A 55,551-nucleotide genomic window follows, 5' to 3' on the forward strand; every position below is an offset into this window, starting at 1 on the left:
AATAATTCTCTCTACTATAATTCTGACACTTCACATTCTTAAAATAAAATGGCGATACTAACTGACCTAAAACAGGGAATATTTACTAGGATTAAATGTAAGGAATTGTGAAAAACTGAGTTTAAATGTACTTGGCTAAAGTGTATGTAAACTTCAGACTTCAACTGTATCTACAGTACCTCTACCTCATACCCCTGCACATTGACTCTTTACTGGTACCCAGGGTATATACTGTAGCCACGTTACTCATTGTGTATTTATTCCTCTTGTTATTATTGTCCCCCACAATGAAATCGGTGAGGGAACTGTGGATCAGTCTCTGTCTGTCAGTTCGTACATTAGTCACACACGATATCTCAGACAGCACTGGCCCGATTTGAACAAACTTGGGTAAATGATGCGTCTTGCCATAGAGATCCGGCATTTACAAGATTACTCTGATTGGCCCAAGGTGAGAGCTATAGTAAATAATGTATTTGTCACACCAGACAGGAAGACAGGAAGCAAGAGGGATAACTGGGCCCAACATTTGTCTTCTACAGCATGTGGTGTTGTTTCGTTTTTTTCGCTCACCAAGCGAGGTCAATGAGAGTGCCGAATTATGGTAAACAAAAATGTGTGGCTTATTTGATGGAATAGAAGTTTTGTAGTGCTGAGGTTGTTATGAATGTAGTGATACTGTTAAGTTTACAAAAAAACTGAGGAAAAAACCCTGTTTCCATCTATTGCCTATTGAAAACTAACTCAGCTCCACTCATAGAGATGCACTGCCACTCTGTGGAAATAAAGTGTACTGCAGCTGAGACTCACTTCCAGTAGACCTACCTACAGATTATTTTAATTTGAGCCAGTTTGCTACAGCAGGAAAATAATCTTGCAGAGACAAAGTCCTGTGTGGCTCAGTCGGTAGAGCATGGCGCTTGCAACGCCAAGCGTCGTGGGTTCGATTCCCACTGGGGCCACCCATATGTAAAAAAGTAGTGGCTCCAGCCGACTTGTAAGTCGCTTTGGACAAAAGCGTCTGCTAAATGGGATATATTATTATTATTATTATATTATTTTTCGTAAGGGAAGACTAAGTCTAAAATTTCAAAGTGGAAATTACAAACTGCAGGAGCCTTTTAAAACCTCAAATAAACTTCAAGTATTATATTTCCTGCATTGCAGGACAGTTCTCCTGCAACAAGGTGATCAAATTAAGATAATACACCTCTACCCAGAGAGCTGAATCAATCTGTATTGACATGAAAGAACTGGACAGGCACCATTTTCTTGTTGTTTTTAAATTTACGGATAGCCAGATGCATACTCAAACACTCAGGCATAATTTACAAACAAAGCATTTGTGTTTAGTGAGTCCATCAGATCAGAGGAAGCAGAGATGGCCAGGGATGTACGTGACCATTTACTTGTCCTGCTAAGCATTCAAAATGTAACTAGTACTTTTGGGAGTCAGGGAAAATGTATGGAGTAAAAAGTACATTATTTTCTTCAGGAATGTAGTGAAGTAAAAGTAGTCAAAAATATAAATAGCAAAGGAAAGTACAGACACCCCCAAAACTACTTATGTAGTACTTTAGAGTATTTATACTGAAATACTTTACACCACTGGTTATGTTACAGCCTTATTTTAAAATGGATTAAATGTTTTCCCCCCCCCTCATCAATCTACACATAATACCCCAAACTGGTTTTTAGAACATTTTTCAAATGTATAAAAAAATATATATCTGAAATATCACATTTACATAAGTATTCAGACCCTTTACTCAGTACTTTGTTGAAGCACCTTTGGCAGCGATTACAGCCTAGAGTCTAATTGGGTATGACGCTACAAGCTTGGCACACCTGTATTTGGGGAGTTTCCCCCATTCTTCTCTGCAAATCCTCTAAAGCTCTGCAAATCCTCTAAAGCTCTGTCATCAGGTTGGATGGGGAGTGTCGCTGCACAGCTATTTTCAGGTCTCTCCAGAGATGTTCGAATGGGTTCAAGTCTGGGGTCTGGCTGGGCCACTCAGGGACATTCAGAGACTTGTCTCAAAGCCACTCCTTACACACAGGTGGATTGTATTTATCATCATTAGTCATTTAGGTCAACATTGGATCATTCAGAGATCCTCACTGAACTTCTGGAGAGAGTTTGCTGCACTGAAAGTAAAGGGGCTGAATAATTTTGCATGCCCAATTTTTCAGTTTTTGATTTGTTAAAAAAGTTTGAAATATCCAATAAATGTTGTTCCACTTCATGATTGTGTCCCACTTGTTGTTGATTCTTCACAAAAAAATACAGTTTTATATCTTTATGTTTGAAGCCTGAAATGTGGCAAAAGGTCGCAAAGTTCAAGGGGGCCGAATACTTTCGCCAGGCACTGTAGATCAATGCAAATGAAGTATAGGGCATGAGCAGAGGAAACCCCACTAGACTATTGAGATGCTCCCGATGGTGGTTTCAGCACCTTCAAACAGATGGCCCCAGACCAGAGACAGCGATAGATCAGGCATTTTCTAGAGGTTCAAACAGATTACGGATCATAACCTGACCTGACCCAACTCTCCCTCATGCATTTGACGGCTTTACAGTGACCTGTCCTGTAACCCTGTTTCTCAACCTTGGACCATGTGTACACACTATGGCAGTTTCCCTTTCATAATCCCTGGACTGGTTACACAACATACACAATCTTTGCACTTTCACTTTCACCTAATTTAGCCTCTGATGTAGTTTCTCTGAATCTTTGTATGTTGGCCTTAGAATCCTATACTAATGCCTCTCCCAAGAAGTCTGGACCTTATGACACAGAACAGGGTGGTTGAAACCCCGAGCTGGCTGTTCCCCCTCATTTGTTACATTGGTGGCAGTGGTGGGATAATACTACAGTCTCTTAATCATTACACTATTAATAGTGGACATTCATGTACTAAAGAGCCTTTGGTCCATGCACCATCCAGGACTGTATAAGACTGGATAGCAGAGGGGGTTCACAATCAGTAGGCCTAGCTGCCTGTACAGATCTGGGGCAAAGTAGAGCTCTGAATGCTGGGTCAAAGGAGAAGTGGGTCGCATCACTGCATTTAAAAACTGAGATAAGCCAATCCAGCGGTCACATGCTGCTGTCTGTCACGGAAGGAAGGAGGCATCACATGGTTTCAAAATGCTTCCAGGTTAGTTTCAGGTCATTCACAAAGGGCCCTGGCGAAACAGGGTAAATGTTTGACCAGCTGTTCTTATTGCTGTGAGAGGCAGCAGCAATGTTTCTCAAGAGAGGCCTATGGCATACAGTATGTGTACAGTGAGGTTCAAACAGACAGGGGTCTAATTGTAATCGGGGATGTCTTTATAATCTATCATTATGCACCTAGTCCTGCATGACGTCTAGCCTACTTTCTTTCAGGAAACTGAAATCATGCCAGGGTGTTTGGTCTAATTATGATGTCATCAAAGGGTCTTCATAAAGGTAAGCAGATCAAACAAAAAGGGAATTACTGTACTAAAAGAGGCAACATTTTCCATATTCATAGAGAGTCCAAAACTATAATGTTGGGGTTTGGCTGTGCTCTAAGGATGGCTGTACAGTAATAGGAAATCTATTTTATTTTGATCTCTGACCTATGCACTGCTCAAAAAGACCATTTCACCAGCAGGTGTCTCTATTTCCAAAGCCTAAATCGTGCTCACAAAAACAGACACACACCCATAAGCACACGCCCAATAACAGGATGTTTACAGTGTCCAGTTTCCCACAATCCCTGGCAGTTTATTGATGGTATTGAGGGTTCTATATACACACAGTCTACTCCCTGTGGCTACAGTGCTATTTTCCTTTCATCCTGCATCCCCATCAATGCAATTGTAAGTACAGGCAACAGGGACTGTTGTTATTGGGTATTCTTATGAGTTGCATGGTGAATGACAGAGAGAAAAAAACAGTAGGCCAGTGGAAACACATATTATAAACACAAATTATTCATAGCACAAAACACTGAGAGATTAATGTCAAATGACAGCAGGATATTAAACACATTGTTTATAAACATGCCATCAATTATTTTGTGAATGTATATTGGTAATATAGCTTGTGCTGTGTGGTTTTGGCTGCAATATTGACCTCACTGCGCAGACTTGACGCGTCTAAATGTACTTTAAATACACCCGCCGCGAGACTGTCGATAATGTAACTCCGTGAAATGTAATTGGTGGTGGTAGATTTGTTTACCATATTTGGCCAGATAGCAACACAGCGCGTATGGGAATTGGACAGAGGTGGCCGTCATTCACAAAATGCAGTCCCCTAGGACCACTGTATGTGCTAGAAATGTACAAACAAAGCGTTGGCTCACGGGACTTGTGGTCCAAAACAAATAAAAAGAAGACATCCTTATTTTGGGGAACATGGTAATCCTCTCATATTCGATATTACTTAATATAATTATTCTATATTATAATTTCATGAACATGTGAACGGTCTAAATTCCAATCTTTTCCATATTGTTTTTGCACTGTACTGACCATCTTGTCTTGTGATTCGAGAGAATGGAATCATTTCATCAGCGGCGCTCGTGTTGTGGCAGCAGTTTTGTGGCATACATATCCCATTTGCACCGCTCTGTCTTGATTGGCTGCCGGCTGGTGTCACTCAAGGGGGCGCTACTTACGCTACTGATCAGCGCTCTTACAGTAAATATTTGTGTTTGCTCAACCGGTTGTAATGGTGGATGACTGAGACAGAAAAGAGAGGACTAAAACCACGAAAACGAAGTCCAGACACAACACTACGAGCCGTGAGTAGGAATAAAGCATTGTCGCAAAATGGAGGAACTCAAACACCAAGTAATGATAAACCAGTTCGTCTTGACAGCAGGTTGTGCGGCAGATCAGGCGAAGCAGCTTTTGCAAGCGGCACATTGGCAATTTGAGGTAAGGGGTTTACGATCAGTAGCGAGATGGCTAGCTAATGTTTATGTCTGACTGCCATTGTGACAGACAGTACTTTTAGTTTTGACTGTGCTGCGATGTTCGTTATTATCATGGCTGAAATTTGATGTTGCATAAGAACATTAGAAAATAGAGATCACTATCAACACTTTTAAACTCAACTTCTAGCGTCTATTTATTTGTGTTATATATAATTGTTCTGTTGTATTTATGTATGTTATAAATATCCATGAAGTAAGGATCGACTGGGAAAAGTTTACCCGTTAGAATTTACTCTAGAGATTAAATGTACTAGCTATAGCTAATCCTGTTCCCATGCAGCAGCTAGGTGAGGCTAGAAAATGCTATTATGCAATGAAGATAAATGTTCGTTTGTATTGTCTGCAGGTGATTGTTTAGTCTGAACAGTGGAATATATTTTTCACATCAAATTTGATTCAGCTCCATTGTTTATGTGCTGAATGCTTTGTAAACACAGAACTGTTGTATTACCTATATTACATAATTCTCTACACAATTTGTATTTGTATATATGTATTTTTTAAATACATTTTCTATGTAGTAAATGCTAAATATAATTGATCAAATTATATATATTTTTTGTATGTTTTAGACTGCCCTCAGTGCCTTTTTTCAAGAAACGAATATTCCATACGGTCACCATCATCAGATGGTGAGTATGGACTCTCTATTAGAATGCAGTCAACTGTTCACCCTAATATTTTTTAATGTGATGGTGTTATTACAATATTATTACTAACTGTGTCAATAGTACCGATACGCCTTCTCTTAGTTCATTAATTACTTAGAAAACGATGCGTAAAGACCCCATAATGATGATGATGTAGTAACAATAACAAAGCACATCTCGGCCATGTTGTGGAGTCGGGGTTCCCATAAATAAACACACGCGTTTAGCAGCAGCAGCCACGTTTGGTTCAGCCAGCACAGCCTGCGTTCGATTAGAATGTTGATGATTTTGGAATGGAAAGAGTGATGTTGAAGGTGGATTCGAAGAAGATGTCCGTGATATATGTGTACTGCACAGTGGTGCATACACGTGTACGGATTTTACATTCTGTGTGCCCCAAACACCATGTCCTTATGTTTCTGGGGGAAATGTATATTTCCCATTAAACGAAGGCTGATGTTGTATTCCATTTGTCTGCCTATTTTATTACATCATTATGAGTTGTTATAACGGTATTACATACATAAAGTAGTGCAGCTGTGATGTTTTAGGAATAGTGTAAACAAAATATCAAGCATAAAATTGGCAGTCAGTCTGTCAACAGTGCCTGAATATTATAGAACACTTGTTATGGTTTTGCACGCCCTGGATTGCCTACTCAGTGGCACATAAACCTTTGTGTTGAGCTGCATGGCATGGCAGCATCTAGCAACAGCTGCATTCTGGAACACACATATAGGCTAAATAAAGGATTTGGGGAAATGTTGATCAGTTTGGAGCTGAGCAGAAACCCATTCATGTGTCTGTCCAGATTCTCTCGTGTCAGGTGGCCTCACCATACTAGTGGACATTTTAGTGTTTTGCCTGCAGCTTTTGTGACTGAAAATAAAACCCAGTAGGAGTGATTAAAATCAAGAGCTGATAACATATATTAGCTGTGCAGAAACTATATGTCTACCCTCCAACCTTTATTTAGCCTATTTGTGTGTCACGTGAAATGACTTTAATTTAGTAAGTCAACATAGGCTCGGGTATGGGTGAACCTGGGTTGCACACACACGTCTTTGTGTACAGTAGCCTGTATCATATCAGTGGAGGGTATTTCATATCGCTCTGTCCTTAGAGACAGAATAAAGAACTTTTCAATTTCAATACAAAACAGCTTGCTCTCTGTCTCTGTGTAGTCCTGTGTAAGACTTCTGCACAAGACTGCTATATAGCCAATCAAATGGCTACCCGGACTACCTGCATTGACCCTTTTTTGCATTAACTCTCTTGCACTGACTCTACATGCTGGACTCTACCCACACACTCACACATACTTACACTGACACCCCAACACACACACACACACACACACACACACACACGATTATTTAAGAAAAAAATAAGAATACACACAAATTTTTTTGTGGAACATTAAACATTATGAAATAATGACATGTTTTCACACATCGGTAACACACACACACACACACACACTACATACACTAGTGCTGAGTGATTTGTGCTTTTTGAGGTTGGTTTGGTTTTGTTTCGATTATTTAAGAAAAAAATAAGAATAGTTTTCAATTTTGGTTTCAAATTTTTTTGTGGAACATTAAATGCATTATGAAATAATGACTTTAAAGGATTTTAGAGATGTTTTCTTAGGGATGCACAATATATCGGTACACACTACCAAGTAGGCGCTATTTTTCAGATGTTGCCCTACCGAAGTTACACAGTATTGTTAAAACCACATCCATGAGCTACTTGCTATGGGCTTCACTGCTATTAGCTTCACGACTGACATTGAACCAGCGATGTCAGCCCCATGAGCATTCTGAGTCTGACAGCATAGTGATTCAACAAGGATTTCGTACTGAGGAAAGCCGTATTGCATGCTTAAGAATGTGCTGGTTCTCATACAGCTGCTGCCATTTCAATGGCATTTGAAAACATGTTTGAAACTTGGAAACATGGACACACTCCTAGCTCCATTCGATCAACTGACTCCAGAAATAAGCTCATCAACTGCGTCTGCAGTAGACGTGATACCCTCAGTCATGGCATTGAAACACCTGCTCAACAAAACTGCAGACACAGACCGTGGGGTTAAAACTTACAAAAGTACTCTACTATAGGCTGTGAACAAGCGATTCGGTGGCCTTCCCTCTGAGCCTCTTTACGGTTTCGCCATCACGCTCAATGCTAGGTACAAGGACCGCTACTTCGATACAGACAAGAAACAGGGTTACGTGAAATCTTAGACACAGCTGGACAATATGGAAACAGACACTGTGACTGTGCGCACCGAGGAAGAGGACCCACGACAGAAGAGGTCATGAACAGACAGAGCTGAAACTTCACTGCTTGACATGTATGATGAAAAACTGGTTGAGAATGAAACAACGGATCAAAAATCACTGAGCAAACGAAACAGCACAGCAAGTAAGTGAAATAAATATGTTTTGATTATGTTTTACTGGTAATGGGGACATACGTACTGTAAATGCCAACAAAATAATTTTTGGGTCAGTGTGTGTGTGTGTGTGTATGTGTGTGTGTGTGTTTCAACTATATAACTGTACTAGAATGCTTGAAAGGACTCAAGAATTTTAAATATCGGTTATCGGTATCATATCGGTATCAAAAATATCGACATCCCTATTTTTTAGGTTAAATTCCAAAGCCAAAAATAGTGAACATTCAATTGTGAAAACTTTGAAAATATTCCATTGTCTCTGTCAAGTCCACATTGGTTCGACGTCAATAGAAAAATAGGAAATAACTATATTTTGTTGAATTACTATAATATTTTTCATTCCTTAAAGTCCTCCTCTCTGCTCAGGCAGTAGCAGCCAGCCAGCCAGACAGCATTATCCCTGTGCTCCCCATACTGTAGTTTTAGGCTAACCTACTTCTTCAAAGTAGACAAGGCATACTTTCACAAACTGTCTCTATTCCTTCTCTCCTTGTTGTGTTGTGTACATTCCCCTCTCATGCAGTCTATGCGATCTGTGTTTATCTAACCTAATGCAGCTGGCATAAAAGTGTATCCATTTTTGTTCGAGCCGGAAAGAACAGGCGCAATGGATTATGGTCATTGTGGTACCACGTTTCTGTGCAAAACGTTTTTGAATATTTGCTCAGTAAAAATGACATCTCCCTTCAGCCCAGCGTCCCACATAGTTCTTGACTTTCTATTGTGAATTATTCGATTTCTCTCTAGAGAAACAGTACGTTGAGCTCACCAAAAAATGACATTTTGGTTCATCGCACAGCACTAGCCCACACACACATAACATGCACACACATACATACTGACGCCACACACTCACACACACTCACCCTCACAGGCTGCTGCTTCTTTCGATTATCTATCGTGTTGCCTACTTTACCCCTACCTATATGTACATAGCTACCTCAATTACATCATACCCCTGCACATCAACTTGGTACTGATACTCCCTTTATATGTTATTTTTACTCGTTGTTATTCATTATTCACTGTGTATTAGATCCTCGTGTCACTATGTCTGTTTACATATATCTTTATTTTTAACTCTGCATCATTGGAAAAGCATTTCAATGTTAGTCTACACCTGCTGTTTACGAAGCATGGATCAAAAAGGGGCTTAGATGTTGGGCAAGGCAAGGTGAGCGATCGGCCCACCTGCGCAGCTGAATGTAAGAGATGATTTTATAGGCCCCCATCTTGGCAGTACATTTTTCAATTTTTAAGCCAATTTCCTGCAATTGTACATATTTCTCCATGGAGCTGAGAGACATTTTTGCAGTTCTAATGCAAATTTCTTGCAATTCCACACATTATGCCATTGAGAGAAAATGTCGTTTTAAAGCTAATTTTCTTCAATTCTATGCATTTTCCATGGCTAATTGCTGTGTTCTAGATATACTGTTAAATTCATTGTTTTTGGAATTTACAATTGTACATGATGTTTTCTACATACTTTTTAAAATCTGGTTTTAGAAATTGAAGTTTATACTGAAAGCTTTTTTCCATCCCAAAAATTAATTTCACTGTTTGGACTTAGGTGACTTGGAAAAAAACGCCCGCCCAAGGATTTCAATGGCAGAAAAATCCCAGTGTGTGTGTGTGGGTTAGTCTACTTCATGGCAGGCTGCAGGCATTTCCAATGCCAACTCCCTGGAGCTTATCAGCGTAGCTTGGCTATAGAAACTTAATCCACTTTGCTTCAGTATTTCCTCCGACTGGCACATTTTATTGTGATTGACAAACCTGATGGATGCAGGGAAAAGCTCAGCGCCATACATTTCTTTAGTCTATGCTCATGAATTCCCATAAAATGTTCATCATCCTCAGTATGATGAGATGATAACTGTTCCAGACTATGCTATAAAATATTCTCCTTATTAAGTCTAAATTGTATTAGGATTTACTCTAGAATCAACACATTCTACCCATGAGTCTTTTCAGCCACAGATGACTAATTTAATATCAACCATCTCCAGTAGAGGAATGCAGCTCCCCTCTTTCTTCTTGCATTAGGTTGTGAAACATGGTAGATTTAGCCTGGCAAAGAATAAAGAAAGCCAGAGGAGTGCTGCAAAGCCCTGCCCGTTCCCTGGGACAACATAAACAAACGTTCATCTTTGCACATACACGTATTTGAGGTGTGTGTGTCAGAGAGGGAAAGGGATGGTATGTGTGCTTGTGTTTTGTACACAATGTTTTTTTAGAGAGCATGACAGGCTTCAAATAAGTCATGTGGCTATGGGTAGAATACTAATGAAGGATCCTCTAATTGACAACACAAAGAAAGACTAAAGGCTGTGAAAGCAGACTCTTTAATGTGGACTTTCTCTTTTCTGAGCCTGTTCATATTGATATAAAGGCCCTAGGGACAAGCATTGTGTCTGTTTATTAAAGTGAGAGTTAGCTTAGCCATGGTGGAGTTAGGAGCCAACCACTCAGTGAGGAGCTTGCATGAGTAACGGGCCTAAGTAGGATCAGCTTTCCCTCCCTAAATCCTAACCTTAACCATTTGGAGAACTACAGACCTTCCAGATCAGTGGCGAGGGGAAACTTACTCCTACACTTGCCATACTCTTGTCTGGGTAGTCCCCTTGCCCTTCCTGCTCCCCCTGCCTCACCATGGCTGTCTCTTCCTCCTGGCCCAGTGTTAATTTCATCAACAATAACTCGGATGAACAATACTCGTCAATAACCAATTTTTTCTGACTTAAACTATGACGATAAGGAGACGTGATGACCTGGAAAAAGACACAATAACTATTACAAATGACTATTTTAGTTGATGAAAATGTGATGAGACGAGAATTCCACGTGAGTCTAATGGACATTTCATTTGACGTGAAGCTTCTTTTTATCTGTTTTGTCCAGTCCTAAGCAGGCATGCAGAATATTTAATGCAGTCTCCTCATGGGCAGGATTTACATCTTTCAGTTGCGCGGTATGATTGAGCTGATCTGCCCGGCTTCCCAGCACAGCTCTCAGGCAGTCTTTTGAACTGATGCGATGCCTGGGCACTTGGAACTAACCTCAACTAGAAACAATGTTTACTCTCTTTTACTTTCATGTAGGCTATTTTTGCTTTGATCACATTAGAAGCTCTGTATAACTAAAACTAAAGAAGGATGAAATGACAAAAAAGGTATTGTTAGATTTAAACAAAATCTAAAATAGCTGCCAAAATTAACACTGTCCCTGCCCCTCCTGACTCCGGTCCTAAGCAGCCGGCCTGTGCTCGGCCATGTTTAGATTTGCCTTTTTGTTGTGTCTCGTCGGCTCTCCCCTCAGCGGTTTCCCTCTCCACACACTCTCTGCCCATACAAACAGTGCCACCGCAACACATTCCAACAGGAAGCCAGGCTCCGGCTTCCCCAAAATGGACTCTTTCAGAGCAGCAGGGGCTAGTTAGGCTGCAGACACAGAGCTAACTATCTGGCTATGTTTTGGTAGAGCCTCGACAGAGGCCATAGTGTCGGTCTCTGGGTGTATTAGCTGGGAGACTTTCTGAATGGGAGGTGGTGAAGCCACTGACTCAGTGAAGTGTGTGTGTGTGTACGTATGTGCACGTGCGCATTAATGCGAACGCTATTTATATTCACACGAGAAACAAAATCACATGCATATAGTTACCAGAAACTATTCCTCCATCCATCCCTCTCTCCCCCCCATCCCTCCACCCCCGCCCTCACAACCTCAGAGTATGCATAGTGCCAGGAAATAATCTTTCAACTACTTTTAACATGCTCTGCTGTCCAATCCTTTCTTGACTACGTCACTGTACCCAGACGATAGTTAGCCAGCGACTGTGAATGCCAGCGTTGTAAAGAGTGGTTCATTTGACCTCAAAATGACATATGGAGCCTATTGGTTTGTTCATTGATCTAGACCTGCCCTAGACCTACAATATCGCACCAGGCATGAATGAACAATGACATCCATATCTGCGCACTATATTTGTGTTTGAGTGAGTCATTTCCCCTGGTAGTCAAATCCACAGGCTTATGTTGTATTAGCCTTTATAAACTGTATTTCCTGGTTGTTAGTGTAGCTGGCTGTCTAGGTTAGTTATCGGTCACATGGGTCACATGTGATGTAGTGGAAGTCAATCCACTTCCTCTTCCCAGGTCACATGATGCTTCATTCACTTTACTACAGTTGTAAGGCCCAGATTGATCTATATCTCTGAGACGTTGCTTTCAGTACCCCTCTCCAGCAAAGCAGACGGTCAATAACTAACACACACACACACACACACACGCACTTGTTTTTCTATCTTTGTGGGGACCTAAAATTGATTTCCATTAAAAATCCTATTTTCCCTAACACTAACCCTAACCCGTAACCCTAACCCCAAATAAAGATGAATGATAGTTCAACTCTGGAGCACCTTAAATGAAATTCTAGGCAAAAACAAAACAAGATTTAAAAAAACGGATAAAGAACACCTTACGGCACAACAGGGACTGTGAAGAGACAGGCATTTTTAGATATTTTGCATTGTATTTTTCATTTATGTATATATTTTATTTGTTGTGTTTAGTTTCCTGTTTGGACCCCAGGAAGAGTAGTAGCTGCCTTGGCCCCGGCTAATTGGGGACCTTAATAAAATACCCTAACTGTAATTTTAACCCTAACCTCAAATGTAGCCCTAAACCTAAACCCTAATCTTAAAATAGCCTTTGTCCTCGTGGGGATGTGGGAAATGTTCCCACCAGGTAGAATTTTCTTGTTGTACTATCCTTGTGGAGCAGGGTTTACGTTAGCCGGTAATAGCAGGCATTTTATCTATATTTTATTTTTGAGAAGCCAATAAATAAAACTGGCACCAGCCAATTCTCTGGAGAAGAAAAAATCCCATTGCAAAAGAATGCTTTAATTAATGTAAATACATTTGACTGGTTATGCTTATCGGACTATAGGTTCATTGGATTCATTCACATTTAGTGGTACAGAACCTTTCTGGAGGATCCAGAACTCATTATTTGTTATATTATTATGTGTGTGATCATTTATGTTGGTAATACAACCCACGCAAAAGAATACAGTTGTTTTGAAGTTATTTTCAATGTTTTAAGGGTTTATGAAAAGTGTATGTGTTACGGGTGTGTACTGGAGGCGAAGTCAGGTGCAGGAGAGCAGAGTGTAGTTAACAGGCACACTTTTTATTCCGGTCCAAGTGAAAGCACTTAAGTACATAAACGTGCCCGAAACATTAACAAAAGTCTGGCGAGTAACAATACCCACATAACATCAAAACTATTTCACACAAAGACATGGAGGGAAACAGAGGACTAAATACATTCAGTGTGATAGGGAATGAAAACCAGGTGTGTATGGAACAAAACAAAAGGAAATATGAAAAATGGAGCGGCGATGGCTAGAAAGCCGGTGACGTCGATCGCCACCCGAACAACAAGGAGAGGTGTCGACTTTGGCGGAAGTCATGACAGTATGTCCATCCTGACTTTTACATGAGTCCTTTGTATTGGTGTAGACTTGATGGACCAGATGGGACTCATTCCCTCCCAAACCAAAAGGAGAAACCAATGTTTTCTCTGGTAGGCACAACCTACCTGGCACCCCTATCAAGAATAACCTCAAGTCAAAACCGTTAGTGTGTGTGCAATATATTCGTTATGAATCTTATTTATCACACACATACAGCATACAGAGCCTTTGAGTACAAATCTGTCAGACAGCGTGAGAGCTGCTTCTGCAGCATCTCAAACAGCAAATGCATTGGCAATGGAAGGCAGCCTTCATCAGCTCGTCACACACCACTTAGCAATGAGCTGGAGGCAGTATGCATTTTGAAAACATATACTTCATTATTTGAAACCGGAACGTTTTACTACATATTATGAGCCATGTCTTACCTTGCTTCAAAGTAGCTTAGCCTATCCGTGGAGGCAATTATTTTATATAAAACTGTCATTGTTCAGTAGCCAAAGGCACAATCCTAGTCATATAAGCAGCCCATGCTAGAGCTTTCTAAATTTCTAATGGATATTTTCATGTCTGTCACATGAAACCGCTCGCATGTGCTGTTGATAACACTGTTTTCCCGCTAATTGCATTATGGAACGAACAGTCGTGAGTTGCTTACAGCCTTGTGTGTATTGCTGCAATTTAAAATGTGAAGAAATAATAGTTTATCAACATTTTAAGCTAAACTTTCTGATCTGTTGCATCAAACTCATTGCTTTGAACTTTTTTTTAATGTAGCCTAGGCTTACTGGTTGTATGAATTTGGGATCTGTCGTCCCACAACTGTCCCAGAGTCTGTTTGGAATAGGCTATTTCTTTCTTGACAAGCTGACCAACAGATTAGGTAAACATTTCTACTATGTTGGATAGTAGATTGGCATAGGCTAGTGATTTTGCTGTTAGTTACTCGTCTTGTTGGCTGAGGAAAAGTAAATGTGGACAGTCATTTTAACAAAGTGTGCATCAGAATTAGGTAAGAAGGACCGCGCATTGCATGTTCTGTTAACTTGAATTACTATCAACTAAATGTGATTTGTCATTCTGAGCACCGTGGGTGGACGCCCTAATCAGGTTACGAACCCAATGCCTATGGGTCCGGTAAATTTAAATGCTGCTGGTCAAATATCCTGCGCCACATTTTCCTAACGGAAACCCTGTCGTGGGGACTTTGGGGGATTTTAGGTCCCCTCGAGGATAGAAGAACAAGAGCACACAACTGTATTTTGAAGTCTCCATTACGCTAGAACTGGTTGTGTGTCAGATGGTAAGAGATGCACAATCACAGTCATAAATCATCACAACATGGCTGACTGTACTGTTGCAATGGCTGCAGGGAGAGATATTGTCCTATCCCTTTGTCTGCCTGGCCCATGGTCAGTTTATCACCAGGGCAGGAGGGAAGAAGGGAGAGAAGTGAGGTAGCAACAGTGGGAAGAAATAAGGATTGGAGAAAAGGGGGAAGAGAAAGGGGGGCACTTAGTTTTCCAGCAGGGTAGAATAGGGTAATAACAGGGTAACGATGATGAATTATTTGGAGAAAAGAGATCATTCTTTTCAGTTGGTAACACAGATCAGCGTTGTGTCTATGGCAGTCTGTCTGGCTGGTGAAACAAGTTACACCTTTTCATTGGAATTAACTGAAATCCAATTTATTTTCCCCGTATTGAGAATGTGCAGTGTGCCCCAGGTTTGTGTGAGTGTATGACTGTGTGTATCTGTGTGTGTGTTCTTGCTCATAGTTCCAAAGCCTAGGCCTACATCTGTTTTAAATTAAATAAAATGTTGGTTGTGTACACATTTGTCAGATGTTATTGCGGGTGTTCCTAGCTCCAACAGTACAGTAATACCTAATGAATTTATTTGCAAATTATGGTGGAAAATAAATATTTGGTCACCTACAAACAAGCAAGATTTCTGGCTCTCACAGACCTGTAACTTCTTCTTGAAGAGGCTCCTCTGTCCTCCACTCGTTACCTGTATTAATGGCACCTGTTTGAACTTGTTATCAGTATAAAAGACCTGTCCACAACCTCAAACAGTCACACTCCAAACTCCACTATGGCCAAGACCAAAGAGCTGTCAAAGGACACCAGAAACAAAATTGTAGTCCTGTACCAGGCTGGGAAGTGTACCTATGATGAAAATTACAGGCCTCATCTTTTTAAGTGGGAGAACTTGCACAATTGGTGGCTGACAATACTTTTTGCCCCACTGTACATATGAAGTGGGTAAGATGGCATGCGAACATTATTAAAGTGACCAGTGTTCAATGACAATGTACATAGGGCAGCAGTCTCTAAGGTGTATGGTAGAGTACCGGCTACCAGCATTGACTAAAGCTCAGGGCAAGGTATTTAACAGTCTGATGGCCTGGAGATAGAAGCCGTTTTCTCGGTCCAAGTTTTGATGCACCTCTAATGTGTCCACCTTCGAGATGGAGAACAGCCCATGGCTGAGGTCTTTGATCTTTTTGGCCTTCCTGTGACACTGAGTGCTGTAGATGTCCTAGAGGGCAGGCTGTGTGCCCCAGGTGATGCGTTGGGCTGACTGTACCACCCTCTGGAGTCCCCTGCGGTTGCGGACGGTGCACATGCTGTACCAGGCAGTGATTCAGCCCGACAGGATGCTCTCAATGGTGCATCTGTTGAAGTTTATGTTCTTAGGGGCCAAGACAAATTTCTTCAACCTCCTGAGGTTAAAGAGGCACTGTTGCTCCTTCTTCACACCGTGTGTGGATGGACCATTTCAGGTTGTCAGTGATGTGCACGCCAAGGAACTTGGAAGCTTTTCACCCTCTCCACAGCTGCCCTGTCAATGTGGATGGGTGCGTGCTCCCTCTGTCCACTTTAGGAGACAGCAATCAGCTTCTTCATTTTGTTGACATTGAGGGAGAGGTTATTTTCCTGGCACCACTCTGCCAGGGAACTCACCTCCCTCTAGGCTGTCTCGTAGTTATTGGTAATCAGGCCTACCACTGTTGTGTTGTCTGCAATCATGATGATGGAGATGTGCATGGCCACGCAGTCATGGGTGAACAGGGAGTACAGGAGAGGGCTGAGCACAAACCCTTGTGGGGGCCCCTTGTTGAGGACCAGCGTAGTGGAGGTGTTGTTGCCTACCTTCACCACCTCGAGCTTAGTGATGAGCTTGGATAGTGCTATGGTGTTGAAGGCTGAGCTGTAGTCGATGAACAGCATTCTTACATACAGTAGGTATTCCTCTTGTCCAGATGAGATAGGGCAGTTTGCAGCACGATGGCGATTGCATCATCCGTGAATCTGTTGTGGTAGGCAAATTGTAGTGGGTCTAAGGTGTCGGTAAGGTGTAGGTGATATGATCCTTAACTAGCCTCAAAGCACTTCATGATGACAAGTGAGTGCTACAGGGCCATAGTCATTTATTTCAGTTACCTTCGCTTTCTTGGGTACAGAAACAGTAGTGGACATCTTGAAGCAGGCGGGGACAATGAACTGGGATATGGGGAGATTGAAAATGTCTGAACACTCCAGCCAGCTGGTCTGCACATGTTCTGAGGATGCGGCTAGGGATACAGTCTGGGCCTGCAGTCTTGCGAGGGTTAACACGCTTAAATGTCTTACTCACATTGGAGAACAAAAGGACTTGAGTTCCTGGACGTTACCACAATCACACCATGAGTAGTTAATCATAAAACATACACCTCCACCTTTCTTTTTCCCGGAGAGTTCTTTCTTCCTGTCCGTGCGATGTACAGAGAACCTCGCTGGTTGGGGGTAAGAACATAGGATCCAATTCAGGAAAGTCACATTTCTGGTGAGTGACCACAATGCTGGAGAGTGACTGGCGATCTGAAATCCAAAAGTTATTTAGGACTGTAGGTAATAATGCGAGAAACATTATTACCTACACACACGGCGACATCTTGTGATTCAGGCCACACAGTGTGTATAGTATTTCCTTGTGCCTTTCACAGTGCCAGGCAGTCAGCCACATCAGAAGAGCCTTGGCCTGAGCTCAGCATGTTCCAGCATGCTGCCCTGCGTGTTTCCAAGAGCACCGCTTCCGAGAACACTGGGCCTGGCTAACCACACCTACACACAGGCACACACACACACACACACACGCTGGCTGGTTGGCTCAGGCGACACAGCGACTGAAGACACGTGGGGGAGTGCGACGAGCAGATGTGTTCATTAGCAGTGGTGTTCTCTTTGGTTTCACACACACACACACTACTTTTCCCAACCTGTAACTGTGAGTGTTCATTGGGTCAGCTGACAGTGTCTTTGAAGGATCATGGAAAATCCCAGACTGTGTTGCTGAATATCAGTTCTACAGGCCTGACTGACTGACAGACTTACCAGGGTATTTAGGCTAACTAGCAATGAATCTATAGGCCGTTTCTCACGTTGAATCAGGTTCTAATCACACAGAACCCAAACCGGCTGCGCGCATGCGCTATTGTACATACATTTATTTTGCCCCCCCACACCAAACGCGATCACGACACGCAGGTTAAAATATCAAAACAAACTGAACCAATGACATTCATTTGGAGACAGGTCGAAAATCATTAAACATGTATGGCAATTTAGCTAGTTAGCTTGCACTTGCTAGCTAATGTTAATTTGTCTTATTTAGCTAGCTTGCTGTTGCTAGCTATTTTGTCCTGGGATTTAAACATTGAGTTGGTATTTTACCTGAAATGCATAAGGACTTCTACTCTGACAATTCATCCACATATAAAACGGCCAACCAAATCGTTTATAGTCATCTCTCCTCCTTCCAGGCTTTTTCATCGTTTAACTTATATGGTGATCGCATCTAAACTTTCATTGTATTACCACGACTACCGGCAAAACAGTTAGTCTTTCAGTCACCCACATGGGTATAACCAATGAGGAGATGATACTTGCTTCTATAAACCAATGAGGAGATGGGAGGGGCAGGACTTTCAGCGCGATCTGCTTCAGAAATAGGAATGAGTTCTATTTTAGCCCTTAATGTCGTGGCCCGCGCGAGCAGTGTGGGTCCAATAATTGAATAACATGGATATCTAAATTGAATTTGCGACTCTCGGGCATGCGATGTGTCCGGACTGGTCAGCATGTTAGGGGTGTGAACATTTAAACCAGCATTTCCCAAACTCGGTCCTCGGGACCCCAAGTGGTGCACGTTTAGTTGACGTAACACTACACAGCTGGTTCATATGATCAAAGCGTGATGATTAGTTGATTACTTGAATCAGCTGTAGTGCTAGGGCAGAAACCTTGAAGTCCACCTGTGGAAAATTCAATTGATTGGACATGATTTGGAAAGGCACACACCTGCCTATATAAGGTCCCACAGTTGACAGGTCATGTCAGAGCAAAAACCAAGCCATGAGGTCGAAAGAATTGTCCGTAGAGCTCCGAGACAGGATTGTGTCGAGGATCTGGGGAAGGGTACTAGAAAAGGTCCCCTAGAATACAGTGGCCTCCATCAATCTTAAGTGGAATACGTTTGGAAACACCAAGACTCTTTCTAGAGCTGGCCGCCCGGCCTAACTGAGCAATCGGGGGAGAAGGGCTTTGATCAGGAAGGTGACCAAGAACCCAATGGTCACTCTGACAGAGCTCCAGAGTTCCTCTGTGGAGATGGGAGAACCTTCCAGAAGGACAACCATCTCTGCAGCACTCCACCAATCAGGCCTTTATGGTAGAGTGGATAGACGGAAGCCACTCCTCAGTAAAAGGCACATGACAGCCCGCTTGGAGTTTGCCAGAATGCACCTAAAAGACTTAGACCATGAGAAACAAGATTCTCTGGTCTGATGAAACCAAGATGGAACTCTTTGGCCTGAATGCCAAGCTTCAGGTCTGGAGGAAACCTGGCACCATCCCTACGGTGAAGCATAGTGGTGGCAGCATCATGCTGTTGGGATGTTTTTCAGCGGCAGGGACTGGGATGCTAGTCAGGATCGAGGGAAAGATGAACAGAGTGAAGTACAGAGAGATCCTTGATGAAAACCTGCTCCAGAGCGCTCAGGACCCCAGACTGGGGTGAAGGTTTGTCATCCAACAGGACAACAACCCTCAGCACACAGCCAAGACAATGCAGGAGTAGCTTTGGGACAAGTCTCTGAATGTCCTTGAATGGCCCAGCCAGAGACCAGACTAGAACCCGATCAAAAATCTCAGGAGAGACCTGAAAATAGCTGTGCAGCGACACTCCCCATCCAACCTGACAGAGCTTGAGAGGATCTGCAGAGAAGAATGGTACAAACTCCCCAAATACAGGTGTGCCAAGCTTGTAGCATCATACTCGACTGTAATTGCTGCCAAATGTGCATCAACAAAGTACCGAATAAAGGGTATGAACACGTGTATATGTAAATGTGATAGTTCTTTATTTATTTTTAATACAGTTGCTCCAATTTCCAAAAAACAGTATTTGCTTTGTCATTATGGGGTATTGTGTATAGATTGATGAGGGAAAAATCAATTGAATACATTTTAGAACAAGGCTGTAACGTAACAAAATGTCTGAATACTTTCTGAATGCACTGTACGCCCTCTCTGCTCTCTCTACCTTGCACTGGCTTGCCGTTCTCTTTATCTTTGCTAATTAATGCGAGTGCGTGTTCGGTCGTTGGTTTGTTGCGTGTAGAATATCCTAGGTTTTTCCATTGATAGGCCCAGCTTTACTGAAGTTGCGAGACATTGCAAGCCAATAAATTGTGAGATGCAGCATTCCATTGAGTGATACAGCTTTTGATTACCAATAGATAGGCGTATGTGCTGACTGTCTGCCTGGTGGATGACCTGCCTATACTGTGCCCCTAGTTAGCTCACAAATGGAAGATGCGAGTGTTTCTGTTCTCTGAATTATGGCAACTAATCAATCTCCTCTCTTCCAAAAATACAGAATCTTAGGAGTCCTAAGATTTGACACTCAGAAATGGGAGTCGATGTGTAAGGAGTCAAGGAATCAATTATTTTTGAGTCGACTCTCCACCACTACGTCATTGTCGTTAACAGTTGGAAGAATGGCAGAGAAAGAACAGCAGCAGTAGCAAAGTCAATACTTTGAGAAGTTAAAGGAGAAGGAAGTTGTTTAGGTGCAATGCTGAAAGGGCCGCACCTTAAGTCCCAAACTGTTGCTGGCAGCAGCACAGCTGCATTGTGAATTGATGTGGAATTTTATGAAGTTTTTGTATTGTTTTAACGGAAAACCAAGAGAAGAAAATTACAGTTTAACTTCTTCGGGCTAGGAGCAGTATTCCGAAGTTTGGATGAATGAGGAGCCCAAAGTAATCTGCCTGTTACTGAGGCCCAGAAGCTAAGCTTTGCATATAATGGGTAGTATTGGATAGAAAACACTAAAGTTTCCAAAACTGTTAAAATAATGTCTGTGTATAACAGAACTGATATGGCAGGCGAAACCAGAGGACAATCCATCCAGAATTTTTGTTTTGTTCAGCTCACCCTTGGTTACTATGGCTGTCAACGTAATATAAAAGGAATACCTCCCAGATTGCAATTCCTAGGACTTCCACTAGATGTCAAGTCTTTAGAAAGAGTTTCAGGCTTGTTTTTTCAAAAATTAGCTAGAAGTAGTTTAGTAAGTGGCTCCCATTTTGGCTGTAGTGTTTGTTGCGCATTCTGGTGAGGGTGCGTACTTCATTATTTATCTCCAGTAATGGTCTCCGATATTCTCCGTCTTAAATTGTATAATTTATTTACATATTAGGGTACCTGAGGATTGATTAGGAACATTGATATGTTTGGAAGAAGTTAATTGGTAACTTACGGGATTCATTTGTATGCATTTTGAACGAGGGAAACCGGTGGATTCCTGAGTCAAGCGCGCCAATGAAACAGACTTTTTTGGGATATAAAGAAGGACTTTATCAAACAAAATGACCATTTGTTATGTAGCTGGGACCCTTGTGATTGCAACCAGATGAAGATCTTCAAAGGTAAGTGATTTATTTTCTCTATTTCTGACTTTCGTGACACCACTGCTTGGTTAGAAGATGTACGTAATGCTTTTATGTTAAGCTTTTAAATCATGTTCGACACTTGTATTTTCATGAATGTTTAATATACGATTTTTGTTGTTTGCATATGATCATAAGCAGTATGATTGTCAGAGCACAGTGAGAGCTGCAGTGTGTGAACAAAGAACACTGCAAATGTGCTGCATAGAACTGAGCACTCCTACTTTAAACATTTAACAGATACAGTACTCTCCTCCCTCCTCTCTTTCTCTATACCGTTCTCTCTCATTTCTATCATTCAGACACCGTTGCCAGTCTGTACATCATCATGTCTTATCAGGTTGTCTGCCGTTTTACGGTGGTACACAGACTCAATTATTCCATTACCAACCATGTAATTACATTAACTCCCATAATATATGAACTACAGGACGTCCTAGTCACCTAGCCCTAAGGGTTCCTGATAGTCAGAGGAAGCATCCCAATAGTTTAAGGTTAATTATATTGCTTATCTCCTTTCCTGTAATTGCACTGACCTGAAAGGACTGGACAGGTGAAAGCAGTGCTGATGAAGGAGAGGAGACAAGGAGCAGAAACTACTCTGTTGAGAATATGCATCGCCCACTCAAACAGACCGTCCTGCTTCAGTCAATTACTGTCACAACTAGAGGTCGACCGATTAATCGAAATGGCCGATTAATTAGGGACGATTTCAAGTTGTCATAACAATCGGTAATCGGCATTTTTGGACACCGATCTTGGCCGATGACACTTAATCTTAACATAATCACGAGTTAACAACACATGGTTGATGATATTACTAGTTTATCTAGATTGTCCTGCGTTGCATATAATCCATGCAGTGCCTTTTGATTTATCATTGAATAACAGTCTACTTCACCAAACGGGTGATTGAACAAGCGCATTCGAGAAAAAAGCACCATCGTTGCAGCAATGTACCAAACCATAAACAATGCCTTAAAATCAATACACAAATATATATTTTTAAACCTGAATATTTTGTTAATATTGCCTGCTAACATGAATTTCTTTTAACTATGAAAATTGTGCCACTTCTCTTGTATTCTGTGCAACAGAGTCAGGGTATATGCAGCAGTTTAGGCTGCCTGGCTCGTTGCAAACTGTGTGAAGACAATTTCTTCCTAACAAAGACAACTAACTTCGCCAAACGGGGGATAATTTAACAAGCGCATTCGAGAAAAGCACCGTCATTGCACCAATGTGTACCTAACCATAAACATCAATGCCTTTCTTAAAATCAATACACAAGTATATATTTTTTTTAACCTGCATATTTAGTTAAGAAATTCAAGTTAGCATGCAAAATTAAACTAGGGAAATTGTCACATCTCTTGCGTTCATTGCACGCAGAGTCAGGGTATATGCAACAGTTTGGGCCACCTGGCTCATTGCGAACTAATTTGCCAGAATTTTACATAATTATGACATAACATTGAAGGTTGTGCAATGTAACAGCAATATTTAGACTTATGGATGCCACCCGTTAGATAAAATACAGAAAGGTTCCGTTCCTATTTGATAGAGCAGTCTGAGCAGTGGTAGGCAGCAGCAGGCTCGTAAGCATTCATTCAGACAGCACTGTGTTTGCCAGCAGCTCTTCGCGATGCTTCAAGCATTGCGCTGTTTATGACTTCAAGCCTATCAACTCCCGAGATTAGGCTGGCAATACTAAAGTACCTATTAGAACATCCAATAGTCAAAGGTATATGAAATACAAATGGTATAGAGATAAATAGTCCTATAATAACTACAACCTAAAAGTGAAATATTGAAGACTCATGTTAAAATGAACCACCAGCTTTCGCATGTCCTGACCAAGGAACTTAAACGGTAGCTTTTTTACTTTCTCCTCCCAACACTTTATTTTTGCATTATTTAAACCAAATTGAACAAGTTATGAGACTAAATTGATTTTATTTATGTATTATATTAAGTTCAAATAAGTGTTAATTGTTCATTCAGTATTGTTGTAATTGTCATTATTACAATATATATAAAAAAAATCGGCATCGGCTTTTTTTTGGTGCTCCAATAATCGGCATCGAAAAATCATAATCGGTCAACCTCTAGTCACAACACAGGGCAATGACTTTGGAACAGAACTCTAACAATCCTGCACCATTCTCCATTATGTTGCTGCACATTCCACTGCTTATTGCAAGGCTCTTGCAAATTGTTTGAATATTTGTTTGAGCAAGGGACGTCATTGGACAGGGATTCATGCCGTGTTAGTGCTAATCGGAACTACGAAACTCTGAAATCTCCTAATTGAACGTTGCAAGTGTAAAACTACAAGCAATTAAAAGTGGCACGTGTAAAAGTACAACCAGTTAGCAAGAAGAGAAATGTCAGTTTCCTAGTTCCAACTAGCATGTGAACACGGCATTGCTCCCTAGTGGAGCAGCGGTCTAAGGCACTGCATCTCAGTGCTAGAGGCGTCACTACAGACCCTGGTTCGACAAAGCTCTCCATTTGGCAAATCTGACCATAATTCTATCCTCCTAATTCCGGCTTAAAAGCAAAAACTTTAGCAGGAAGCACCAGTGACTCGGTCAATAAAAAAAAAGTGGTCAGATGAAGCAGATGCTAAGCTACAAGACTGTTTTGCTAGCACAGACTGGAATATGTTCCAGGATTCATCAGTTGGCATTGAGGAGTACACCACAGTCACTGGCTTAGTAAGTGCATCGATGACATCGTCCCCACTGTGACCGTACCTACATACAGTTGAAGTTGGAAGTTTACATCCACTTAGGTTGGAGTCATTAAAACTCATTTTTCAACCACTCCACAAATTTCTTGTGAACAAACTATAGTTTTGGCAAGTCGGCTAGGACATCTAGCATAAGTAATTTTTCCAACAATTGTTTACAGATTATTTCACTGTATCACAATTCCAGCAGGTCAGAAGTTTACATACACTAAGTTGACTGTGCCTTTAAAATAGCTTGGAAAATTCCAGAAAATGTCATGGCTTTAGAAGCTTCTGTTAGGCTAATTGACATCATTTGAGTCAATAGTGGGTGTACCTGTGGATGTATTTCAAGGCCTACCTTCAAACTCAGTGCCACTTCTCTTGACATCATGGGAAAATCAAAAGAAATCAGCCAAGACCTCGGAAAACAATTGTAGACCTCCACAAGTCTGGTTCATCCTTGGGAGCAATTTCCAAATGACTGGAGGTACGACATTCATCTGTACAAGGAATAGTATGCAAGTATAAACACCATGGGACCACGCAGCAGTCATAACGCTCAGGAAGGAGACGCGTTCTGTCTCCTAGAGATGAACGTACTTGTGTGAAAAGTGCAAATCAATCCCAGAACAGCAAAGGACCTTGTGAAGATGGAGGAAACGGGTACAAAAGTATCTATATCCACATAACCTGAAAGACCGCTCAGGAAGGATGAAGCCACTGCTCCAAAACCACCATTAAAAAGCCAGACTACTGTTTGCAACTGCACATGGTGACAAAGATTGCACTTTTTGGAGAAATGTCCTCTGGTCTGATGAAACAAAAATAGAACTGTTTGGCCATAATGAACATCGTTATGTTTGGAGGATAAAGGGGGAGGCTTGCAAGCTGAAGAACACCATCCCAACCGTGAAGCACGAGCAGCATCATGTTATGGGGGTGCTTTGCTGCAGGAGGGACTGGTGCACTTTAACAGATGGCATCATCAGGCAGGAAAATTATGTGAATATATTAAAGCAACATCAAGACATCAGTCAGGAAGTTAATGCTTTTGGTTGCAAATGGGTCTTCCAAATGGACAATGACCCCAAGTGTTACGAATCCCTTTTAGCCCGACAGTCTAGGGGAGATAGTAACGAGACCCATAACATAACTCATGCAAGTTATAATAGTGAAAAGTAAGAACAAAATAACCAGACAACTAAATTACCATCAAACACATGGTTTATTGGAAAACACAGTAATGGGGGGGAGCAGGAAAAGGGGCTGAGCTGGACCCAAGGAAAGAACCAATAAGCATCCAAAAACACCCCTAAGCTAAGACTAGCCTATTTCAACAACAGCTAACTAACCAAAAATACAGTGGATGGTCCACCCAGGTCTAACTAGTGTATTTAACTAAGTTTACCTACGGGTAGTGTATGCCCATGGGCGACTTCTTGTTTCCCCACCATCAAACAAACACCATAACCAAAAACAATACTCACAGGTGAGGACAAAGTGATATGGAGGTGCTCAAACAAAAGCGAGTTCAATACATAAAGCGCAATAGAGACATAGTCAGCGTGAGTAAACTAGAGCTCTGCAGACATATGGCATTTACAGAGAGATTGAGCTGCAGAGCAAACAACTGACAGGGTTTTTAAACAAAGGGAAAGGAACTGTGATTGGGGAGGAAACAGGAGGAGGTGTGTCTTCTGATTGATGATTGATTGGTGACTGATTGGGGAGTGATGATTTTCACCTGTGAGGGGAGAAGGAGAGAAAAGAACACAGGACACACACACACACACACACACACACACACACACACACACACACACACACACACACACACACACACACACACACACACACACACACACACACACACACACACACACACACACACACACACACACAGGATACCTGTATCCGTAACACCAAGCATACTTCCACAGTTGGCAAAATGGCTTAAGGACAACAAAGTCACTTTAACTCTACCTACATGTATGTACATATTACCTTGACTAACTGGTGCCCCCGCACATTGACTCTGTACCGGTACCCCCTGTATACAGCCTCGCTATTATTATTTTACTGCTGCTCTTTTATTATTTTTTTACTTAACATGTATTTTTCTTAAAACTGCATTGTTGGTTAAGGGCTTGTAAGTAAGCAGTTCACTGTAAGGTGCATGTGACAAATACAATTTGATTTGATTTGATTCCTTGCTGTGTCACAACTGGCCGTGATTGGGAGTCCCGTAGGGTGGCGCACAATTAGCCCAGCGTCGTCCGGGTTAGGATTTATTTTAAAAAATGTTTTATTTAACCTTTATTTAACTAGGCAAGTCAGTTGAGAACAAATTCTTATTTACAATGACGGCCTACCCCGGCCTATTGTGCCAATTGCAGGTTTGGCCGGGGTAGGTCGTCATTGTAAATAAGAATTTGTTCTCAACTGACTTGCCTAGTTAAATAAAGGTTAAATAAAACAAAAAAATAGCAGAAATGTGGGTGGCGGGAAAGATAACGATGGTGAAAGGTGAAGTTACTCCTAGACACTGATCTATGGTCAGTTTGATGTTTTCCCCCCTAATGATTAGCATTAGGATTCGGGGAGGGTAAGCTGATCCTAGGTCTGTGCCTAAGGGCAACTTCTACCCAGAGCTTTGTGGTTATCTAGTTAAACTAATGGATCTGTCTGCAGGTGGTGACATGAAATAGTTACCAGAAGGAGAGACAGAGACCTGTAACATAATATAATAATAATATATCCCATTTAGCAGACGCTTTTGTCCAAAGCGACTTACAAGTCGGACATGTGGTTGAATCATATGCAGGTCTGCAGCATTCATGTGACGTTACAAGGCAGAGGGGTAACGTTTGAACCACTCCAGTCTGTGAATGCAGGCTGGATATTTATAGGGATGAATATCTGCTTATCCTTTCAAATTCAATACAAATTGCTCCCTGTAAACAGGGTTTTACTCAGGAATGTTGTCGGTCAGACTGGAAATGACTGCTCATCAGTCTTGCAAGGAGAAGCACAGAGAGAGCAGTGAGGAGTGAGCGACTGAGGCTTAAGCTTCACCAAAGTGGAGGGCTGGTTGGACAGACAGACAGGCAGGCATGTCTAGAGCAGTGCAGGGTGAAACTTCAGATTCCAGAGTCCACAGTAAACTGCACTCAGTAAACAGATCTGTAGAAAGTTAATGACAGATGTGTCTAAGCTTGCTCTAGTCCTATCCATCACCACCAGGTCTGTCTTCCTCATAGCAACGGACCGTCCCCAAGGCAACGCCTCAGTGTTTGCCGTGTTTAGAACACACTCCTAGAACAAATATTCACCAGTTCTCTAAATAATGAATGCTGCGGTCGGTAACATGCATTTCGCTTAGTTTCGGTAACATCCATTTCCCCTGATTGGATGAAAAAACTGAAAAAAACTGGCTTCTGAGGGGTTGGGTTAAATGTGGAAGACACTTTCCATTAAATGCATTGTTATGCAGCTGACTATGTATGCCTTTCCCTTCCCCAAATGTGCATGCATGAATGTGCTTTTCTCATTTTAAATGCACATGCCCCCAGTCACCTCAGCCAATCGGATTTGATGCTTTGCCCGCACGCACTGTCCCAGCAGCCTTTTGAAGTATTACCTGACTGTGTCCTTCACAGACAGACACCTAGTTTTAATCTGCTGCCAGCCTAATCAAGCTACTATGGCTTTACAGCAGGCCCTTAATGCTGCAGTCTGCACAGTCCTAGCCTGTGTGTGCTGCCTGGCTACCACTGATATGTGGGAATAAACTGTACATATAGTTTCTCTGAGCATGTGCTTCATCTTAGGATATATTGACATTGTTTGGGACTGCACCGAAAACATCTAGGCTAGGCCTGCTTCGTTTTTCTTTGGATAAACAAAAGCAGCACCTAGACAATAACTGCTAGGTTGAGGGCACAGAGACTAGACCTCTACAGTGTGCTGTCTACACTGAGAACAGATCATTTTCCCAATGGAGCAATACATAATCACTCTCTGTCCTCGCTGTGCGTGTGTTAGAGCTGGGCGATATGGACAAAAATCCATATTGCGATAAATTGTCTGAATTGATGCGATAACGATAAATAGAATGATACGTTTATTAATGTATATCACAGTTTTTTCTAGTAACTTGATGGTTGTAGCAGTCAATTGTCCCATTAACAATCATCCATGTTAGCAAACTTGATAAATGTCAAACTTCACATTTCTCTAGTTTAGGCTACGAAAAATATCAGCTAAAGTAATCGGTATGGCCGGTGTCCTACATTTTTTGGTTCATCGTTCCAGCTCGTGTGTGTGTGTGTGTGTGTGTGTGTGTGTGTGTGTGTGTGTGTGTGTGTGTGTGTGTGTGTGTGTGTGTGTGTGTGTGTGTGTGTGTGTGTGTGTGTGTGTGTGTGTGTGTGTGTGTGTGTGTGTGTGTGTGTGTGAAGGGCATATGTGAGCTCAGCAGTAAAACAATCTGGGGTGGTCTGTTTAACGGTGGCTGTGTTAGATATCTGAGTAGAGTGAATAGGGAGGAAGTAGAGGGGGTAACCATGAAGGACAGGAAGTTACCTCTCGTTGCAGGGTGTCTCTTTACACATAGGACAGGAAATAGACCGGAGACATGACACAGCACTTCCTGTTAGAGGGCAACAGAGACATGCTCACCCTTCATATCATGCCGCTCATCGGGGCTAAATCTGGATGCATACATGACACATTCTCAAAATGAGCATTCATCACACATTGGGCTTTTCTTACACTAGTTTTGTTCTTTGGACCTTGTTTACCTGCAGTTGGGAGTTAAAGGCTGTGTAATAATGGCTTGTTGTAGTTCCAGGTCATTAGACTAACCTTTTCAGTTGATAGCACCAGCACATGATTTGGTCGCACCATTTTTTCACCGCTACTTGGCAACAATAACTGTCTCATAATGTAGCTGCATTCCATACAGAACCAGGCTAATAATGACTAGCCATCTTTAAAATTAGCATGCCCTTGCAGGGCTTGACATTCAGGTAAATTTGGCAGTGGCACCCAGGGCCAGTGCCATCTGAAAGCACTAATACTTGCCCGGGAAAGCGGATGATGCGTGCATAATTTAAATGTTATCTTTAATCTGAGTGCTATAGTAGCCTATAATGACCTACCCTCCATACACAAATAATTACATTTTAACTTGACAATATCATAATTACATTGATTGCACAATCTCAAAAAGGGTGTTATTGTTAGCGTTTTTAAACAGACACTACAGTTATAGAGCCCTTAAAATGTGTTGTGATCTTTTCATAAATTCAGTCTTTGAAGTAACATTTTTCTATGTTTATGAGGTATTCGGTCTCAAAATCACACTTTTTTTTTTAATAGAAAAATTACAAAATCTGGATGTTCTAAATCCACAACAATGCTTATGGAGACCACTTTTAAGGTTGGGAAACATTACCAAAAAAATGTGGAGTGTGTTGTTGCCCTTTTAATTCAATTGTAGCTAGAGTCCTTGTTTAGCTAGCTGTGTTTTAGTACTGTACAATGTGTGATGGCAGAGTTAGCAAAACAAATGCCCCGCGATTTATACAAATCATCATGATATCATTCTGCCAGGTAAGCATGCCTACCTTGCCATCAAAATGGACTGTAATTGGGAAGTTGTTTTGAGAAAGCATTTTGAAATGTTCATTCAAACAGCGCATGATGACTGAATTGAGTGTTGCAAAGGTTTAACCAAGACTTCGGACTAAACTTTTTGAAAACCTGGTCTGCATGCCCATTGTTGCGTACAAATTGTTGTTTGAATAAATCTGCATCATAAAGAAAAAGTGAAACAAAAACAAACTTTACCAACAAAAAAAATATTTCACTGGCACCCCAGTTTTGAGCCCTCCTTCAGAAGTAGACAGTAGGTCTATGGGGCTGCCTGTGTAACAAACAGCTTGTTGTTGAGGTCAGCTATAAACAGTAGGTCTATGGGGCTGCCTGTGTAACAAACAGCTTGTTGTTGAGGTCAGCTATAAACAGTAGGTCTATGGGGCTGCCTGGGTAACAAACAGCTTGTTGTTGAGGTCAGCTATAAACAGTAGGTCTATGGGGCTGCCTGTGTAACAAACAGCTTGTTGTTGAGGTCAGCTATAAACAGTAGGTCTATGGGGCTGCCTGTGTAACAAACAGCTTGTTGTTGAGGTCAGCTATAAACAGTAGGTCTATGGGGCTGCCTGTGTAACAAACAGCTTGTTGTTGAGGTCAGCTATAAACAGTAGGTCTATGGGGCTGCCTGTGTAACAGCTTGTTGTTGAGGTCAGCTATAAACAGTAGGTCTATGGGGCTGCCTGTGTAACAGCTTGTTGTTGAGGTCAGCTATAAACAGTAGGTCTATCGGGCTGCCTGTGTAACAGCTTGTTGTTGAGGTCAGCTATAAACAGTAGGTCTATGGGGCGGCCTGTGTAACAGCTTGTTGTTGAGGTCAGCTATAAACAGTAGGTCTATGGGGCTGCCTGTGTAACAAACAGCTTGTTGTTGAGGTCAGCTATAAACAGTAGGTCTATGGGGCTGCCTGTGTAACAGCTTGTTGTTGAGGTCAGCTATAAACAGTAGGTCTATAATAGTAGGCCTATCTATGTGGAGTAAAGGAAACTGGCCCTGGACCAACCAGGCCTCTTGGAGTGAGATCCTTTTTGTTTTTGCCTCAACACTTTTGAGGAGTGTGTTCTGAAAAAAGTGTTTAAATCTACCTGACCTGGCTTGTGACCTGACCTGCAGGGAGGTGCTGGTTGGTTGGTCTATGTTGTTTTTGGCTGGATAGGGGGTTGTACTGTATATGGGGGAGTTCTTTCTGACATTGTTGTCCTCACCCACACCACCATCGTCATCACTGAAGGAGCTACTACCAGAGATGGCACCGTGACAATCAGGTGATCTGCTAACATGATGTGAGGTCATGGAGGGTCACCTTGTTAATAGGGAAATATAACACAATGAGTTTCCAATACCTTTCAGAGAGTATATTTATGTGATCAAAGCCATTCCCAGTGGTCTAACTGCACTAATGAAAAATATTATTAGCTTTGATGATGTTCACAGAGCTTATCCAGAACTCAGTCTGGAAGGCATGGGCTTACCTGAGAAATCTTGTAACAAATACATAAGACACATTTCCATTCAATTTATGCCTCGAGGTAAAACAAAATATTGTAACATGTTGGTTGATGACTTACAAATACTGTATACCAAACAAACTTAATGAAGTGCTCTCCTAAGATTTTACATGAGATATCACGTATCCATGTAATTCCATGTTGTCCAAATTGGTCGATTTTGATATGTGTTATCTGCAAAAAAAGGTGAAAATCTGACACACTAGGATCTACTGTATGAGTGTAAGTCTGTGATAGATTTCTAGGGAAACCTTGCAGCTTTTAGATAACTACCCATGTTTTTGACATGTTTTTGACATGAAGGTTATACTATGGTACTATTGCGATGATGACAAGACCATTGAAATGATTGTGATTTTTTGAACATTCTTGTTGCCAAATACACAATCACCAATTCCAGAATTCTATACCAAAATGATACCAAATATTTGATTTAATTGAATCATCTAGTTAACACATTATCCCTACTTAATAACAAAAATAATGACATCTTCTTGAATCATTATGAGATCATGTGTTTGGAGTCTGTTGTTTTTACCGGTGGGCTTTGTTTTGTGTTAGACGTATTTGATTTAGTGATGTAAGTTGATTGCTGATCATTTGTAGAATGAATATTTGTGCCTGATATTTGTAATGTGTACAAAAAAACAACAACAAAAAAACATTGTTAGGAACAGAACAAAGAGGAGGAACAGAGAGGAGGAGAGGAATGTCATCAGAATCCTCAGGGAGAGAGAGGACGGCATCCCCCCACATTCCCCTCTCTGTTTTGGACGGACCTTATACAGGCTTAGATATACAGGCATCCTCATCCTGGATGTAGTGATGGTGTGAAACTGGATGCACGGCAGTGATAGTGTGAAACGTATAGTGATAAGTGTGATTATGGACGGACCTTATACAGGCTTAGATATACAGGCATCCTCATCCTGGATGTAGTGATGGTGTGAAACTGGATGCACGGCAGTGATAGTGTGAAACGTATAGTGATAAGTGTGATAATGATAATTATATCACATTGTGTGATGTATATGGATGTGCTCCTCCGTACGTCTTCTCGCCCCCTAAAATCTCTCCATCTCTCTCCTCCAGATGTGCACCCCAGCCAACACACCGGCCACCCCGCCCAACTTCCCTGATGCACTCACCATGTTCTCCCGTCTCAAGGCCTCAGAGAGCTTTACCTCCAGCAGCCCCATGGCCTCCATGGCCACCTCTCCCCCTCCTCCACACGGTTGCTGGGGCGTGCCCCCACTCCCCATGCCCATGAGTGGCCCACAGGGTCAGGGACTCTGGACTCAGGGGCAGCCCCCTTCGCAGCCCCCCTCCAACCCCGCAGCCTGGCCCACGGGGGTCACCGTTAACCCCCACCAGCACCCAGCCACCGAACAGAAGGCGAGTGTGGCCATGGAGGCCGAGAGATGAGGGGCCAGGACTAGACGGCCCTGGGAGGGGGGGTAGAAAAGAGGGGCCAGGACTAGACGGCCCTGGGAGGGGGGGGGGGGGTAGAGAAGAGGAAAGTGAAGGTGTGTCTCTTTCCAATTGAGGATGGAAGGGTGGAGATAGAGACAGCTACACAAACCAAGAAAAACCAAGCAAGTACTAAACGTGGACAATTCAAGAAGTGGAAACAATGCAAATAAGAAATCCAACATTTTTTTTTTAAAGAAGCGCACACACTTAGTAATAAGAAAGAGAGCAACTGAAATCTTTGTTTAGAAAAAAATATTCTCAGTAAATGCATAGATAAGAGAAATGTATGGAACAAAAAATATTCAAGTCCAAGGATTATACTTCTGATGTTTTCTGAGACTTAAAAGGCAGCAACTGTTTCTGCTCTCTCTTTTCTTTTCATCTGTCCAAGTGTTTTTTCTCTACTAGGAACATGTTATAAAGAGTGTGTGTACTGCATGGAGAGAGGGTATCTGGCAGTACAGTGTTTATACTCTACTCATCATGAACGTGTTTGTGTGCAGTGTGTTACCATCTCACACAAACACACGCACAGCAGAGCAGAAGAAACAGCGACCTAGTTTTCATTACCCATCATAAGGTGGGACTCTTCTTACCTCACCTAGTCGTCACCTGACTTCTTTCAGCCTATCAGGGATTCTCAACTGTTTGACAACACAGAACTTTTTTTTTAAACCAATTGTGATTTTTCAGCTCTGGTATTTGCTCATGTTGACGATGATATTGTTCACTGCTATAGCTTTTCTTTCCAACGAGGGGTGATGCTTTGCTATTAACCTGGTCTGGAAGATAGAACTGCCCACTACAAGGTTTCTGCAGATTTGGGTATTATATAAAAATCATGGTTTGATATATTATAGTTTAATATGTTTTTTTTCTTGGTGGGTGGGATTTGGGAGTGGGCGGGGTTTCTTTAGGTTGTGTTTGGGAAGAGCTGATCGGTGAGGGGAAAAAAAAATATCTACAGAAAAAACAGACTACTATACTATTTGTAAAGCAGAACTTGCCACTTTGCATGATGTGCTCATAATGTATACTGTTTTTTTGTAGCAAACGTACATGAAACCGAGATGTGTTTCTGGCTGTGGGGGTAGGGGATACTACATTTGAACCTTTATTTTACTCGGCATGTCAGTTAAGAACAAATTCTTATTCACAATGACGGTCTACATGGTGTTTTCCATTCCCTCTGGTGTATCATTTGTATTGCAGCATTATACAACTGGGCATCCCGTGCACTGTGATCCTGCCTATAGCAGGCTATGAAAGGCATTGATTCAAGGCAATATTCACATGCAGGGTCGGCCCCATTCAGTTCTGTTGTCATTGGGTTATTTAAATTGAATAAAGTATATAAAATAAAACCTAGCTATAAATATTTTGTTTTTTGTTTTTTTGGAAGAAATAAATAAACTAGGAATAACTTCTTTGGACAATATAATAATGATTATGAGTAAACCATCTTTAAATTGACTAAAATAATGTTTCAGTTCATCGCTTATCCACCATTTTGTTTGAATCCGGGCGTCTCGGGATGGTTTCCCCCTGTATGACTGTATTGATATACCATTTCCACAATATTTGTGGACTACCTGATAATTAACTTATCATTTTTTGTGTTCCTAAATAAATATTGTATGTTGACCTTCAAGGTATGATGTATGTCTCTTTAGTTGTGACTGAATTTACTCTAGCTGGTGGGTGAAAGAGAGATGGAGATTTAGAGACGAGAGGGGTAGAGAGAGATTGATATATACTGAACAAAAATATAAATGCAACAATTTCAAGATTTTACTAAGTTACAGTTCATATAAGGGAATCAGTCAATTGAAATCATTTCATTAGGCCCTATTCTATGGATTTCACATAACTGGGCAGTGGCGCAGCCATGGGTGGGCCTGGGAGGGCATATGCCCACCCACTGGGGAGTCAGGCCCAGCCAATCAGAATGAGTTTTTTCCCCACAAAGAGGGATTTATTACAGACAGAAATACTCCTCAGTTTCATCAGCTGTTCAGGTGGCTGGTCTCAGACGATCCCACAGTGTCACGGCATTCATTAGAAGAAGGTGAAGACCAAGGTGCAGCGTGGTACATGTTCATATTATTTATTCTGACTGAACACTGAATACAAAATAACAAAAAGAATAGCCAAAACAGTTCTGACAGGTGCAACAAACACTAAACAGAAAATAACCACCCACAACTAACAGTGGGAAAACAGGCTACCTAAGTATAGTTCTCAATCAGAGACAACGAAAGACAGCTGCCTCTGATTGAGAACCACACCCAGCCAAACAAAGATATCCAAATCATAGAAAATGAACATAGTTACACCCTGGCCTAAACAAAATAGAGAGTTAAAACCTCTCTATGGCCAGAGTGTGACACACAGGTGAAGAAGCCGGATATGGAGGTCCTGGGCTGGCATGTTTACACACGGTCTGCGGTATTTAGTTCAGTTGGACGTACTGCCAAATTCTCTAAAACAACGTTAGAGGCGGGTTATGGTAGAAATTAACATTCAATTATCTGGCAACAACTCTGGTAAACATTCCTGTAGTCAGCATGCCAATTGCACGTTCTCTCAAAACTTGAGACATCTGTAGAATTGTGCAGTTTTGTCACACAACACATTTTAGAGTGGCCTTTTATTGTCCCCAGTACAAGGTGCACCTGTGTAATGATCATGCTGTTTAATCAGATTCTTGATATGCCACAGCTGCCAGGTAGATGGAGTATCTTGGCATAGGAGAAATGCTCACCAAAGCATCACCGGGGGCAAATTACCTGCCCTCCATGACACCTACAGCACCCGATGTCACCAGAAGGCCAAAAATATCATCAAGGACATCAACCACCCGAGCCACTGCCTGTTCACACCACTACCATCCAGAAGGCGAGGTCAGTACAGGTGCATCAAAGCTGGGACCGAGAGATTGAAAAACAGCTTCTATCTCAAGGCCATCAGACTGTTAAACAGCAATTACTAACTGAGAGAGGCTGCTGCCTACATTGAGACCTAATCACTGGCCACTTTAATAAACGGATCATTCTCACTTTATGCAATGCACTCTAAATAATGCCACTTTAATAATGTTTACATATCTTACATTACTCATATCACATGTATATACTGTATTTTATACCATCTATTGCACCTTTGCCATCGCTCATCCATATACTTACATGTACATATTCTCATTCACCTCTTTAGATTTGTGTGTATTAGGTTGTTGTTAGGAAATTGTTTGATTACTTGTTAGATATTACTACACTGTCGGAACTAGAAGCACAAGCATTTCGCTACACTCGCATTAACATCTGCTAACCATGTGTATGTGACAAATAACATTTGATTTGATGCAAATTTGTGCACAGAATTTGAGAGAAATACGCTTTTTGTGGGTATGGAACATTTCTGGGATCTTTTATTTCAGCTCATGAAACCAACACTTTACATGTTGCATTTATAATGTTGTTCAGTATAGATAGAAAAAAGAGTTGGAGGAGAAAGAAAGGGAGAGTCAGCTTGGGTGAACCGAAATGTGTTAACAGTGACACAGAGAAGATGGATGAATCCTAATTATCACGCCTGGCTACTCAAGCGAGGAAAAAGAATTTAATCCACCAGACCAGTGTCAGACAGAAAGACTCCTAACTCCCGTTTAACCAGTAGGCCACCGTCTGCTTTTCCCTCAATACTGGTCTGACAACTATGCTGACTGGGCACTGATGATTATGTTTAGGCTCTCCTGCATGTGAGGTCATCAAGGCTGTGGGGGGGGGGGGTGGACATGTGTAGGCTCTCGTGACAGGCTGGTAACGTGCAAGATTAGGTTCTGGGTTTCCCGAGATTCGTTTGTGTGAATTTTGTCTTCCTCACTACCTCCTTATTAGAAAGAGCCACATACATATCTACTGTAGCAACGCTGAGTTGTAAGTATTGGATGAGATACAACTGATCCAACAGACGGAAAGAATGACACATAAAAAAGGGAAGGTGTGGAGTCTGACAGAGAATAGATTAAAGAGTAGGAGAGAGAGCGTCATTTGATTTGATAGAGGGTTTGATCAAGAAGGCAGCCATCCCTCCTTTTACCTCCCAGAATAAAAGAGTTGTACATGTAAACACAAACACCAGCTGTTTCCAACACACACACGCACACACACACACACACACACACACACACACACACACACACACACACACACACACACACACACACACACACACACACACACACACACACACACACACACACACACACACACACACACACACACACACACACACACACGAGACGCACACTCATAAACAGACACACACAAACACATCCGTCCTATCGTCATAGTAACGGTGAGGTCACTGAGTTTGAGTTTGTCCTCAGCTCACTGCTGCCTGCTTCACACTCCTCAGCAGGAAATGAGTGAGAGCGCCTTTGATTCCTGTGAGCCCTGCCCTTCCCAACACAGCGTTATGTGTGTGTGAGTGATTCAAAGCACTGCCAACTTGGCACTGGGCTGCGGCTCTGAGCCTGTGGGAGCAGGCATGGGACCCAGCCTGACTAACAGTACCCAGAGTATTCTGTCTCGTACACACACACACACACACACACACCATAACACACACACACACACACACACTGTTGTGTTTAGTGCACCACAGAACAGCACAGCCTGGTACAGTATGGTGCAGTGGAGGCAGTTGGCCAAAATACACTCACATGATAATGAGACCTGAAGACTAACATCAAGGCTTTAGCTCAGCGTGCTAACACGGTACTGAGTCACGCAGACCAGACCACCCAGGTTGGATACCTGTTTAGTTGGTTGCTATAGAAGAGTAGGCTATGGTGTAGATTTTCCATGACACAGCCAACCACATTACACAGCACAGTAGCACTGCTCACAGAAACTCAATAATTATGTTTAATAAATGTTAGACTAAAACCTTATAGCAACGCTTACAGGAAAATTGCATATAATCTAATAATGACAAAGTCAGAGTTTCATACATAGGCTTCTCTTATTCAGCGGGCAAAACATTTGCAAGGCCACCAATATTAGAAAGCAGCTTTCGAGTCCAACCACTCTAGTCAGGAATGCTGGACTTTAGTGTACGCTTTCACTGGAGCTGGCACTGGACCACACTGAGATAGCAGTTTCAGGCGCAAATTGCCCTTCACCACAGATCTAGGATCAGCCTACCCAACCCTAATCCTAGGGTGGGAAACTCAAAACTGACCTTGGTGTCTAGGGGTAATTTCATCATAGGCTGAGTAGGCCAGCCAAGCAGGAGAGATAAAGGGAGAGTATCAATCAAATCTATTTCTATAAAGCCCTTTTTATATCAGCAGTTGTCACACAGATACCCAGCCTAAATCACCAAACGGCATGCAATGCAAATGAAGAAGCACAGTGGCTAGAAAAAAACCTGGAGAGGAACCAGACTCGAAGGGGTGGTCAGTGCTCTTCTGGCTGTGCCGGGTGGAGACTGTAAGAGTACATGGCTATTAAGGCCAGACCAGTCTTCAAGATGATCAAATGTTCATAGATGACCAGCAGGGTCAAATAATAATCACTGTGTTTATAGAGGGTGCAACCAGTCAGCACCTGAGGTGTAAATGTCCGTTGTTTTTTCTTAACTGAGGGTTCAGAGGCTGAGACAACAGGTGCGAGAGAGAAAGAGAGATAAGATCTAGTAGAGGCACGTAAAGGAGAGCAGGGGAGAGTGGAGGGCATGGTGGTATTGGGTGCGTTGGTAACCTGGCCCCTGAGTCTCTCCGGGTGAGGCTGAGGACGGTTGGTTCCTTAAATAAATGTTCATGAGTTAGCAGAAAATGGGATAAAGGTTGTAACATGCTGGAAGGGAGGGGCAGGAGGGAAAGAGAGAAATAAGACAAAAGAAAGATTGTGAGTGTGTCAATAAGAGAGAGAAATAGACTGCACGAGAGAGGGAGAGATTAATATAGATGGGATCCATTAAAAATCTATTACAACTCTCCGCTGGTCCATTCTAGTGTTTTATAGTGTTGAAACTCAGCCCGAGAGAAGACTACAGGGAGATATCTCTACTCACCTCACTGCCCTCACACTCACAGCAAATCACCGTGACAAACACTAGCCAGGATACCATTCAAATATACTTAAATACTGTCATGAACAGATATATAACTCATACACATAATAAGATAGGACAATAGGTAGAGTGCTTTATTATCCATGTTTGTTAGAGAGATGGGCCTGTACATTTCACAGCGCAATGGCTATGTGCAATGTACTGTATGTAGCCTACCATGTGAATGAGATGCTCCAGTTATTCTCTACAGCAGCAGTATCAGTAGCTACAGTCAGCAGTAGCCTGTACTAACTGGCCTTGACATGCACCCTGTGAACCTACAGTAGCATGACAATGCCCCATGCAGCTCCAGCCCTTCCATGGCCCACTTCCTAAGTGGGGCACAAAAGGCTGGTTTATTGTGCCTCTGTTCTATGGCGTGTCAGTACTGCCTGAGTAAACACATTAGCACGCCTCTTAACACTGCAGATATAGGCTGGACAGGGCTGGACACACACACACACACACACACACACACACACACACACACACACACACACACACACACACACACACACACACACACACACACACACACACACACACACACACACACACACACACACACACACACACACACACACACACACACAGTGAAGGCCTAGACCTGTCTGATGAAAATCAACTTGGCTCCTAAGACCGTCACGAACTTCCACATATGCACCATCGAGGGCATTCTGTCAAGCTGTATCACCACAGCCACAGGGCTCCCCAGTGCGGTCAGTCCAACGCATCATCGGAGGCACACTGCCTGCCCTCCAGGACATCTACAGCACCCGGTGTCACAGGAAGGCCAAGAAGATCATCAAAGACCTTAGCCAGCTGACCAACGGCCTGTTCACCCCGCTACCATCTAGAAGGCGGAGACAGTAAAGGTGCATCAAAGCTGGGACCGAGAGACTGAGAAACAGCTTCTATCTCCTGACATGGCTCATTCTGATATTGCTAGTTCTGACATCTAATTTATTGATATCTGTGTGTGTGTGTGTGTGTGTGTGTGTGTGTGTGTGTGTGTGTGTGTGTGTGTGTGTGTGTGTGTGTGTGTGTGTGTGTGTGTGTGTGTGTGTGTGTGTGTGTGTGTGTGTGTGTGTGTGTGTGTGTGTGTGTGGTGCAATGGACGAGACCAGCACCAAGTATGCTCTACTGTGATGATGTGTCGTTGGGGAGACAGCTGCTCTTCTGTGTCCTGAATATGCTGCAGCAGGAGAGAGGTGGAGGGAGGGGAAAAGGAAGAGGAGACAGGGGGAGGAAGAGATTGAGAAAGAAAGAAAGAAAGCAGGAGAGTGACTAGTGGCTGTGAGTCTCTTATGTTATGCGTCAGTTCTTTCATTCTCATGGCATTACGCACCTCGAGGCCAGCTGCGTAGTGCTACATGGGAAGTAATCTTAATGTTTTAATTCAGACAAATATTGAGCGCACACACACACACACACACACACACACACACACACACACACACACACACACACACACACACACACACACACACACACACACACACACACCAACCAAGTACAGAGGAGTTTATTGATGACAACTCAGAGGCTGAATAGGAACAGAATTCTGTGGTGTAATCCGGTCATGATGCAATCTTCCAGATCAGTGGTTCCCAAACTTTTTATAGTCCCGTATCCCTTCAAACATTCAACCTCCAGCTGCATACAGGGTCAGCGCACTCTCAAATGTTGTTTTTTGCCATCAATGTAAGCCTGCCACACACACACACACACACACTATACAATACATGTATTAAACATAAGAATGAGTGTGAGTTTTTGTCACAACCCGGCTCGTGGGAAGTGCCAAAGATGATAGGACCAGGGCACAAATAATTATATAATAATAATCAATACATTTGCTCTTTATTTAGCCATCTTACATATAAAACCTTATTCACAATTTTTGATGAACAAATAACTCACCACAGGTTAATGAGATGGGTGTGCTTGAAAGGATGCACATAACTCTGCAGTGTTGGGTTGTATTGGAGAGAGTCTCTGTCTTAAATCATTTTCCACATACAGTCTGTGTCTGTATTTAGTTGTCATGCTAGTGAGGGCCGAGAATCTACTCTCACATAGGTACATGGTTGCAAAGGGCATCAGTGTCTTAACAGCACGATTTGCCAAGGCAGGATACTCTGAGCGCAGCCCTATCCAGAAATCTGGCAGTGGCTTCTGATTTAAAATACATTTTCACAGAACCGCTGGTTGCAATTTGGATGAGGCTCTCTTGTTGAGATATCTGTACGTGGACTGGAGGCAGGGCATGAAAGGGATAACGAATCCAGTTGTTTGTGTCATCCGTTTCGGCAAAGTACCTGCATAATTGTGCACCCAGCTCACTAAGGTGCTTCGCTATATCACATTTGACATTGTCTGTAAGCTTGAGTTCATTTGCACACAAAAAATCATAGAATGTTGGAAATACTTGTGTGTTGTCCTTGTTAATCCAGACAGAAGAGCTCCAACTTCTTAATCATAGCCTCAATTTTGTTCCGCACATTGAATATAGTTGCGGAAAGTCCCTGTAATCCTAGATTCAGATCATTCAGGAGAGAAAAAATATCACCCAGATAGGCCAGTCGTGTGAGAAACTCATCATGCAACCAGTCAGACAAGTGAAAATGATGGTCAGTAAAGAAAACTTTAAGCTCGTCTCTCTATTCAAAAAAACATGTCAATATTTGCCCTTGAAAACCAGAGCACTTCTGTATGTTGTAAAAGCGTTACATGGTCGCAGAATTGTTTTGGTCGCAGAATTGTTTGTTACCTTTATTTAACTAGGCAAGTCAGTTACGAACAAATTGTAATTTACAATGACAGCCTAGGAACAGTGGGTTAACTGCCTTGTTCAGGGACAGAAAGACAGATGTTTACCTTGTCAGCTCAAGGATTCGATCTAGCAACCTTTTGGTTACTGGCCCAACGCTCTTCCCACTAGGCTACCTGCCACCCCACAATAAGGCTGTCACATAACATCATGTGGAAAATATCAAGGGGTCTGAATACTTTCCGAATGCACTGTATATATTCTTAGTTTACTACACTGAAAACAGACTTAAAAGACACCAAAAACAATTTAGTCTAATCAGTGTTGCGAAATATCATGTGGCTGTCCATGGAACTGTTTTCTGTCTGTGTGTACGTGGAAGTAAAAATCATTTTGGGGACTCGCCAATGCCGTCCTCCTCTCTTCCATGTTGGCAAAATGGTCTATGTCTCTGTACGCTTTTAGTTTTGGTTTTATTTGGCTACCTAGCTAAAATGCTTGCTAGCCTAAATTCCTTTTCAAATCCCCATCTCCATCCATGGGTTAGTAAAAGGCCGACATTGCAAGGTAGCTACCGCAAATGTGATTTGATTGGTGTGAAGCCGAATCCAAACTGGCCTCCCTTAGGGGGCGTTTCGCCGCGCCAGGACAACCCACAGTTCAGCTCAGTCCGATGCGGATTGGCTAATAAAAAATGATCAAGGGAGGCCAAATACTTTCTGGCATCAATCAAATGATACAGCAGCAACATGTCATACTCTTTTTGTTCAAGACAGCATCAGATACATGGGCTACACATACTGAGACAGAGGGGCACTGTTTCCTTCGCTCAGATGATTTCTCCAGATTCAGCCACTTGTGAATTGAAGGAAAATGATAAAAACAGAGACAAAAGATTAATAATGTTCAAATTGTATTTTTTTTATTGGTAAAATATTTGGGGAAGCCTGGCTTCCTTTAACATCCATGAATATGCGCCACTGTCCATGGGAGGTAACACGAACAGCTGGCATCACTGACATGGATGCTCTTTTCCTGTCACTCGATCTGTGTCACATCTCACAGGAGGGTATAGGGAGCAGCAGGACAGATCACCCATGAAGAGATGTTTTGTGTGTGTCTGCGTGTGTGTGTATATTTGTTAGTAATGCATGGCGATTAGTAGACACCCTGTGGGAGGATACCTGAACTAGGATCCCTCATGTCACCTGGGAGAGAGAAAGAGAATGGAGAGAGAAAATCAAGGAAGAGTTGGAATGAAAGGGAGAGTGAGGAGAGAGGGAGGAGGATTGGTAGAGCGTGGGTGTGTGGGAGGAGTGGAAAGGAGGAAGCAGAGAAAAGGGGGCAGACTTCTTTGTCTGGTAGTTAATATTCCATCTCTGTATGATGCAGCAAGGCAGAGGGAGGGAGGCATGTAACACAGATAGCTGTTCTACTGAAGACATACCAGAGAACTCTTCAATATGACATGCTGCAGGCTGCATTGGCATCTATGAGAGGCTGCCCTCTAGTGGTGGTAAAAACCACAATATATATTGTATCATAAGGTACCCACTCTATACCACTATTTAAGAGGCTTCAATATAAATAAATAAGGCCAACACGATAAGGCTACAGCAACTGCTATTCTTATCTGCATAAACTGACTACAGCTACAATGATTTATGATTAAAGCATCTGGTGATTGTGTTGCAATATGAATGGGAAGTTGTGTACAGTATTTATTATTGTGAATATAGGTCAAGATGGAATTAGCTCACTTCCTGTTCTATTCTGATGAAGTGGCTGCATGTTTTATTGACTTGATTATGATTATGGTGGCTGGCTGGGGTCAAACAGAGCCAGTCTCACTGGGTACAGTATGATGTTTATTGTTTACTCTATATTAGGGGTATTTGAGACCTAGATTCAAATACATATGCATTTGAGTATTTTCAAATACACAGCCCAAAACAAGTACTTTAATTTTAGTTTTTTAATGTCTATTTGTAAAAACCAAATAGTATTTGAAATTATTTTCAAACAGTTTAAAATGCAATTTTCAAATACCTAGGTTAAAAAAGGTATGGGAGTCCACACTGAGTGTACAAACATTAGGAACACCTGCACCTTTCATGACAGACTGACCAGGTGAATCCATTTGAATGCTACGATCCCTTGATGTCACCTGTTAAATCCACTTAAATCAGTGTATATGAAGTGGAGGTAAAAAACCAAAAGGCCTTGAGACAAAACATTTAAGTGCCTTTGACCGGGGTATGGTAGTAGGAGCCAGGCGCACCGGTTTGAGTGTGTCAAGAACTGCAACGCTGCTGGGTTTTTCACACTCAACAGTTTCCCATGTGTATCAACAATGGTCCACCACCTAAAGGACATCCAACCAACTTCACAACTGCGAGACGCATTGGAGTCAACATGGGCACCCATGTGAAATGCTTCCGACACCACGGCCTGACAAATTGAGGCTGTTCTGATGGCAAAAGGGGGTGCAACTCAATATTAGGAAGGTGTTCCTGAAGTTTTGTGCACTCAGTGTATAACACCTTTTATAGAGCTTAGAAACACACACACACACACACACACACACACACACACACACACACACACACACACACACACACACACACACACACACACATATACAGTTGAAGTCGGAAGTTTACATACACCTTAGACAAATACATTTAAACTCAGTTTTTCACAATTCCTGACATTAAATCCTAGTAAAACATTCCCTGTTTTAGGTCAGTTAGGATCACCACTTTATTTTAAGAATGTGAAATGTCAAATAATTCTCTCTGCAATTATTCTATTTCAGCTTTTATTTCTTTCATCACATTCCCAGTGGGTCAGAGGTTAACATACACTCAATTAGTATTTGGTAGCATTGCCTGTAAATTGTTTAACCTGGGTCAAAAGTTTTGGGTAGCCTTCCACAATAAATTGGGTGAATTTTGGCCCATTCCTCCTGACAGAGCTGGTGTAATTGAGTCAGGTTTGTAGGCCTCCTTGCTCACACTCGCTTTTTGAGGTCTGCCCACAAATGTTCTCTAGGATTGAGGTCAGGGCTTTGTGATGGCCACTCCAATACCTTGACTGTGTTGTCCTTAAGCCATTTTGCCACAACTTTGGAAGTATGCTTGGGGTCATTGTCCATTTGGAAGACCCACTTGCGACCCAAGCTTTAACTTCCTGACTGATGTCTTGAGATGTTGCTTCAATATATCCACGTAATTTTCCTCCCTCATGATGCCATCTATTTTGTGAAGTGCCCCAGTCCCTCCTGCAGCAAAGCACCCCCACAACATGATGCTGCCACCCCCGTGCTTCACTGTTGGGATGGTATTCTTCGGCTTGAAACCCTCCCCCTTCTTCCTCCAAACATAACGGATGGTCATTATGGCCAAATCAAATGTATTTATATAGCCCTTGGTACATCAACTGATATCTCAAAGTGCTGTACAGAAACCCAACCTAAAACCCCAAACAGCAAGCAATGCAGGTGTAGAAGCACGGTGGCTAGGAAAAACTCCCTGAAAGGCCAAGACCTAGGAAGAAACCCAGAGAGGAACCAGGCTATGTGGGGTGGCCAGTCCTCTTCTGGCTGTGCCTGATGGAGATTATAACAGAACATGGCCAAGATGTACAAATGTTCATAAATGACCAGCATGGTCAAACAATAATAATCACAGGCAGAACAGTTCAATTTGTATCATCAGACCAGAGGACATTTCTCCAAAAAGTACAATCTTTGACCCTATGTGCAGTTGCAAACCATAGTCTGGCTTTCTTATTGCGGTTTCGGAACAGTGGCTTCTTCCTTGCTGAGTGGCCTTTCAGGTTATGTCGATATAGGACACGTTTTACTGTGGATATATATACACTTTTGTACCGGTTTCCTCCTGCATCTTCACAAGGTCCTTTGCTGTTGTTTGGGATTGAGTTGCACTTTTCGCACAAAAGTACATTCATCTCTAGGAGACAGAACGCGTCTCCTTCCTGAGTGGTGATGGCTGCGTGGTCCCATAGTGTTTATACTTGCGTACTATTGTTTGTACAGATGCACGTGGTACCTTCAGGCGTTTGGAAATTGCTCCCAAGGATGAACCAGACTTGTTGAGGTCTACAATTGTTTTCTGAGGTCTTGGCTGATTTCTTTTGATTTTCTCATGATGTCAAGCAAAGAGGCACTGAGTTTGAAGGTAGGCCTTGAAATACATCCACAGATACACCTCCAATTGATTCAGATGATGTCAATTAGCCTATCAGAAGCTTCTAAACCCTTTTCATAATTTTCTGGAATTTTCAAGCTATTTAAAGGCACAGTCAACTTAGTGTTTGTAAACTTCTGACTCACTGGAATTGTGATACAGTGAATCATAATTGAAATCATCTGTAAACAATTGTTGGAAAAATGCCTTGTCATGCAAAGTAGATGTCCTACCTGACTTGCCAAAACCATAGTTTGTTAACAATAAATTTGTGGAGTGGTTGAAAAACGTGTTTTAATGACTCCAACCTAAGCGTATGTAAACTTCCGACTTCAACTGTACACACAAATGTATGTGGACACTCCAAATTAATGGATTCGGCTATTTCAGCCATACCCGTTGTTGAGAGGTGTATAAAATCGAGCACACCACCATGCAATCTCCATAGACAAACATTGTCAGTGACTTTCAATGTGGCACCGTCATAGGATGCCACCTTTTCAACAAGTCAGTTCGTCAAATTTCCGCCCAACTCAGTTGGAGTGACTTAAAAAATGTAAATGAAATTGTAAGTTCAGCAAGATTAACGTCACCCCAAAAATGTGGTGACATGAAGTGGTTCCTGTGCCAACGCTAGTCTCATTTGGTTGTGTGCATGCGGCTATTCAAAACAGGTGCCCATCCACCATCTTCACTGGAATGGTTTGTGTCATCACAAGTAATAAAACATGCAAATGCATGAAAGCCTATGTTTTGCCCTTCATAAACTGATAGCTGGGGGTTTTTCTCCCACTGGGTGGCATTGAATAGAGGTCAGCTCAACATGTTAGCTTGAAGAACCTTAGGTCTTTTTCCATCTTGGAGCTTCTAAGCATTCTCTTCTTAATCAATGGAGCAACACTGAAACTAGAATGGAAATGGAGGAGAGTTTTTCTGCTCAGGACCCAGAGTTCCTTTCATCAGCTGGATCAGGGGTAGACCTGCAGCCTGACACAGAGCAGGTAGAGACAGAGACAATCTCTGAAGACTCAGCGCAGCTCTCCATAGAGGCTGCGAGCGTCTCCTCTGAGCAAAACCAGGTCTCCGCCGATCTGGGTAGGGTGTACTCTCAGCTGGCCTTCATCACCTTCCGGAGGCAGCTGCTCCACAACCGGCGGATCATGCTGCTGAAGATGCAGCAGTTCAGAAATAAGAGAAAAGACAGGGAAGGTGAGTGGTCTGGTCAAGACAATCATAAGAGTGGGGCTATGGGGGAATCAAACAGGCAGATAGCACACACGTGTGCATACACAAACATAATAGCCATACCAGGAAACCAGGGTTGGTTGTCAGACTTTTTACTCATGTGTATTTCTCAGGACCAGTATATTTTACACAAGACCTTTTTCAATGTTAGGAAAAAGATCAAGGTCTTGGGTTGAAATGCATAGTCACTTTAATAACTCTACCTACATGTACATACTACCTCCAATAACCAGTGCCTCCGCATATTTACTCTGTATCATTAGCCCCCTGTATAAAGTCTCACTATTGTTATTTCCCTGCTGCTCTTTAATTACTTGTTACTTTAATCTCTTATTCTTATCTGTATTTTTTTTTAAACTGCATTGTTGGTTAGGGGCTCGTAAATAAGCATTTCACTGTAAGGTACATGTTGTATTCGGTGAATGTGACTAATAAAATTGGATTGGATTTTGATTTGAGGGGATCTGCTTTATCCTCCCATCTTAATCCAACATGGACTGAGCTCAACTGTCCTTCTGCTCAGTTGTGCATTCCTCTTTCTATTCTGGTTGGAGCCAGTTTGCGCTGTTCTGTGAAGGGAGTAGTACACAGCGTTGTACGAGATCTTCAGTTTCTTGATTAGCCTTCATTTCTCAGAACAGGAATAGACTGACAAGTTTCAGAAGAAAGTTCTTTGTTTCTGGGCATTTTGAGCCTGTAATTGAACCCACAAATGCTGATGCTCCAGATACTCAACCAGTCTAAAAGAAGGCCCGTTTTATTGCTTCTTTAAATCAGAACAACAGTTTCCAGCTGTGCTAACATCATTGCAAAATGGTTTTCTAATGATCAATTAGCCCTTTAAAATGATAAACTTAGATTAACTAACAACGTGCCTTTGGAACACAGGAGTGATGCTTGTTGATGGGCCTCTGTATGCCTATGTAGATATTCAATTTTTTAAACTTTATTTTATTTTAAAATCAGCTATTTCCAGCTACAATAGTAATTTAGTAATAGTACAATAGTAATTTACAACATTAACAATGTCATCAATTTGATGTTATTTTAAAATGGACAAAAAGTGTGCTTTTCTTTCAAAAACAAGGACGTTTCTAAGTGACCCCAAACTTTGGAACAGTTGTGTGTGTATATACACGTGTGTATATATGTATATACGTGTGTGTGTGTGTGTGTGTGTACACACACACACACACACACACACACACACACACACACACACACACACACACACACACACACACACACACGTCAAGTTTACATAAATTTAGGTTGGAGTCATTAAAACTCGTTTTTCAACCACTCCACAAATGTCTTGTTAACAACACTAAGTTGACTGTGCTTTTATATAGCTTGAAAATTCCAGAAAATGATTTCATGACTTTAGAAGCTTCTGATAGCAAAGCTTCTGGGGTGCTTTGCTGCAGGAGGGACTGGTGCATTTCACAACAGATGGCACCATCAGGAGGAAGGAAAATGTGGATATATTGAAGCAACATCTCAAGACATCAGTCAGGAAGTTAAAGCTTAGTCACAAATGGGTCTTCCAAACAGACAATGACCCCACGCATACTTCCAAAGTTGTGGCAAAATGGCTTAAGGACTACAAAGTCAAGGTATTGGAGTGGCCATCACAAAGCCAAGACCCAAATCTTATAGAACATTTGTGGGCAGAACTGAAAAAGCGTGTGCGAGCAAGGAGGCCTACAAACCTGCCTCCGTTACACCAGCTCTGTCAGGAGGATTGGGCCAGAATTCCCCCAACTTATTGTGGGAAGCTTGTGGAAGGCTACCCGAAACGCTTGACCCAAGTTAAACAATTTAATTGAGTGTATGTAAACTTCTGACCCACTGAGAATGTAATGAAAGAAATAAAAGCTGAAATAAATCACTCTTATTATTCTGACTTTTCACATTCTTAAAATAAAGTGCTGATCCTAACTGACCTAAGACACGGAATTTTTACTAGGACTACATGTCAGGAATTGTGAAAAACTGAGTTTAAATGCATTTGGTTAAGGTGTATGTAAACTTCTGACTTCAACTGTATATCACACACATCTCTATATCAGAGACACACTATATGTGTGATATATATTACATATACACTGCTCGAAAAAATAAAGGGAACACGAAAATAACATCTTAGATCTGAATGAATGAAATATTCTTATTAAATACTTTTTTTTACATAGTTGAATGTGCTGACAACAAAATCACCCAAAAATTATCAATGGAAATCAAATTTATCAACCCATGGAGGTCTGGATTTGGAGTCACACTCAAAATTAAAGTGGAAAACCACACTACAGGCTGATCCAACTTTGATGTAATGTCCTTAAAACAAGTCAAAATGAGGCTCAGTAGTGTGGGCATGCTCCTGGGCATGCTCCTGGTGAGGTGGCGGATGGTCTCCTGAGGGATCTCCTCCCAGACCTGGACTAAAGCATCCTCCAACTCCTGGACAGTCTGTGGAGCGAGACATGAGGTCCCAGATGTGCTCAATTGGATTCAGGTCTGGGGAACGGGCGGGCCAGTCCATAGCATCAATGACTTCCTCTTGCAGGAACTGCTGACACACTCCAGCCACATGAGGTCCAGCATTGTCTTGCATTAGGAGGAACCCAGGGCCAACCACACCAGCATATTGTCTCACAAGGGGTCTGAGGATCTCATCTCAGAACCTAATGGCAGTCAGGCTACCTCTGGCGAGCACATGGAGGGCTGTGCTGCCCCCCAAAGAAATGCCACCCCACACCATGACTGACCCACCGCCAAATTTTATTGTCAATCAGTGTTGCTTCCTAAGTGGACAGTTTGATTTCACAGAAGAGTGATTGACTTGGAGTTACATTATGTTGTTTAAGTGTTCCCTTTATTTTTTGAGCAGTGTATATACACACACACACACACACACACACACACACATAAAACCAAAAGCATGTGGACACCTGCTTGTCAAACATCTCATTCCAAAATCATGGGCATTAATATGGAGTTGGTCCCCCTTTGGTGCTATAACAGCCTCCACTCTTCTGGGAAGGCTTTCCACTAGATGTTGGAACATCGCTGCGGAGACTTGCTACCATTCAGCCACAAGAGCATTAATTAGGTCGGGCACTGATGTTGGGCGATTAGGCCTGGCTCACAGTCAGTGTTCCAATTCATCCCAAAGGTGTTCGATTGGTTTGAGGACAGGGCTCTGTGCAGGCTAGTCAAGTTCTTCCACACCGATCTCGACAAACCATTTCTGTATGGACCTCTCTTTGTGCACGGGGGCATTGTAATGCTGAAACAGGAAAGGGCTTTCCCCAAATTGTTGCCACAAAGTTGGAAGCACAGAATTGCCTAGAATGTCATTGTATGTTGGAACTAAGGAGCCTAGACCAAACCATGAAAAACAGCCCCAGACCATTATTCCTCCTCCAAACTTTACAGTTGTGGCAGGTAGCGTTCTATGCATTGGGGCAGGTAGCGTTCTCTGCTATCCGCCAAACCCAGATTCATTTGTCAGATGGAGAAGCATGATTCATCACCCCAGAGAATGTATTTCCACTGCTCCAGAGTCCAATGGCAGCGAGCTATACACCTCTCCAGCTAACGCTTGGCATTGCGCATGGTGATCTTACCTTTGTGTGCGGCTGCTCAGCCATGGAAACCCATTTCATGAAGCTCCCAATGAACAGTTCTTGCACCGATAATGCTTCCAGAGGCAGTTTCGAACTCGGTAGTGATTGCTGCATCCAAGGACAGGCGATTGCTATGCGCTAAGCGCTTCATCACACGCCGGTCCCATTCTGTGAGCTTGTGTGGCCTACCACTTCGCGGCTGAGCCGTTGTTGCTCCTAGACGTTTCCATGTTTTCACAATAACAGCACTTACAGTTGACCGGGGCAGCTCAAGCAGGGCAGAAATTTGACAAACTGACTTGGAAAGGTGGCATCCTATGAGGGTGCTACGTTGAAAGTCACTGAGCTCTTCAGTAAGACCATTATACTGACAATGTATGTCTATGAAGATTGCATGGCTGTGTGCTTCATTTTATCCACTCATTTGAAGGGGTGTACACATACTTTGTATATATAGTGTATTGTGTGTAGGTGGCACACACGCACACATTACTTTAACCTATGAGAAACGCATATATTCTCCTCACTTCATGCTGACATGAATTGACCAAGTGGATTAGTTCTCTCAAAGAAATTCACACATGAAATTTCAAAATAGAAGGCCTGGTCTCAGACTAGACGTAACATAGTAAACATCAATCCGGGGCAATCAAATTAGTATGATATGTTATATTTGGTTTGGTTACATAACACACAAGGTACTTTAGGCAAATATTAAAGTAGGGTGGTTGGTTGGAACGTCTAGCAACCCAAAGGTTGCGTGTTTGAATCTCATCACGGACAGCTTTAGCTAATTTGCAACTTCGCATATAAGCTAACCCTTTCCCTAACCTTAACCCCTAGCCTAACTAACGTTAGCCACCTCGCTAACATTAACGACAACATATTGGAATTCATAACATAGGTTTCGCAAATGTGTAACATATTGTAGGAATTGCAATTCTTAACATGTTGCACAAATTGTAATTCGTAACATACAAAATGGATGGACATCCACATAATTGATACGAAACATAAAATAGACTAATTGGAATGTCCCAGACATTTACTATGTTGTGTACCGAGTCCAGGTTGAAATATAAATTAGTGCTATTTAGATTGTGAGTAACTAGCACTGTGAACACCAACCCAGGGAGACAACCAACCCCGGTCTCCCCTACTTATTGAGGAACTGAAAAGCAGTGTTGGTTTCTTGTGTTCTGAAGCTATCCCAAAGCTTTTCAACCACATCTTCCTCTGTCTCCCTCCATCACCCAGCTCTGTCCCCGACAGTCTCTTTCCCAGAGGAGTCTGAGCCTACAGAGCTGGAGGCCATAGAACAGGAGCTACATGATCTGGTGGAAAGAGAACAGGAGCTACTACAGATACAGACAGACAACAACATTGGACCGGATCACAAACCACTGTCAGGTAGACACCTGCTCACTATACCAGTCCTGTACACAGCAAATACATTTTGAAACAAGCTGCCTTATCTTTGATATTTTAAGCTTGATTGTTTGCTTGAGCCTAAAGTGCAGCAGAGATCTTTGTCTTGTCTGTAAAAACTAACTATTGATTTATGCTTTCCATTCATGTTTGAATAGATGTCAATAGGATGTTTCATAACTTTATTTCCTCATCACTGAGCACACTTTTTTGTTGTTGTAGACTATACAGAGGAACTCATTGCCCCCTATCAAGGAGTGTATGTCCTACCGAGTAACACACCAGAGAACATTAAACAATATACACAGACTACACCTCCTGCTGCGCCAGGTATGTGTGTGTGAGCATTGGTAGGATGAACAATTAGGTAGAGTAGATACGAAACAAGCTCTACAGTACTTGTAATTTCTCCATCTACAGTATGTCCAGGTGAGCATAGATGGCAACGACAATGCCCGTTTTCTTCTCTCCTCCAGAGGTCCCAGAGGACATAGTGGAGGTGGAGAAGCTCAATAGTGACCCAGCGATCGTCCAATGCCCTATCTGCGAGCAGGTCATCACCACGGAAACGTATCGCAAAATAGGAGGGGCAGCCTGGATGCTATGCCTTGTGTCCAGCATGTTAGGGTGAGTCCTGTCAGACAAGTTCTAGTATCAAACGTCACAGAGGAGTGATGATTTAGGAGCTGCTCCCCCCTGTTCATGTGGTCTTATTCATTGTTGTATAAAAAGCTAAACTGACCATAGATCAGCACTCCTCTAAAACATCCAACCTTAGACTTTGATCTAGGGGCAACTTTATCCTACGACCAGATAAGCAGAAACCAGATGTGCTCTTCCTTTCGTCTGTCTTAATTAAGCAATAAGGCCTGGGGGGGGGGGTGTGGTATATGGCCAATATACCAGGGCTAAGGGCTGTTCTTATGCACAAAGATGCAGAGTAAATGGATACAGCCCTTAGCCGTGGTATATTGCACCACCCCGAGATGCCTTATTGCTATTATAAACTGTTTACCAACATAATTAGAACAGTAAAAAGACGTTTTGTCATACCCGTGGTATAAGGTCTGATATACCATGGCTTTCAGCCAATCAGCATTCAGACCTCAAACCACCCAGTTCATAATACTGTATAAACCCCCTCTGCCAGGTGTGTGGCTGGGTGCTGTCTCATCCCCTTCTGCTTGGACAACCTAAAGGACGTCAGACATCGATGCCCTGAGTGTCACAGCAACATCTACACCGCAGAACGGATGTGAAGACAGAATGGTACTTCTACAGATACCATATCACTGGCTACTGTTTCTTTGGTATTGGATGGAGAGGGACAGTGAATGGAGTGGTTGGATGGGCGTTATGCCCTCTGAACTGTGGGACATTAGAAGATGAGAGACTGGACAGCTCTAATGACACCTGGTGGCAGATGCCGTACAGTACTGTGTTATGATCACAGTTTGAGGGGATGGAGATTGACTGTTGTTGGGGTGATAGTTTCTTTCTTGAAAAAGTTGTGAGGATGATCCTAAAAAGCACTATGAATCTCGAGCAGTGTCCAGCTGTGACAGCATTTGGTTCTATCAACGGTGCAGAATCCAACAGAACCTGAGAAGACTTTCTGACCAAAATTATGGACTGGAATAACACATACTGAAAGAATATAGCGTTCCTTGCTTCATTATCTGTAGAACATATGTTTGTATATTCTAAGAGAAAATATTTCTACTCACCAGAGACCGTATGAGAACATGATCATTGAAGCCTAATCAACGCATTGGTCATGCAAATGTCAAAGGGAAAGCAGGTGATGCATTGACAGTAAGCCATTTACCACACAACCACCTAGGATTTATGAAAATGAAGACAAACATTTACCAGCAAGCAACAATAGCCTGTATATTCTACTTCCCTCTTTCTTTACAGTGACAAAGGTCAACGTAAGTGAATTAACCTGGCAAATGTTGAACTGTAATTTTCCATTTTCCTTTCAAGTGTTTTGTTTAATATTGTGGAACTACAGAACATCAAATCTAATAACGCCTCAAATGCTTACTACTTTTATATAGTACAATTATACAATGGAGTATGATGCTGTGTTAGTTTTTGACAGCTTAACATCATTTCAAAAGATATTCACAGTAGAGCTTTACTTTAACAATAATCTCAGCAGCCCAGGACCAAACCTCACGTGAGCGCTGGCCTCCAGCCGCAGATGTTAGGAGAGACTTTCACAATGCACCACATTTTATTGACACAAAAGGCATTCAGTACATATATGTTTTCATATTATTTACAAAATAGATATAATGGATGTGCTACACATGTATAAAAATATGCATGACAAGTGTGTACACAATGTGCAAAATGTATGTATGGTGTACAAATGACAGACTTGACAGTGTGTGTGTGTGGGGTGGCGGCAGATGTCTTACTACACTGAACAAAAATATAAAACACAACATAAAAAATGTTGGTCCCATGTTTCATGAGCTGAAATAAAAGATCGCAGAAATGTTCCATACACACCAAAAGCTTATCTCTCTCAAATGTTGTGTTAGTGAGCATTTCTCCTTTGCCAAAATAATCCAGCCACCTGACAGGTGTGGCATATCAAGAAGCTGATTAAACAGCATGATCATTACTAAGGTGCATCTTGTGCTGGGGACAATAAAAGTCCACTCTGAAAGTTGAGGGAGCGTGCCATTGGCATGCTGACTGCTGGAATGTCCACCAGGGCGGTTGTCAGAGAATGGAACGTTCATTTCTCTACCATAAGCAGCCTAAATGTCGTTTTAGAGAATTCGGCAACCGGCCTCACAAGCACAGACCAGGTGTAAACACGCCAGTCCAGGACCTCCACATCCAGTTAGACCAGGTGTAACCACGCCAGCCCAGGACCTCCACATCCAGTTAGACCAGGTGTAACCACACCAGCCCAGGACCTCCACATCCAGTTAGACCAGGTGTAACCACACCAGCCCAGGACCTCCACATCCAGTTAGACCAGGTGTAACCACACCAGCCCAGGACCTCCACATCCGGCTTCTTCACTTGCGTAACCATCTGAGACCAGCCAACCGGACAGCTGAAGAAATTGCGGGTCTGAACAACCGAATAATTTCTGAACAAAAGGTCATAAATCGTCTCAGGAAAGCTCATCAGCGTGCTCGTGGCCCTCAGAGTCTTGACCTGACTGCAGTTTGGGCG

At 42.2% G+C, this 55,551-nt stretch overlaps 2 protein-coding genes across 2 annotated transcripts; both read left to right on the forward strand.

Annotated features, from left to right (window-relative positions):
* Positions 1–4,656: 4,656 nt before the first annotated feature.
* Positions 4,657–32,920, forward strand: ubald1a (UBA-like domain containing 1a). The gene is made up of 3 exons (XM_064950514.1): positions 4,657–4,915; positions 5,547–5,606; positions 32,561–32,920. The coding sequence occupies exons 1-3, from the start codon at positions 4,808–4,810 to the stop codon at positions 32,891–32,893; spliced, it is 501 nt and encodes a 166-aa protein (XP_064806586.1). The 5' UTR covers positions 4,657–4,807; the 3' UTR covers positions 32,894–32,920.
* A 13,932-nt stretch (positions 32,921–46,852) lies between these two features.
* On the forward strand, positions 46,853–55,001 carry LOC135523684 (uncharacterized). The gene is made up of 5 exons (XM_064950513.1): positions 46,853–47,254; positions 52,177–52,329; positions 52,570–52,677; positions 52,824–52,974; positions 53,498–55,001. Exons 1-5 carry the CDS (start codon positions 46,957–46,959, stop codon positions 53,604–53,606), a joined length of 819 nt encoding a protein of 272 aa, XP_064806585.1. The 5' UTR covers positions 46,853–46,956; the 3' UTR covers positions 53,607–55,001.
* The last annotated feature ends 550 nt before the right edge of the window (positions 55,002–55,551 follow it).

Source organism: Oncorhynchus masou, chromosome 31 (genome assembly GCF_036934945.1).
Source record: "Oncorhynchus masou masou isolate Uvic2021 chromosome 31, UVic_Omas_1.1, whole genome shotgun sequence".
NCBI lineage: Eukaryota > Metazoa > Chordata > Actinopteri > Salmoniformes > Salmonidae > Oncorhynchus > Oncorhynchus masou.

Bases quoted from the DNA above. Each gene is read 5' to 3' on its own strand.
- ubald1a (XM_064950514.1), top strand. From the start codon at position 4,808: ATGGAGGAACTCAAACACCAAGTAATGATAAACCAGTTCGTCTTGACA. The intron at 4,916-5,546 runs GTAAGGGGTTTA...TGTATGTTTTAG, and splicing joins CGGCACATTGGCAATTTGAG to ACTGCCCTCAGTGCCTTTTT. The intron at 5,607-32,560 runs GTGAGTATGGAC...TCTCTCCTCCAG, and splicing joins ACGGTCACCATCATCAGATG to ATGTGCACCCCAGCCAACAC.
- LOC135523684 (XM_064950513.1), top strand. From the start codon at position 46,957: ATGGAAATGGAGGAGAGTTTTTCTGCTCAGGACCCAGAGTTCCTTTCA. The intron at 52,330-52,569 runs GTAGACACCTGC...TTGTTGTTGTAG, and splicing joins GGATCACAAACCACTGTCAG to ACTATACAGAGGAACTCATT. The intron at 52,678-52,823 runs GTATGTGTGTGT...TCTCTCCTCCAG, and splicing joins TACACCTCCTGCTGCGCCAG to AGGTCCCAGAGGACATAGTG.